Genomic DNA, 72,089 nt, shown 5'->3' on the forward strand with positions numbered 1-72,089 from the left:
GGAGTTTTTGTAGCAACGTCTACCAGATTCTGCTATGCACACAAGCCAGACCACCTGGCTCATGTTGTAGTAGCCATTAACCCCAGATTTGTACCACCATTAAGCATATTTTTATTTTTTCTAGGGACCTCCTAGATGTCTAGAAGTTTCCCATAAAAGGATTTGGCCAGACTTTGCGTGGTTTGGGCATTACAAATTTTCTACCGTCATTGGTCAGATAGGAAATAGTAAACTGCATGTAGACAGTTTCATGATCTAACATGTATCTCACAATAGACATGCTGATCAACAATAAATATCATTGAAACATTTTTGCTGACATGAACACTCATGAAAATAAACCTTTACCCAGCATGTAGATCCTTCGCATGTCGCAAAACAATTTGGTTTTAGCATTAGCCATAATTCTAATAGCTAAATCACATAACTTACATGTAGTATTTCAAGATCTCATGCTCTACATGTAAATACATACTCAAACATAACTCCAATGGATTTCTAATCACATATACATTCCAGAACTAACATATAATAATTACATAATCAATCAAGCATGATTCTAAGACTGAAAGCAAGTTATGGTTGATCACTAATTTTAAAAAAATATTTTTGTCAAACTCTTAAAACTACATAAGAAAACACATTTTCACTCTCAACCATGAGATTTAATAAAAACAAGTTCCAGATCTATTAAACACACAAACATAATGTGTACAATACCATAATACATCTAAGTATGCTGAAGAATCATTACACACATACAATACCTAATTTGGTAGGTAGGTTGACCTTTCCCTCTACCTCTTCTAATTGCTTTTATTTATTTCTTAAAGACTCAAACAATTAGGAGTCTTTCTAATTGATTTTTGCTAAACTCAAGCAATTAGGCAACTTAGCCAATTGCTAAGGTGAGTCGACAAAGAGGGGCATCCCACCCTATTGGATCCACTTTGAATCCTATTGTTTCCAAATCCAATTAATTTGGATTCTTCCCAATTAAATCAACTAGGAAGGTGGGGATGTCCCATATGGCCTTGGAGTGGATCCCACACCTTAGTTTAAGTCCAATTTAGTTACATTTATTATTATTTAAATTTTTAATTTCTTGCTTAAGACTTACCTAATCCACCTAGGATCCTACATGGCATTCGAGGATGATGTGGACATTCCACGTCTCTGACACTTGGTCATAACACAAGGGGTACACTTGGCACCTCCACACTCTGAACGAGTCCCATTGGACCCCACATGCCATTTGGTCCAACTCCGAGATCCACAACTAGATCCAATTGAGTTCGGTCAAAAATTGAAAGTTACACTTTTCGAGTCCAATCTAAACAAACCATAATAGACTTTCATTAAGATCCACACTCCTTTTTGGATCTTACTGTGGGTCCAATTCAGATCTGATTATAAATTTATAGTGAAATTAACTTAATTTTTTTATTAAAATTTCAAGTTTAAAATTTAAAAAAATTAGCAAGTATTACACCTTATCTACATTATATGTGGTCCCCATAGAATTAGACTCATTTTCTTTCATGGTAATCTCCCACAAAACCCAATGATGATTGCTCCAGTTGAGAATAACTAAGATCTGCAACATAAATTGAGTTCAAGACATAAGCACACATCATATGTGGTGTAAATGTAAGTATACAATGTTGTTCAACAAATATCTTCTCACATTCATCAAAAGGATACAAAACATTTTGGTTCTCCAAGAAAGAATGAACCACTTCTTTCGTATTGGGACATTCAACTATTTGCTGTGAACAATATTAAACAATTAGTTTCTCTTAGTCAATAGAAAAATAGAAGGACCATCGCTTTGGAGACTCGTCAAGAAATACGAGATAAGGTAAATGGTTTTATTTATTTATTTTATATTGTCATGTCCTGATTATGATTCTAAATAAGTTTTTATATGAATCTATACATATGCTACATGATCATCATGTGTGATATGTTCATGTTAGATTCAAATGAGTATACATACAAATGTAACAAATAAACAAACATAAAAACCTAACACTTATATCACTGGACAACAAAGTGTCTAAGAAGAAATCATGCTCAGGTAGCTCAATAGTTTCACGTCTATGTGGCTGGTTGTCATAAACCTATTTTTATGGCCAATTACAATTGAAGATAAACATACATATGTAATACCACTAATTATATACATACATAACTTGTTTTATTATACATCTTATCACAATTGGATCCTTGCTTCGAGTTGGAAGTTTGGTTCTCTTTCTTTTCTCATGTTTATCTTTAGGTGACATATCATGAAATGCCTAAGATACACACATAGAAAAGCACACACAAATACACTCATTTCGCATGAGAGGTATTCAACCATACTTTTATGCATGCTTCTACTTGTTATGGCTAACCTCACAACATATTTGCACTTATATGGAACACCATCCTTTGTTGTTGTTATTCGTCTCTTCACCTTAGGTCACCCTGTTTTACACATCACCTTCAGTAGATAGACTAAAATAATAGTCAATGAGGCATTATGTGGGACATTATCCGACATCAGGAGGAATGAACATGTATGATATGCACATAGATATGATTCAACTTTGAATTACTCGTCACAGTAATCATCTGGTAGCTTACACTCAAAAAATGCATGTTTACATAGAATCTCACTCATATGTCACTCTTCACAAGAGCATTGCATTATCTCAAGATCAACACTATAACTGTGAGATCGGTTGTGGGCCTTGTACATGCATTGGTGACAATGTACGACAACCACATGTAGTTGTTGTACCTTACTCTTCTGTGCCTCTATCTTTTCTTTTATCTCAGGCACAACATCTCCTGGCATTTTATGTCTGATATTCTTTCTTTCTCAAACAGTGTCATCAACATAAGATGAAGCCTCTCCGTAATAGACACTAGGGGCTTCTTATTGAAGCACTCTACTATATTAGATGTCAAACATCCATATCTTTTTCGTGAAAAGTGATATATAGTTTGAAACTTTAGTTTGACATCAGTGGAAATATAATCATATGTGGATGTATCTTGTTCTCGTATTTTTTCAAGAAAATAGTTACAATGCAGTTTTGTAGTTGCTTGAGTTGCACTCCATTGAAGTACACTAAGTGGTGAACTAAATTTCTTAGAAAAGTTTGTTGTTAAGTGCTTTATGAAATATCAAACATGACATCTAGAAAATGTGTAGAGGATGACATACTTTAGCTCTGGATGCCTATATGAGATAATAGTCAATTATGTTTGCTCTCTAAACTCGTCAAAGTGTTTGAATTTGTGCTTCAGAGATTCCAAAAACTATGCCCATGTCTTCTTATTTACAACTGTAAATGCTACCAAAAATATCTCACCACAAGAATCAATACTATGAGCCAACAACAATATACTCATGCATTTTCTTTTTAGGAATGTGTCATCTATAATAAAAACTGAAGGGCACATTTATGAAAAGTCATCGATGTATGGACAAAAGGATAAAAACTTGTACTTAAATTGATCTTTCCTATCAATCTTAATGAACACTATCGTTATGGGTTTCTTATCATCAAATGATGCAAATAGGCAGGAAGCTTGTTGAAGGAGCTTTTATATGAACCATATAGTTTATCTCACCACAAGAAAAATTGTTTTTGTTGGCGCAAGAATGTGCCAGGAAAAACATCACCGTTAATGTATTTTCTGGTGCAACTTTACACTACCATGAAAAAGTGGTTTTTGCTAGCGTAAATTTGCGCTAGCAAAAATTAAATACTGGCGTAGTTCTGCGCTAGCAAAGATCTTTCGCAAAATTAAAAAGATCTTTTACTAGCGTAGTTCTGCGCCAGTAAAAATTCTTTACTGGCACACAAATAGCGCCAGCAAAAATTTAATACTGGCGCAGTTCTGTGCCAACAAAGTATCTTTTGCAAAACTAAAAAGATCTTTTACTGGCACAGTTTAAAACTGTGCTAGTAAAAATATTTTTTTTAATTGTTTATTTTCTATCAATATATAGCAGATACATAACATGGTCGATAAAGACAAACCTCAAATAAAGATATCATGAATTAATGAGAATGATAGACATCCTAAAGAAAACCACCCAGCATTTTATCCAACCGAAATATATGAAGATTTCCAAATCACTGCAGAAACCAAGACATGAGAAAAGTAAATTAATTATGAAATTTGTGCACCAACATGCACCACTAAAGAACTGATAAGATTCTCTATCAGGATAGAGATGTGCCAAATACTTTTGATGTTCAGCCTCAACCAAGGCACAATACCTTAGATTCCCATGTGATGAGCTTTGAGAAGAATTTCTGATGCACATAAAGTCAAAAAACAAGAATAGAGAAGGGGAACACTAAGAACAAGAAAAGGGTTGTAGACATGAAATTTATAGATAATAACCAAACTTTTTCATACAATTTTAAAAGTATAACAAGCAAAAAGTGCAGCATTAATGAGTCCACATGTTATAACATAAAGATGATTGGATATGAGATATTATCAGGATACAACATCAGGCAGATAAAGGCATGACTTTACAGACCTCAAGACCCTCATCTTGTTCCGAAGCGAGGCCTGGACCACTGTACATGTTCTTGATCAACAAGGTGCAACATTTAACCGAATAAAAATGAACTCTGCTGCATCGGGAACCAAATCAGCAAGCCCCAGTTTTAATGTTGAATGGGCAATGAGCTTGATCAACAAAAGCACTAATTTATGGATTCAGGATTCTGTTGGCTTTACCTAACTTAAGAAAACATCGTCAAAACTCGTACACCTGAATCAGTAGCCTGTCAATGAAAGGAATCAGATATAGTTGGCCCAAGTCGGCCTAGTGGATGCTGAATCAGAACATTTCTACAGGAGACAATTTGAACCCGATTTTCATCTGGGACCATTGTTTGTTCAACAGTTTCTTTTAGTACTGGGTGATATTTATGCTCACTATGGAAGAAGAAGCAGACCCTTTTCTCAACATAATTAGTAGAGAATCATTGCATAGAACACAGCAAAATTTTCACTGTTAGACAACAACTTATAAACATCCAGAACGGTTCCTACTAGCAAAAAGAATTTCATCAAATGGAGGAAGTAGGAACTACCTTCAAACAAAGGACAAGAGGAGACGCTTCAATAAATCATGTAGAGCAAGAGTAGTCCTATGAATGGAAATTTTAGAAAGTGGTTGTTCTCCTGATATCCTTTCCTCGATAAAATTCATAAATAAGGTTCAGCCAATAGAAATTGAAATTATAAATCATAATTCTGCCAGATCAGTGGTGTAGGGATTATGTTTTTGAAGTATTTCAACTTTCAACAATCTATAAACACATTTCTTATTCCAAAAAAAAAAAATCTATAAACACATTACCCCAACTATAGGATGAGCTGGCCTGACACACAATGCTGGTGAAGTTAAGACGATGCCTTCTAGCATCTCCTCAACATCTGGATTTAAAGCAGCCTAAATGAATAGGAATAATTGCAACAGACTTAGTAACACATTTTAAGACCATAAACTAACAAAAAAGAGTCATGAAATAATGCAGTTTGTACCTTCAATACAAATCATAAAGTAGCAACCTGCTTGTGTAAAAGTTAAGGAGTTAGAATTCAAAGGAAACTACAAATCATAAATAGGGGCACAACATCATTTGCAAAAAAGGAACGACTTCATAAGAGATAATCTCCTCTTGTTGTCTGAGAATCACAGTTTCAAGTTTATGCAAATAGATTTCTTCTGTAATCAATAACACAAAACTTTAAATGACATCAAATTAGGAAAAAAAAAAAACTTTCAATCTCTTTTCCTTTTGTTTTCCCTTTTGTCCTGTCCTTCCAGGTGCTACAAGAAACAAGATTCACAGAAAATTAAGAAATATTCTGAAGAGATATTTTCCATTTGTTCCCTCTTTTCTTACTTTAATAGAATTTATATCAAAGAATTAGTTGAATATTTATAGTTGAACAAAGAATTAAAAGCCTTCTCTTTCAATTCACAGATTCAATTGACTTTTTTCTTGGAGGGTGGTAGGACAAGAATAACACCAATATCAGCTAGTTTATCTCTCTTCCCTTTTATCATATTTTTGTTTTATCTTTGTTTCCAAGATATTTTGTCCATCTCTACAACCAAACACAAAGAGAAGAAAAAATCAATCTATCCATTTCCAAGTTCCAACATCTTGCCAAGAAATATCAGTCTCGTTCATGGCCTGATGTATAAATGCATTAGGGCCAACTGTTGCACTGTGAATATTTGAAGTCATGATTAAGATTTGAGCTGCTGAGATTGAAAGAGCAGAAGAGGGCTCATGTGTACATCTTCCATGGATTTGAGAAAACCCAATTGTCTATGTATCAACAAAGTTTTACCAGTCATTCATGGCCTGATGTATAAATGCATTAGGGTCAACTGTTGCATTGTGAATATTTTTGAAGTGATGACTAAGATTTGAACTGCTGAGATTGAAAAAGCACAAGAGGGCTCGTGTACATCTTTCATGGATTTGAGAAAACCCAATTGTCTATGTATCGACAAAGTCAAGGTTAGATTGAGGGTTACAGTTAATATGTGATGGATTTATGAAGGAAAGAAAATAAAAGCACCAATGAGGACAAAACCTGAACCAAGAATTTGAGTCTTTATTCTCATCACCTCTTTATAACACTTTATACATGTTCATCCCATATAATGAATCAGTCAGGAAGACACTAAATAAATGAAAAACTGAAAATTATAGAAATACCATCCACTTCTACGGATTACTTTTAACAAATTTCACCAACAGCCATGTAACAAGCATGCAATCTGCAAGTAAAACCAACATCAACCACAAGAGTTGCACATCTAATGCAAACGGTCTAATAAATTAAACTTCAATTCTCGGAGTATCAACCATAATCCTCGTTCCATGCTAGCAATTTAAAACTGATTCTGATGATAAAATTTTGTTTCTAATTCACTTGGAGATCCCTAAAAAGAAAAGGAAAAAATCAAAACACACAATAAATTGCATTACCTTCATTTTGAAAACAAATAAACAAATGATATCCACAGGAATCATCCTGAAAACAAATTAATAATCACAAAAAACAAAAAAATTAACATCATCTGGGGTGAAAAAAATGCATTTCCCTTAAATAAAGCCAAAATTTTCCTATTTTAAGATCCTAAACTAACAAAAAAGTCATGAGATAATGCAGTTAGTACCTTCACTAGAGACGGGTGCGGCTCGAACCTCACCGAGGGCGTCACTGGTTCCTCGCCGGATTCTGGCATTTACATTTCACGGAAGACACTAAAAGTGAGAGAGACACTGAGAGTTGGTCGAAAAAGGGCCATCCTAAGGGCTTTTCGGGCCAGAATAATAGAACGAGAGAGAGAGAACCTGTTAAGGATGTTGCTCAGGAGGAGGAGCCGCCCGATGCCAGAGGCGAAAACCCTCGTTGCTGCTTAGGAGGAGAAGATGCCCAATGAGAGAGAGATGGGAAACCCTCCCTACTGTTCAGGATAGAGTTGGGGTTGAGGGGAAAAAAAGAAGAAATGAAAAATTAGGAGGAAGAAAAATGTTTTCCCCTCAAAACCTTTTTGCTGGCGCAGCCTAATATTGTGCAAGAAACCCACTTTTTTGTTGGCGCGCGTTATGCTGCGCCAGCAAAAAAAATGTTTTCATTGGCTTGGACGAAGAAAACATTTTTGATGGCGCATATCATTTCTGCGCCAACAAAAGCAACTTTAAGATATCACTACGTTGAGGTGCGCCAATAAAAACTGTTTTTTTTAGTGATTTTTGTGGGTTCACGTCCGTAACTACTCTATGCAACTTCTTTGTTATTGATGTCGTTGATGATTTCTCTTGAAGTAATCTTTGGCTTATCATGCAGACATTTGTGAATGACACTTGCAATCTACGCAAAAGACACTTTTTTCACTCAAAGGTTTAACAATGATCTATCACATATATGCTTTCTTTCATACTTCTTTACTCACATACCTTCATGCAATGAATCTTCTAAGAACAATCACCCATAGTCTGCTTATTTTTTCTCATGTATATGATAGTTACTCTATTATTGTTGTTTCTCACTAATTTTGATTTATAATTATTCATGATCATATAATCTTTCAAAAACTCATGACAATATTTTAGATCATTAAACCTTTACCTGATAGTAATGTCTTCATCATTTGAGCTTTTTGTTGGCCATTAAAAAGACTCTTGATCATTAAGTTTTTTTGTTACGCAACTTGTCAATTAACTGAGATGCATCAACTTCAATGATTTTTAATTGTTCTTCGTTATATGAAAATCCATTAAACGAGAACTTATTCAACCATGTTTCATTAGTATAAAAACAGAAAATGATTCTATTGTCCAATAAATGCTCATATAGCTTATACAATATATCAAGGGTTTGACTTTTTAATTGTCATTTATGCATCATTTGCATTCGTCATTAATTGTCTCATGTCATCAATGTCTTAATTATTCTCTATCCTTTATGAGTCATCCTCATTCAACATGGTATAATCATCATAAATTGATTTTTCATTAATAACGTGTTCGCTGATATGACTAATTGATTGTTCGAATGTACAAACTAAATAAAAAATTATCATATTTATTACTTCATTTGCTTTCATGCATATAATATTCTTGCACTTTTAAATTTTATGATTAACCATAAAAATAATACTTTCATCATCATACATGCATCTCAAGCATAAATTATAAAGTTCAATAACTTGTACCTAGTTATGTCATCTGCCCTGAAAGGCTAGATGTTATCAAAATTACTACAATGAAGATCAATAACACTGGTTTGCTTACATAGTTTCACATCCTCTGCAATAATCTTATTATATACAACATCAATTATTTGTGAATGTTCTTCATTGTCTGCACATCGAGCATATATATCCTTAATTGGTTAGGGCAACTGCATGCCCTCCACGTGCTTGTTAAGAACATCAATATCACCCACAGTTTGGGACAATTTGATGTTCACCAGAGAATCGAGCTCAATAGACAATATCTTGGATAGATGAACATTCTCCATAAGATTTTCATCATTCTCTTCATCAACTGCTTCTTATTTAGATATGAAAACAACAATTCCTTGTTTAATTTTGTGAGCCTTCAAGTAAACATCATTATTAAATAACATCAATTTTACATCTTTATCATCCAAAATATTTATCCATATTTGTTGATTGTCTATATTTAGAGAATAACTATATTGGAGGCTCAATGACTCTTTCGGATATCCGAATTTATGAGACATCAAAACCACAAATTTTTTAAATTTATTATTTTTAGAGACCACTATAGATATCCAATTAGTGTGATCAATGTTATGGTAGTGTACTTTGACTATTTTAAAGGTTATTATTAATTATTTATACCAACTATAGAATATATCATTCATCTAATAAAAATAATATATAATAAAAAGATCATCGATATATCCTTCATACATTCAATTAATAAAACTACATATCTCACTCTAAAAACTAACTACCTACAAAAACCCTAATCTCTATTAAATGTTTGTGTACAGTCAACCCCAACCCCAACCCCAACCCCATCACACTAATTGAATACTTATGTGCAGTCAACTCTAACCCCATTACCCCAAGACAAAACCACCAAATATTAAATAAAGGACAAGAAAATAGACATAAATCATCTACAACACCAACAAATATATATAATCTTAAAAATAGTAAGCCCTAAAAAAAATCAGTGTCACATATTAAATAAAACATAGGCAAACATACATAAATCTTCTATGGTAATAACAAACTACAAATACTATAAGGTTGTATATATATATATATTACTTTAAGACCTAAGTGAAATACAAAAAAATTGACCAAAAGGATGTCACAACCTCGTCGAAATGCTGCAAGATGATTTTACAAGAATCACATCAAAGAGGAGAGAGAGAGAGAGGAAAAGGGTTAGGGTTTTAATGAGAAAAAAATACTACAATGACTTTATATATGAATCAACAAACATGTAAAAGTTGAGAACATTCATAACAGGTATTTGCGAATGTCAGCAGACATTTGTAGACCTCCGCGAGAAGTATTTAATTAAAGGAGGTTTGCATGTTATATTCACGAAGGTTGCATTGTATTTACAAAGGTTATATTGTATTTGTGATGATCTCATCAGAGTGCGAACGTTAGGGATATTCACAACAGGTATTTGTGAATGTCAATAGACATTTAGAGACCTCTTTGATGAGTATTTTCTTAGAGGATGTTTATAGGTTATATTCGTGAAGGTAGTATTGTATTTGTGAATGTCGTATTATATTTGTGAAGGTCTCATCACATTGTGAACATCGGAGACATTTGCAACAGGTGATTGAAAATGTTACGTACATTTACGGAGCTCTTGATGGGTATTTACTTAAGTGAGATTCACATGTTATACTCACGAAGGTCCTAATGTATTTGCGAATGTCGTACCATATTTGTGAATGTTTGTAGAATCTTTTTTTATTAAAAAGTTGCGAACTTCTTACATTGTACTTATATATTGTGCAAACCTCAATAAGTTTGCATGTATGAAGAAAAAAAATGTCTTAAAAAAAATTGGGCATTAACAATTTTGGACATGTAGAAAATTTTGTCAAATTGTTAGGTATTTTAAAAAGCATAAGAGTACGAACATTTTTCTTGTTTATATGTTGATGCACTTGACCACCCATACTATTCTCATTCAGCTTGTCCGTTGTGGGCCCAACAGTAGATGACAAGTATTTAAGTGCAGCAGCACATTTGAGACGCGCAATGGGATTGCACGGGACCTTTTTCGATCCAAGTCCGCACCCTTCTCATATTATCTTAAGAAACACAACTCCTAAAGGCTAGGACAGCAATAACTGCTAATGCAACTAAAACAATAAAATAACTTCAAGTTGCTTTCATAACCCTAGAAGGTGGTGGCTTTTCCCCACATTTCAGAGAGGACAATACCCCATGAACTAGAAGCCACCGTCACCTGGTAGCTTCTCTTCTTTTGCTTTTCCATGATGCAATGAATGGGAATGCTTAATTTGTTTTCAAAGTACAAAACTAGGCCTCATCTTTTCCATGATGCAATGAATGGGAATTCTTAATTTGTTTTCAAAGTACAAAACTAAGCCTCATAATAGATGTCCAAGAGGATGACATAGTATTGAAGATATCGTATTCCTAATATTTTAAGGCAAAGGGATCATATGATAGCCCGCATCCTTTCAACAAATCAGAATCCAAATGGTTCCAACCCCGGCTCGGCCCAATAATTCAACATTACTCTCTCTCTCTCTCTCTCTCTCTCTCTCTATATATATATATATATATATATATATATATATATATATATATATATATATATATATGTGTGTGTGTGTGTGTGTGTGTGTGTCACTAGAACATGAGAACTAGAAACATGGGCATTTTCAATATTTTTTTTTGCAAATCTAACCATGTGGATGCGCTTGGCATGGAATGGACCATTGGATCGTGTATTTTCAATAAAACAATGTGATTTTTGAATGCTTGAATATTTATGAAGATTATGAGTCATTGATTTTAAAGCATTAAAAAAATCTTGTTTATGCATCAAAATGGGGTTCTTATAAACCAAATATGTAGATCACATCCATACGGTTACATTCAAGACAAAAAACAAAAAATCCATGAAATCATGGTTCACACTTCTCATGTTTTCTGTTCTCATGTTCTAGCGATTATATATATATATATATATATATATATATATATATATATATATATATATATATATATATATGATCTGATTGTTTAGCGACATTATTGTTGTAAGGGAGTATATTGTTGTAATAATAGCAAAAAAATGGATATAGAAAATGTGTGCCGGACCTATGGGTACACTGTCGCTAGTTTGACTGAAAGGGAAATGACTGCTTCATTTTGAATAATTTAGGTTGATAAAACTTAGTTTTGAGTTGAATGTAGTAATTCTAGAGGCCACCTCAACATCTCTAATGAGTCATTAACTTTCTTTTGGACCGTACAGATATGGCTAAGCCATAATTTTGCATTGGTTTTACATGTCTGTTAGTCATTTTCTATTGTCACGTTGACATGTACGGCCTTTGCTTTACTTGGTCAAGCAACTGCAGGAGATTTTCAAAAATCACAAAGCACATTTGCTTTAGTGGGATGAGCCATCACACTTTAGAAAGTTCAACCTATGATTGTTGATCACAATGTTCATCTGGTTTCAAAGAAGTGCATTATCAAGTGAGAATACTCGTACCATCATTTGACATGGAATGGAATGCACCCAACATTCAATCCTAGCCGTCCGGACTGATGTTAACTGTCCGGATGCATCAGCTGGATAACTAAGATCAACATAGGATACTTTATATCCTGTCAAAGGATGGGCTCCTTTCTTTAACACAACTTGCACTTTCTCATGTTTTGCTAATCTTAAAAATTTTGGTGAGGGTGATTTTCAACCGCAGGATCTTGAGAAAGTCTAACTTTCAAATGGGGTCGCAAACGTGCCTCCAAAATAAAAACGAAAACAATAGAGAGAGAAAGAAGAAATAAAATAAATATTAACGTGGTTCAGCTGCGAGGCCTACATCCACCATGGAATCACTTGTTGGCTTACTTCATTCACCAAGGTTGCCTTATATATATATATATATATATACAATTTGCTTCCTTAGTAGCTGATATACTACATGATTTTTTTGTATTGATATTTTTCTTTTCTCTCTCACAACTTTTCTCTTTTATAAGATTTTCTCTCTTACAACTTTACTCTTTTACCGGATAAGATTTAGCAATAGAGGAAGTTACATTCTCAGATTTATCCTTGGCTGGTTGATAATATTTCTTTATTGTGAATTTGTTTTTTCCTTTGTTATCTTTGAAAAGCTTCACATCATTATCGTTGAAAGGCTCTAGAGTCTGAATCTCTGTCTGAGTTTAGATCTCTACCTTAATACCCTCCTTAAAACTTGGCTGGGGTGCTAAACAAAGTCCAAGTTTGAGCCTTAGTATTTGAAAATTGCTCTTTATGAGAGGTTTGGTAAAGATGTTTGATACTTATAGATTGGAAGGAACGAAAATTGAGTGATAAGCTGACATGAGCCACCTTTTCTCATACAAAGTGATAGTCGGTCTCAATATGTGTGAAAATTGTGAAAAATGGGATTGATGGTCATGTGTAGGGCTGGCATGTTATCACAATATATGGTGGGAGCTTGTGTAGAAAAAACTCCAAGATCCCGTAGAATGTAAGTGATCCATGTGTTTTTGTAGTAGTTGAAGCCAAAGACTGATATTCTGCCTCTGTGCTTGATCAAGTTATTGTTGGTTGCTTTTTTGTGTTCCATAAGCTGCAATTGCTTTCGAGATAGATGCAGTACCCTGTGGTGGATCGCCGAGTAATAGGGCAGCATGCCCAATCTGCGTCAAAGAACCCATACAAAACAATAGGATTTTTGTGTAATGATTGGATTCTATACTCTATTGTGCCCTTGCTATACCTCAAAATCCTTTTAATAAGCTGGAAATGAAACTTTGTTGGGGTGTGCATGTATTGGCAGACATATATGATGTTGAACGACAGGTCTAGTCTAGTAAAAATTAAATACTGCAAGCTCCCAACAATACCTTGATAGAATTTGATGACTTTAAATGGATCGTCATTCTGGGCAGTCTGAAGTTTGCCTATCATAGGAGTGGCAATGGGCTAATAATCTGTCATTTTTTCTTGATCTAATATATCATAAACATATCTGCTCTGGTTTAAGAATAAACCTTCATTGAAGCGTTGAACTTGAACACCAAGGAAATGATGAATAGATCCAAGATCCTTCATTGAAAATTCTTGATGCAGAAAGATGGTATTGCTTCCTATAATGATGATGTCATCTATGTATAAAAGAAAAAATACACATACCATGTTTCTTCGGCAAATGAATAAAGAGGAGTCTGCCGCACTACAATAGAACCCCATGGTGAGTAAGAATGTGGTAAACCTGACAAACTTGGCTCGAGCAGACTGCTTGAGCCCGTATAATGCACGCGTAAGCTTGCACACATATTGTGGTTTAGTTGGATCTTGAAACCCTGGAGGTTGCTCCGTGAATATTGGTTTGCCTAAGAACCCATGAAGATAGGCATTTTTAATATCCAGTTGCTTGATATCCCACTTATTTGCAAGAGCGATGGATAACACAATAAGTATGGTAGTAGGTTTTATAACAAGGGAGAAAGTTTCAACAAAATCTACTCTGAAAAGTTGATTGAACCCCTTAGCAACTAACCAAACTTTGAGTCTTTCTAAAGTCCCATCGGCTTTCAACTTAGTCTTAAAAACCCATTTACACCCAACAATGTTGACATTGGGTTGCCTAGGCACTAATTTCCATGTGTTGGTGTGGTATAGTGCATTCATTTCTTTCTTTATAGCATTATGCCACCCAAGGTGATTCAATGCTTGTTTAACACTCTTGGGTTCTAGTAGGACATCACATTGAGCCAAAAAATACTTTGGGTTTGTATATTTGAGATGCTACTAGCAATGACTTCCTGTTGGTTCAACTGATCTTTTTAAGTAAGTTCATCTTCAACTTGAATTTGTTCATCTTGAATGTGCCCATGTTGTTCACCAATTTCCAATTGTTCAGAAGTTCGATTTCGATGATCACTTTCATAAGTAGGTTCTATAGTACTAATTTGATTCGGCTGATTGTCTTATTTCTCATTGTTTGACAACACTCAGTTCGAAAAAGTAGCTTCATTATTATCCATGTCCCCTCGGATGTTTTCTTGAAAAGAAAGAACATTCTCATCAAAGATTATGTGTCTACTAATATAAACATGATCAGATCAACATGCAAACACCTACAACCCTTATGACACTCAATGTATCCTATAAAAATGCATAGCAATGCTAGTGGTTCAAACTTATTTTTCACATAATCCCGCAAACATGGAAAACATCTTAACCCAAAAATTCTTAAATAAGAATATTCAAATTTCTTTCCAAAGAGCTTTTCAAATGGTGAAATCATGTTTAAAACTGTACTTGGCAACCTATTAATCAACCAAATAGTTGTTCAGAAAGCTTATACCCAATACTTGTTGGGAATGCGAGCATGAAAAAACATAGCTAGACCAAGTTTAGTTATACTACGGTGTTTTCTCTCCACCCGACTGTTTTGCTCAGGAGCTCGGGGACAATAAAGACTTTGATAAATGCTATGCTATCTCAAGTACTTTGAAATGAGTTACTTATGAACTCACCTCCACTATCCGATTTAAAAATCTTGATGTGCTTTGCCAAACCTCATTATTAACTATGCTTTGCCTTGCGGAAAATAAAGCTTTCTTTGTCCAAGGCTCGAGAACATAAAGATCTTTGTGCCTACCCTCCGATGTTATCTCCATTTTGGTCTCCTTGTTCTTTATCACAAAATGATCATTAAAGAACTCAAAAGTTAGGGGCTGGTCCAATGTCAATTGACTAACGGAAATAAGATTTTGCTTGATCTTTGGAACAACTAAAACATTATCCTGTTTTTATTTTTTTCTCCAAGATCCAAAGTAGTAGAACCAATATGCGTAATTTTCAATTTTTTTCCATTCTCCACCATTGTTTTTTCAGGACCATAATATTCAACAAGTTTTCTGAGCTTACCTGAGTCAACTGTCATATGTGAACTAGCTCTGATGTCAGGAAACTAGACATGATCCTGATTATCAGAAACAGTCATAGCTGCTAATGAATGTGGGATATTTTCTGCCTGATACATCTTATTGAACTTGTGATAACATTTGAGAGCAGTATGATTATGTTTAAAATAAATTTGACCAACAATCTCTTTGTCTTTCGATTGTTTAGTGTTCTGCTTGAAGTTGGTGCCCTGTTGATTGAGATTGAGATTTACACTAGATCCGTATGACTGATTATGCCTGAATGATTGTTGTCCCAATTGGGTGAACCCACGTCCTTTAGACGTTAAATGATTTTGATATCCACCTCTCTGATAGTTGGTCTTTCCCTGATATTGTGTGACAAATGCAATGTTTTGATTGGTTGCACTATTATTCTTAGGGCTTTGCAAACCTTTCATGGTTTGATGGTTCTGCAGAAGGGGAATCAATTGTTTGAAAGTGGAAATGGGCGGTTTGAGCATTGTAGTTACGACTGCCTCATATTCCTTCCCAAGGCCGTTAAGCAAGGTAAACACATTTGTTCGATTATTCACCGACTTTCTAATGGTAGCGAGCTCATTGCATGTGCCTTTGAAGGTACCAATGTATTCACTAACAGATAGGTTCCTCTTTCGATGAATTTACAATTTTTGTAATAAAATGCACTCATGCTCTTGAGAATCTAGAGCAAAGGCTTCTTTAAGTGCTGCCCAAACTTGGGTTGGAGTGTTAAGTCCTATGGCAAATCCAAGGACCTCTTCTGACAAGGTTCTTGTGATCCACCCGAGTAACCCGTCAAATTTTCGTTATGCAATATAATTAGGGTTTTCAACCCGAATAACATTACGAGTTGCAAAGTATGAGAACTTTGGTAGCTCTGCTCTGATACCATAAAAATGAAAACAATAGAGAGAGAAAGAAGAAATAAAACAGATATTAACCTGGTTCAGTTGCTAGGCCTACATCCATGATGAAATCACTTGTTGGCTTACTTCATTCACCAAGGCTGCCTTGTATATATATACAATTTGTTTGCTTAGTAGCTGATATACTATATGATTCTTTCTTATTAATAATTTTCTTTTCTCTTTCACAACTTTCCTCTTTTACAATATAGGATTTAGCAATAGAGAAATTTATTAGGTGCATTGGATTATTATCAGATTTATCCTTGGTTGGTTGATAATCTTTCTTTATTGTAAATTTGTTCTTTCTTTTGTTATCTCTGAAAAGCTTCACACCATTATCGTTGAAAGGTTTTAGAGTTTGGATCTCTGTCTGAGTCTGTATCTCTGTCTTAATACAAAATATATGGTTTCTTACCAACGGGGCTCCGCTTGTTTGGTAGGAGCAGTTAGTGCGCATCTCTTTGTGTTGAGACGTTAGAGGTTCAAAACCCAATGGTATAGTTGTATAACTGATAGGGGTCTGCCTAACCTTGCCTTTAAAAAAACGTAAACATACACGCTTTCCTGGTTCGATGAGATTCTAGGATCTGGGCTTAGATTCATACCCGGGGAAATATTCTAACAGTAAAGACTACAAACCGCAGAACCCAAAACCGTAAATTTGGATACCTTGAGTATAATATTCACCAATTTTGGGGGCAGGAGTGAAAGCGACCCAGCACTCACTTCTTGCAGCTGCAGGCGGTTATCATTTTCTCTCCCTTGAGAAGTTGGCGAAGGCAGCAGATCTGTGTTCAAGAGAAAATGACAAGACCGCCCCTACTAACCCACAGCAACACCTCTTTAACTTGCTAGCCTCATCATTGCATGTGGTCTCCTTCGAGGAGTTTCAGACTTCACAGTATTGTCGACTTCTGCATCATAAATATCAAGGGTATCTTTGGAGCACACAACAGAGAGAGAGGGGTGTAGAGGCCGGCTTTCTGAATACTTTGGTGGCAAGGTTTGTTTGGATTTTCTTATTTGTTTAGGCCTCTTGTATTTATTCGCATTAAATTTTCTTCCCTTTGAATGATCTGGAATATGGACTACTTCGCATTAAATTTCCAATGATTTTAAATCTTAATCCACCATCCACTCTCCTGCGTGATCATTTTGAGCTCTCTCTCTCTCTCTCTAGATTTCCTTATTTTCTCACCTACTCGACAAGTAGGAAAAGAAGAAGATATGAGACCGAAGATAGTGCTGTTTGGAGACTCAATCACAGAAGAGTCGTTCTCGAAGGGAGGATGGGGAGCATCCCTCGCCAATCATTTCTCTCGCACTGTACGTACGATCTCCAATTCACTGAAACAGTACCCTTTAATTTCACCACACTGTGATCATCTCCCCTTATTCTTCATCTTGGTGCTTCTATATTTGATTCATTATAATTGCTTGTTTGTTGGGATATATATATGAAACAGGCAGACGTGGTGTTGAGAGGGTACAGCGGCTACAACACCAGGTGGGCACTCCCAGTGGTGGACCGAGTCCTCGCTTCCGTGGGTGATCCTCAGCCCGTGGCCCTCACCATCTTCTTCGGTGCGAACGATGCCGCGCTCTCCGACCGGTCCAGTTGCTTCCAACACGTACCCATCGAAGAATATAAACAAAATCTCATCACCCTCATCTCTCGCATCAAGGTGAGCCCTTGCAATTCTTAACTGTTCTAAGGGAATGTCTCTCATTATTTGCAACAGTTGATTGAATTATATAAGGACCATTTGGTATAATATGTATGGGTTAGGAGAGATGGGGGTCTACTTTGATAGTGTTGATGACTCCACCACCCATTGATGAAGATGCCAGACTGAGGTTTTAATCATCTCCTCTAGCTCTAATGATGATTACCCTTTATTTTTTGTATTCTTTTTTTAGTGTTCTTTGTTTATTTTATTGTGTTTGTGTTGTTGGTAAGGGACCCATATGGGGGGAGTGAAACTGGGATGCCTGAGAGGACCAACCAGAGCGCTGGCTTATACGCAGAGTCGTGCATCTCTGCTGGCAGGGATTCGGGTGTCCCCGTTGTGGAACTGTGGTCGAAGATGCAGACGGCCCCTGGATGGGAGAAGGAATGCCTTAGGTAAGTAAACACAGACGAGTTGGCTAAAGTTAATTTCCAGTCACTTTCCTGTTGCTTTCTGGCTTCTTGGTGCGCTTGAAATATCATGGTTAGGTTAAGTGTCATATCTGGTGCAATAGTTATGACATATATGAGTACATTACATTATATATACGCGTCATCACAACCCCAGAGACGTGTACGTCACCGACTACTTTTTTTTTTTTTACCATGACTTGGACTGTGATTGGAGAAAACATTTCCTTTTTGTGATGATTCAAAGTTTGATTCACCAGGCCACCTGCTACCAACAGTTCTCCACATGGGGACGAGATGGACGTTTTACAGAACTGACTGCCTTGGCGTATGTTAGGAGAACATCTCCATCATCAAAACATTATATATTCAGCGGTCTTAAACAATGTATATCCAGGCTCATCAAAACATCATTTAAGGGTCTTAAACAATGTCGTAGATCCAGGCTTGTTAGTGTTTTTTTTTTATCATAGAGGCATTTATCTAATTCAATTGGAAGCTGTTGTGCAAGGGGAATAGTGGGTCCGGTAGAGAATGGTACAACGTAGAAGGCTGTGCAAGTGTCGGAACTTCGTTTTTTCCTTACTTCAGCAATCTACCTGAGGTTCCTGGACAAGAACAGGAGAGAGAGAGAGAGAGAGAGAGAGAGAGAGAGAGAGAGAGAGAGAGAGAGAGAGAGAGAGAGAGAGAGAGAGAGAGATCCATGGTTTTCTTGTGTGACATGATGACCATAAGCCAAAAAAAGAAACCCATGTTGCAGTGCCAACTCTGGTGATTCGTCAATGGTTTCTCTTTCTAACAATCTTTTACCACCCCGTTTTGTTTCACCTCTTTTCTGTTTTTCTATTTTCGTTTCTTTCATTCCTCTAAAACAAAGACTTCTTTCTTCCATGTGGGTGCATTAATCTCCCTCTCTCTGTCCATGCATGGGATGCTTTTGGAGTCGTCCATCTTGAAAATGACGTTCAATTATCTTTTTTTTTTAGAAAAAAAAGGAAAATGTCGTTCCAGATGGAGGGGGAAGTAGTTGGGAGAGAAGAGTGCCAACTCAGGCTCAATCACAGCCTTCTCATGCATTTTACAACTTGGAGCTTGGTTGTTTGTGCGCACAGACTGACTGGATATTGACAACCTCTCTGTTTCATTTTTGTCGTTTCACTCACTTTATAGTTATTTGTACTAATTGTGATCACCACGAAATTAATAAATATCTTTCGCCAGCTTGTAAATCACACCAACAACGTCAGATTTAGGGCTGGTAAACTAAACGAACAGCTCGTGACTAGGCTCGTCACAATCTCGTTGGTGATCGGTTTGTATATAGCTGGCCAGCCGAATCACGAGCAGCTGGTTTAGCTTAAACAAGTCAAGCCTGAACACGAGCCAAAATAATGCATAAAATATATATATAAAGAGAAGGATGAATGAACAATATATACAGAAAATATTAAATATTAAGTGTAATATGTAAAACACATATTTTAAGTATTATATATATATATTGTATGTATAAATAACATATAATGTTTTTACACAAGCCAGCTCGTGCTCAGAGACAAGCCGAGATCAAGCTCGACTGGCTAAAAAATGAACACAACCCAAACCACAAGCTAAACCTAGTCAGATTTCATGAACAAAACCTATAAAAATGAAAATCCTACTAGCTGGCTTTGTGTTTTTGAGTCTCAAAACTGATAAAAGGCCAATTATGATGAAATTACTGCATGTACATCATATTTGTATGGTCAAAATAAAAAAATAAAAACTATCTTACAGGTCATATATATATATATATATATATGATTCTTCAGGAACACCTTGATTTTCAAAATTCTTGTTTTTTTCTTGATCAGACCTTACAGATATGATTTACATGCATTTTTTAAGTACAAAACAAGTTGTAGATCATGTGACTGTGATGTTTGTATAGGTTTTTTAAAGCTTAAAAAAATCAACCGTCTACAATGTACCAAAGTTTCATGATTTAAAAAGTTCTTATTTTATGTCCAAAAAATGTGATCCAAGATGTGATTCCTATCAAATAAACTATCTTGGATACATCAATGAAGGCCTTGTTCAGAAGATGCAACCTACATCTATAATTTCCGCTAGGTAGATGTAGGTGATTTCGGAGCACTGAAGCATTTCTATATATATTGTTGATAGATTTAAAACCGTTAGGGAAGAGCGGACCCGAGGTTGGACGTGATTTGTTACACATGGAATCGCCAAGGACTGTTCTTTGAATCACAACCTCTTAGCTTGTAGGCGATTTCTGTAAATCCCAAAAATTAGTAACTTGATTTCAAGAATTTTGTAACTTGATTCTTGCATCATAGATCCTGGCTTCATAGAACCTCGTTTGTATTACTGAAAGGGCCGGGGTTGGAATGAAGTGTGTCCATTGGAGAAATCCCTTTAACCCCAAGGGTCACAACCCTTGAGCTAGACTACGTAATTGTATATTATTAAATATATTAAGTATCACATGTCTACATGGCCTAGCCATGGGGAGGGTGCCACCGTTGGGGTATACCTTCCGATGGTTGTCTTATGGTCATAACCTTACATCTCCCAGACCTCCCAATAGTTGTCTTATGATCATAACCTTACACCTTCCACTTAGCTATAAGGGACATCCAGTGTTACCATGCTTTCCTCTCATTTTTGGGTTTTGCATTGGTACACATTATATGTTTGTTACCAACTCTGTGGATTTTTTCATACATCATAAGACTAAATTCATAAATATTGTAGTCTTTTCTTACTCATGCCTTGAAGGCTACCATCAACTTTCATATCACATAGAGGTAAATAATCTACTGCTATCAATTTTTATTTTTATATCATGCACAAATCAAATGGTTAATTATCTATTTATGTTACATAATTCATATGTTATGGGGTTATCTATGATATTAGTTGTTACACTAATCATCATAAATGCGTCTCTCATGGATATGTAGAATTTTATACCCATCTCAAACTTGACATCCTATGCATAAAATCAATTTTTTTTCATAATATCTTGAAAATATCTTTAAGATACATGAGTTTTCATGTTAACATGCATATTAAAGATTGAGACTTATTTACATATATTATAGATTTTTTTTTATGACATGAGGTTTTTTTGCTAGCATTTCACCATCATGATCTAAGTCATAGTTATCTCATATAGATATATAAAACTTTTCAATCATCCTTTTAGATAACTTTTAGTGCAAATAATGCATCAAACTTATGTGTTTTTAATAGAGCAAACAAACTTGTACTCTTATCTATAGTACCAACACGGTGAAGTTTTATCATGTTTTTGCTCATACATCACATATCAACAACATTGTTTTATCTCATATAAGCTCATATATATATAAGTGGTCAAGTAGGGTCTCTTATGACTCTTCCATAACCTTCCAACATCCTGTGTCAATATTGCACATAGTTTGTGCTAAGTCAATATAACATACCCTGACTTACAGATAGCAGTTATATGCACATTAGTAGAAAACACTCATTACTTGCATGGATCCATGACAAATACACATACTTAATTTCAATATTGTGTGTATTCTTCTTTTATTTATCATATATTCTAATCAAGCTTATCACTTCCTGATAATTGGATCGATAAATATCCAAATCCAAATCATCATGAATTGGACTATCCAATTTATATTATACACCATTCATTACTCTTATGATATTTAATTAACTTTTCAATCCATTTAAGGAGCTCAATTCATGCTGATTATTTATCATTATTTTTAAACAAATATTCACATAAAAAAGAAAAACTAAATTATACTCTTATTTTTTTCATGCATATTAATTTATCAATGCAAAGCATCGCATGTCAAACATGTATTATTTCTTAAGACAAAACACAAGTTCTCTAATCAAAATCAATTTGATATGAATTAGATGTAAAACTTATGAGAGATCCTTTTTCTATCCCACCATGTTGATTATGTCATAGGCTCTAAACTAATTTTTAAGACTCTTGACATATCATTATGAATATATGTATATTTAGATCCATATATAGATTTTAAAGCAAGTTCATCATATTCAATTCATATCCAAATCTGACTTGAAATATTTTCATCAATCCAAACAAGATAAACATCAAGTTTATTTCAAAACAATCATATATCATACAGAATTTGACTATTGTCTAAATTTATATGATTGCCATCTAAATCAAATGAATATAATATCATATCTAGACATGACGTATATCTACTTTGTTATGCATTCGATCATGGGTCATGTATGATTTGAATATAGTTCAAATCTATGTTATTAGCATACCAAATCTAATGGATTCATATGAGTTATAAAATTCACTTGAGATGTTATCATCAAGTTAAAATTTGATCGTCATGTAAGGCTAGATAGCTCATGTAAAAACCATGAGTTATATAGGATTTGACTATTGTCCAAATTTATTATATATGTAGATTAAGAAATATACAACACTTAACTATTTAAACCCATTACATAATTTTGTAACAAATCATAGACCATTCATAAAACATAACCCTCAAGATAATTTTTGAATCCCATTATACTATTATAAATTTTATATATCCACATAAACTTGAGATATCATCATCAAGACATTCAAAATAGGTTTGATACAAGCACAAAGTTAAGCAACTCTATGAATCTGAATTGATTATATATCAAGTTTATTTATATGCTTAATTATTAGTCAATATGATTCGATCATAATACAAATCATAATTTACACATACTTAGGCTCAAAACTTATCCAGTTTTACCTTATCTAGATCTACCATAAAACTCTGGATTAAATTGAATTCATGTATTAATAAGATATAAATATAAAATATCAATAAAGTACATTCAATAAAACATAAAGCAATCATCAATCTCATACTATTAATATGGATCCATATCCAATTGAATACTCCTTTGATCCAAAAAAAAATTGGATCAAAGTTATCCAAAACATATAAAAAACAAAACATTTCATAATTCAATTATGTTTATTCGAATCCATCTAAAATCTTGGATCCTAAAAGTATATTGCATGACTTTGAACCAAATTTTCAGTTTTCAATTCACATTAACAAACACATTAGATTTAACCCATTTAATCAAGATTAATTATCAATGACTTGAGTCAACTGGTATAATCAAGATTAATTATCATTTATTTGAACCAATCAATATGTATGGTTAAGAGGGATTAACTTATACTTTGGTCCATCTAGTTTAAGCCAAGACAATCTAATCTTTATGGACTGAAATATATCTGGTCCAACTTGACCAAACTAGTTTAACTGGATTAAACTGCCTCAACTAAGTTTATTCAAATCCAATATGATTTGATTGTATCTAATCTAGTTCATGCAACCTCGAGCAATCCATTAAGGTCAATCTAGATTGAATCATCAGAACAAGTTTAAGTAAACTTGCCATGATTCTAATCCAATTACAAAAGCATAATCGAGCCTCATTCAAACCGATTTTTTATACAATCCATCAGGTTTGAACACAAATGCTGAACCCAAACTGATTTAGTATGAGTTGCATGACTCGAATAAGTCCAATCAGATCTTCTAAGACTATAGACATCGGCATGTTCAAAATTGAGTCATCAATCCTCCCAGTTTCACATGACTTGAATTAAATAGATATAATATAATTCATTATAATTAGTTCAATTCAGATACTAATATAATCCAATAGATCTTATTATATCCAATTTTAGATCAATATATGCATTCCAATTCAAAACGCATGATTTTATCCAAAATGACTGAATCAATCAAATCCCTATAAAGTGATCTAATTTTAATGAATGATTACCTAAGTTGTCCATAGAACCAACTTAATTGCATATCTCTTGTATCAACATAACATTTCATTAATCCATTCATCTTCTTTTATGTTAGGACACTTGAGCATATGAAAGTTTCTTTGTAATAACATTGCAAATCTTGTATCTTATGATTCATTCTCACAATTATTCATTAAGATACCTAAATATTTTCATTTATCATATCATGATATAAAAGAAACTTTCAGCCTGTAAATATCTAACTGACTCATGTTGTATCAAATACTACATAATATGAATTATAATAGAATGGTTTAGAGTCTAGTTAATTACATATGTGAATCCAAAAATGATTAGATCCGTACCCATAACCAATTTATTTCAGTTAGATATGATAGTTCTAGATTATTTTATTTGTAAAAAATATGTTCTGAATAAAACATAATCATAAAAAGAGGACAATTTTGTCATTTTTCTTAGTTAAATAGAAAATATCAAACCCTTGATATCAGAAAGAGAGAAGCCTTTCTATGCAAGAAATACATAACATAAACCTCCTTATGCGAATATTAGTAGTTTTCTGAGCTAACCAAAAAGTTTCAAACCTCTTTTTATAAATTTCAAAAAAAAATACTGCTGTATTGAAAAAACAGTGAATAACCTGAATCCTCGCACATTAATTTACATGGTCCTCTAAATGAGAATAATAATAAATAATGGACTAAAAATAAAATTTATCTTAAAAAAAAACGAGAAGGGTCTCTTGACCCTTCCACTTCTCTGAAAACCTAAGAGGGTTAAACCCTAACCCCCTTCTCAAAGCCCCCGTCAATGCCTTTTTGGATTCCGGCTACCATACGCCAGTGGTGTTCGCCCCAGTCGACTGGCGATGAGGTCTGATCACTATGAGCATCGATTCATGCCTTAGTGGGTGTTGTTCGAGTTGATTTCTTCTTCACGGCTCGATCTGGGTTTTTTCGAGGACGAGAAGGGTGATCTCCGGCGATTCAAGCTAGACCTTCTGTTGGCTGTTGCCACCGGACTTCCTGTCCATCGAGATGACCCAAAAAATATGGCGAGAAGGGTCTGTCGTTGTTCCCTTCACAAAAGAGGGGTTTTCCTCTTTCGGGTTTGTTCTTTGATTTGCAAGGGGATTTTGGTGGCTTTCACTACATAAAAACAGTAAACAAGAACGTTTGCACTCCGACCAAACACATGGCCGCCTCCGGCAACCACTAACTCTTTTTTTTATGTGTCGCCCCCTTCTCTGTTCTTTTATTATTATTATTATATGTAGGGAACACAGTTGTCGGGCTTCCTCTGTTCACCGAGATTTCAATGACCATCACTTGCGGGTGCCTACCACCGAAAATCCAACCGGGTATTCTCAACCCTTTCCCCTAAAAAAAGATTTTTTTTCTGTAATATATTTTTTTTTTCTGGAATAGCGAACCCCGGGTTGAACATGAGTTGTTACGCTACTGTTCTGTGAATCAAAACAGCTTAGCTTTGAAGTGTTTTCTGTAAATCATAGAAAACCAGAGACTTGATTTCAAGAGCTTCATTTGTATTCCTGAAAGGGGTTGGAATGGATACACATCTATTGGTGGAGAAATCCCTTCAACGCAAAGGATCACAACCCTTGAGTTAGACTACTTAACTGTGTATTATTAAATATATTAACTGGCACATCTCTACATGGCTTGGCCATTGGGAGGGTGCAACCGTTGGGGTGGCCCTCTAAACGGTTGTCTTATGGCCACAGCCTTACACTTTTTATCTAATAGAAAATATGGTTTATTGGAAAATACCAGTCAACTTATGGCTGAACACATATTTTAAGATTTTGAGAATGGAAAACGAGAGAGAGAGAGAGATGCATGTGGGCATGTTTTATTTAATATTTTTATGTATTATTATTGACTTGAATATGATGTTTTATACTATTTTTAGACTTTATTTTCATTAACTGTGAGGAAAATCTCAGGGTGCATTAGACATGATAAAACTTTCTAATATAATAAATAAACTAAGCTTCTCTCAAAAAAAAGAAAAAAACTAGGATAAACATATCTATCCTGTTGGATTTACCATTTGGCGGTTATATCTAGAGGTGTCAACAGGTTTGGTTTATCAGAACCGGACCCGAACCAAACCCTATAAGTTCCAGGTATAGTGATAAATTAGAAGACCCGATGGGTTCAGACCCGAAGGTCCGATTAATACATGGACCCGGGTATAGTTCATGAAATTTTATACCAGACCCAACCTGAGTTCCGATTAACACCTACAAATTTTTAATGTAAAAATGATTAAAAAAAATATGGTTTTACTGGGTATGGTCGGGGTTTGGGGATTGGTTCATGTAGTTCTTATCGGGCCTGGGTATGGTTTTTCTTATAGTGGACATGATTAGACCCGGGTCCAGACCCAATACCATACCCAAAAATCTGGTCCAAGTCTAGTTCCACCTGGATCCAAACCAAACCCGACCGATTGACTCCCCCTAGTTATATATATACAAGGAGTGTGTACAAAACAAACGTATATTTTATTCATTTGTAAGTGTTTTTGGAGGAATGAGAGGACATTTAATGGACGATACAAATAACATGAGGGTTGTCCTTGATATGATTCAGTGGGAGCTTAGGCAGCGCTGCAGGCTCAAATGCCTGGATTCTGACCTGAATTGGATTAATCTTCTAGGCTCTGCCTGCTGAACTCTTGATCCTTGATTTTTTTTATTTTTCGATTATTCTGCTTCTTGTTGGCATTGGGTTGGGGTGACATCTCATCCCTTAAATATATAACATCCTAATTATATGTCAATAAATTGACTGTTTCTTTCAAAAAAAAGTATTGATCAGTGGGAAGATTTCAGGGACGGCTTGCACCTTACTGCTCATGGAAACAAGGTGGTCTTCGAAGAACTGGTGGAGGCATTCAGAAAGGAAGGCTTGACCCTCGAAAGCTTGGCAGTTGATCTCCCTCTTCTGTCAGAGATCGACCCTCTTGACCCCCTCAAGTCCTTTGTCCACATCAAATGAACCCAATGGAGCAGCAGTTAAAATTCAACAACGAGCAGCAGATCTAGGGCCACATGGTCTTTTAATAAACGTATTAAAGCCGATTTTTAGGCTCTTCCTGTCATGGCTTCTTTTCATGTTTTACTTAAGATTAGGATAGACGATGTTCTGCGTGGATGCTATATACCATGAGCATTCATTATGCAAGTAAATCATATAATGGCGTTGTCAGTGACTCATGAGCAAGGTACGTGAGATGAAACTTTTTGAGTTACAATTTGGTTTGACAAAGGCGGTAATGGTTTTATATCGACAATATGTTTTGATTTTGCCCATCCAAAAATAAAAACATAGGTGCAAGTTGTCTGTCTACTGAATCTAACCACATAGATGTGTCCAACATGGTTTGTTTGCTAAGGATCAATCCTTGGATAGTGTTTTTCTGATTTATAAATATGATCTTTTGAGTTTATGAAATTTTGGCACATTGTGGTCTGTTGATTTTGGATCTCTTTAAAAACCTAATTACTATTATCAATCACATGATTCAAAACAATTTTTTTTTATAGGCAAGCTGGGGTTAGGCAGACCCCTACCAGATATCTCTTAAGCTCCCTGTGGTGGAGGGATTCAAATCTGTGCCTTCAGCTTGCAACAGAACCCCGCTTACCGCATGGGGTACCACCTCGGTGGTGATTTGGAAGTTTTTCTACTAAACAAACCATGTATATCACATATGTAACATTTGATATATATAAAAACTAAAAATATATTGAAGAAAAAAATGAGAAATTTCTACTTATTAGTTCCTTACCTTCATTAGCAGCCAATATATATTGAAATAACATGATCCAAGCACCGATTTTTGTTAACCCAAACATGTAGTCACATATGAAGGGTTAGATGTACAAAAAACTTCCTTCAATTTTTTTTTTTATATTCCTTCAAAAAAAAAACTTAAAATTTGAGGGCATTTTTTATGCAGTGTTGCTGACAGTCACCCATCTCAGCGCTGCATTTTATTTCAACACTAAAAAATTAAGTCTAAATATATATATATATATATATATATGTTTGTTTTTAGCCTGGGATTCAGTATTGTTAACTGGAATACTATCTCATTGGCTTTGGCTTTGCAGTAAGAGATGCACACACCCTAACTCACCGTACATATCTTTCAAGTCTCTCTTTCTTTCTCTCTCCAAAACTTCCCCATACTCAGAAAGCAAATGTACATCTTGGAAACTTGCAAGCTCATGTATGTTTTGTGATATAATGCTCGAAATTATTTAACATTCTTTTATCCCTATACCACGCTATGAGGATTGCATCCAATGCAGACATTACAAAGAATGATTTTGTTTGTTCCATACCGCCATGTTTTTCCCTTTTTGTTCCTGATGTATCTTCGCTTCTAAGCCTGTGACATACATTGTTACTATTTTGGCTACTTGTCCCTTGTGACACGATCGGGTACGCTGACACATAATATTCAAAATTTCATGTCCTCATGTCCCAGACCCCAACCTATGTTTGTATAGCCCCGATGGGTTGGCACAGTTGGGTCATGTTGAGACCGTCATATGATCTGTTGAGACAAGTGGCATCCCCTTCATTATTTCATCTTCATGTAACAAGTTGATGGGTCCAACTTGGTTGGCCCAAAAACAATGATAGGCATATTGATGCCGAACAAGCCTTTAGACATTTTGGGAACTAGATGGCAGTTTATATCAATTAGGGTAATTTACTGATACAATCCCACCTTTAACCGGAAATTGCATGTCAGGGTGCTATCTTCTGAAATATCTGATATCATTAATATATTTGTTAGTGAACAGATAGAACATGAAAAAAGTGAATAAGCTCTCAATCATGATTAATTTTCTAACTTTACTGTTTAGTACGGAATTGATGATATCAGCCTTCTACGCATTATTGGCATATGGTAGTATTAGAATAAAACGAAAATATGATCAATCAAGGCCCTCTGTTTTCTTTTTTTTTACACAGAAAAAACGCTCTCAGGATTAGAGACCTAGTTGCGCTGGCCACGATCACTGTCCTGACAGCATAAAACTCTGTGGGCTTACCCCTTAACCCAAGGATGTTGTCATGCTTAGGCTTGCGCAATCAGGGATTGGAGAAGAGATAAGAACAGTGGAAAAGAAAATGGGCGAATGAGAGGTCATCTCCCCCCCCAAATCCAAACTCCCTAATAGCAGTGTGGGTCCTATCTCTGGCTTCCAAACATATATAGACTAAGGCACGCCAACATCTGCATGCTTCTTTTCACGAGTGTTACCTATTACCTGCCGCATGAGATGATGATGTCATTTAATTTGATAACAAAACTTCAGCAGTAACTTTGACTCCAAAAAGGAAAGGGAAAAAATTTAGGTCAGCCATGTTTTTGGGGTAAAAGGGTGTTGGATTTAGAATCGGGGTGTGCGCACAGAGGACTCGAAGACAAGAGGATTGTGAAGTTGATTAACGGCCTGCATTAGAGGGAATCCCTGAACCTCTTCAGTTGATTTGCAGAGGCAGGAGGCTGAAGAATTTAACCTTTCCTGGGTAGTCGTTATCCAACCTAACTGTCCCATTGAATTTCTAAACATGCTGAAAATCCAATGTGTAATGGGCTTCACCATGATCCTGGTTGTGCATATCTCAATGGCCCACTAAGTGGGTCATTGGATTCCATGTGAGACCCATTTGACCACACTGGATCCATATAAGGATCCAACATCTTTCACTTGGCCATATGAGGTGAACACCCATATTTATCATAATCAGTGCATTATGTATTGCACTCATGACATTATGAGGTTTACATACGCTAGTTGAATTTTTTCTTCATTATATATTTCTATTATGAGGTTATTCATAAACTAGGTTGTTTTTCTATCATGTCATAAATTTCAAGTATTCACTATTCACTGCATATTAAGTCATGCAATCTATGAATATATCATAATGTGGGTCTCACATAGTCATGGGGTTCTTTGGCTCTTCTATGACTATACCATAAACATGCACACTAGTGGAGTACCATGAAATTAATAAATTCATGATTTGCCAAACATAGCAAATACTCTCACTTTCCATGTGCATTATCACATATTGATCATTACCTGATCATTTCAGATCAGTATATATGAATCCAAATAGTAATAAATATAACTGATTAATATCATTTAGTATTTCATGCAAAACTTTAAAACATAAAAAATATCGTTTCATGTATTCATATCAGCATACTACAGGGAGCATTATGATTATTTATCATTATTACAGATAAATATATTCACATGCATGTGCCAAATTATAATTTCGCTCCCACTTTTTCAATGCATTGCATTTAAGTAATATTTACATTAAACAATGACATCATGTGGTTTTACATACACTAGTTGGATTTCTCCTTCATGATATATCCCTATCATGAGGTTATTCGCAAACTAGGTTGTTTTTCCATCATAAAATAAGTCATAAATCTCATACCCAAATCTAACTTGGATATACACCAGATCTATATACAATGAGAGTTATCTCATTATCATTTAGATATGCTAAAATATGATAAGCCAATTATCAGGCTTTAATCAAACTACTAGTTTGAACATTTAAGTTTAAAACCATTATCAGATCCATATATATATCCAATGTTATTGGATTTGAAGAATTCTATATTCAAATCCGACTTGAGGTGTTATCTATCAAGTCCAACATAATCCATATTAAAATGGATCTTCGTACAAGTTTAAATAAAATCATGGATCTTGCAGGATTTGACTAAAATCCAAATCCATATCCAAAATCATATATTTCAAATGCCAACAGATCCATATTACATATCCATTATTCTACTTATCTAGATTTAACCATGTCAAACCGGATTCATACCAAATATATGTCATTATTAAATCCAAATATCTCGCCTGATATTATCCAGATTCAACATGGATCAAATTTAGATCCATATAGTATATGTATATCTATTTTGATTTGTCTCTAGATCAATTCTGGTTCCATATCCTATATATACTAGTATAACATTCAACCGGATTCAATCATAAATCTTGAATCAAGTCTAGATCCATATTCTATATATACTTAACTGGATTCAAAACATGAATCAAATCTAGATCCATATCCCATATCTGGGCATATCACTCAATTGGATCCAATCTGGATCAAACTAGATCCTTTCAAGTTCAATAAAATCCAATAACAATGTTTGGATCCAAAACTAATTCAACTGGATCTATACTCAATAAATTTAAACTATCTATATCTATCCAATATTGCTTTATTGGATCCAACTAGGTCTATGTTACCTTACTAGATTCAAACATCTGATCTAACATCAATCAGATTTAATTTTAAACCAAGCATAAGATCAAATGGATTAGAGTCCAATATTGACCCAAACAACAGTTCTTACACTTAAAATTGATCTATATAGAAGAAAATTGGATCAAACCATACTAGATCGAAATATTAACTTGAACCACAACATAAACATAATATTAAGCATAAGAACAATGCAATAACTCAAAGAACTTATGGATCCAAAAATTTTACCAGATCCAATCAGGTCTTTAGAAAAATATCTGTACCAACTGGATCCAAACATGTCAAGACGACGCTCTGAGAGGTATTCCGCTAACCAGAAGCACTTTTCTACAAAATAAAAAAAGTTAAAAATAGTTCTAGGTAAAATAAAAACAAACCAGAGAACAAGCCTGTTTCTGGAATTACCCAGAAAGTAGTGCCCTGTTTAAAAAACAGAAAAGCACAATAAGAAGGAAAAGGTCTGAATAGAATTGTAAAAGATTTTTTTTTTGTTTAGGACTATTAGGTCTCCTTCTTAAAAAAAAACTAGCGCCAGCTGCACTCCTTTTTCAAAAACATTTTCACCCTTTTCATAAAAGAAGAAACTCTTAGGGTTTTCCCTTTTTACGAAAGGGGAAACACGAGAGTAGATTGAATGAAGACGGGGTGACGATCGTCGCCATCACCGTCGAGAGATCCGACAACCGCCCGACAGGCTAGGGGATCTCATCCTTGTCACCTCCACCTTCGCCGAAAGATCCGGCAACCGTCAACCATGGTATCCGGCAGTCGTCCAGCTGGTGGGCCTCAGGCACTCTGTAACTACCACTCGGTGGTTTTAGCACATTTGCCCGACAGGGGGTCTCCACCACCCCTTAATCGTCGACCTCTTGACGGAAATGGGTTTTTCCTTCTACCTCAGACTTCAGCAGCCTGCTGCCGGAGACTGACAGGGATCACTTCCCACGCAACCACCATCGTCGATGAGAGAAAACAAAAAATATTTTGCACACAGAGGGGGGTTTTCCTCCTTTGATTTCAATCAGGAATTCAACCCTCTTTGAGTATGTTGTTCCAGTAAAAATCGGTTGCAAACACCGATTCACGATTCAGGATGGTTTTCCCTCTGCCTCAGATGCAGGGGTTTTCCTTCCCTTTCAGATGCTAGTGGCAGTAGCTTGGCTTCGTCCTCACAGACCTTGGCCATCGTCGGAGCTACAAAAAAAGGAAAGAAAAAAAGGAAAAATGGGGGCGATGGCCGTAGCCATCACCGTGAAGTTTGGCAACAGCCCGCCGACACAACCACCCCTGGAAAAGGGGTTTCTCCACCACCTTCTGGCCTGTCCTGGTGGAAGAACCTCCATCACACGGTTCACCGCTGCTGCCTGCTTCGCCAGCAGACAGATCAACGATCAGACGCTGATCCCCTGCCTCTGCTGCATCCTTCTCTCTAACGCCTGCATCTCCTTGAGCTCTCCAGCTGGGTGAAGAGATCAACCAAATCATTGATGTCGTCTCCTGGCTCAGCCAGAGGTGCACCGAGCCCAGCCTCTGCGGATTCGAACACGTCTATGCCTTCAACTTGATATTTATGTTCTGAAAATAGGAGCATACCTCAGATTCTTGTCGCTCGCTCGTTCAGGCCGATGCCGGCTTTGGCATCAAGATCCGGGTCCTTGACCTCTCTGACCAGAGGTTGCTGTCTTGCAGTTGCCTCCTAGAGCTTCGATCGAATCGTCGGTTCACTGGACGCGGTGGAGGCCCTGTGGCTGGCATCGGATCCTTCTCCATCTGTTGATTGGCTCATCGACAAGAGCTCTGGGGGTGCCGATCTAGGAGATGCAAGTTCCCGGTAGAGGCAGCAGTGATTCAATGCCATCCTTCTTCTTTGTAGTGTTGCCCAATTCCTTTTTCATTTTGATTTTTTTTATTGGGCGCATTGTTCCCTTTCAGCAGCCTCCCAACGATCGCTGCAACACAATCCGACGACTTGCATATCGCCATCCATTCCTCTGCTCAGGACAATACGAGCTTCAACACTGCCTCCTCCACCGTGTCTCCTGACGTGCAGTGTGGGGATTAGCGAGTGTTTCACAGGCGGTGTAGGGTTTTCTCTTTTCCTCTTTGTTTCTACCTGCTTCTTTTGCGGTTTAGTCGGGGCTCCGACCTCGGCGGTTTCTAAAGTCGGGAAGAGAGGGCAGCTCTGCTACCTCCTGACTGAGCTTTCATCGGGGAGGGCTCTCTTCCCACTACTTGGCAGAGAGCTTTGTCCTCTATAGCGTCGCTGACGATGATGACGACAACCTCTCCCCTTTTGTCGGGTTCATCGATGATCAGTACGGGATGGTTTCAAGGATGGATCACCCGTACCCAGAGGCGGTGGTGGCAAATAAGTTTATGCACATAGAGAAAACTTGGCTCTGATACTACTGTTGGAAGTGTGCACATAGAGTATGCAAATAGAGGACTCGAGGAGAAAATAAGAGGATTGTGAAGTTGATTAACGACTTGCATCAAAGGGCATCCTTGAACCTCTTCAGTTGGTTTGCAAAGGCAAGGGACGAAAAAATTTAACCTTTTATGGGTAGCCATTATTCAGCTTAACTGTTTCATTGGATTCCTAAACATGCTGAAAATCCAATGTGTAATGGGCTCCACCACGATCCTGATGGTGCATATCTCAATGACCCGCTAAGTAGGTTATTGAATTTCATGTGAAACATATTTGGCCACACTAGATCCATGCTAGGATCCAACAAAGAGATGGTAAGAAAATTAGGATAAGATTAGATTTAGGGTTGATAGGTCAAGCGTGATTCTTAATTGAGTAAAGCTTCACAACTGCAACACCAAATAGGTGGAGAAGCACAGATCCCTCAAAGCTGACATTTCTTACAGAACAGCTCCAAAAGAAGGCATGAGATAAGCTTTTTCTTTTTTTGAAAGGTAATCTGAGGTTAGGCAGACCCCTACCAGTTATACAACTATACAATTGGGTTTTGAACCTGCAACATCCCAACACAAAGTGACGTGCACTAGCTGCCCTTACCAGGCACGAGATACGCTTTGCATGCACTAAAAATATGAGAGTTTTTACCGTTCACAGCTGGACATTTTTTTTAAGGCAAGCTGGGGTTAGGCAGACCCCCACCAGTTATACAACATACCATTGGGTTTTGAACTTGCAACGTCCCACCATGTGCACTATCAGCTCCTACCAAACAAGCAGAGCCACCCCACCGCCGTTGGTATGCTCACAGCTTGACATGGACATTAACAAGGTCAGCATATTGCTCTGATCCTAACAATTCTGAAATTTCTTTCAGCTTTACCACTATCAAAGGCACCAACTTCTTAATCTCTACCAAACGCCATTGAAGTTCGTTCGAAATCGAGTGCGGTACACTGATGCCATTCATACATGAGATGAACAGCATCACAAAAAACATGGATTGAGCCATTTTTTCAGCCGTTCATTTTGCAAACTTTAGATGCTGTTAATCTAAGGCATCAACAGCTCTGAAAAAAAAACGTGGAAACCATCTAGAAAACAGAGTCCATCCATGGTATTTGGGATGCCGCTCATCACATGGATGAACGGGTATCAGAGTTAATCAGAGCTCACTCTGATTTGATACGCACTCTTCGAACTCTATCGTGAAGACAATAAAGTACATACAAGCTGACGTAATGTAGCACGAGATTGACCATAAGGGTGAAACTGGATCAGGTTTGATTGAACCTCTAATCTCTGAAATTTGTATAAGAATCCAATCGTATTGCCTGACCCAGACCTAGTTTTAGATCAATATTTTAAGCAAACCAAATCTAATCCATTATCTCAACTATCTCTTACTAGATTGGACATAACCATCCAAAAGCTGAAGTCCAATATTTTAAAGCAAAATCTGACCCCCTGATTGAAAGAAGCAAGCATCAGAAAGTCACTAGTAAATCAAACACGAGAGAGAGAGAGAGAGAGAGAGAGGTACAACAGAGGTACAACAGAATCATGTAAATTATCTGTTATGAACCTAAAAGAAGACACACTAACGGAAATGGTGAAAAGTTTCAGATAAACAAGAGAGACGACCATGTTGCTGGAAGGAGCTACACCCTACCATTATGTACATCAGCAAAGGTCCACACTGAATAGCATTCTTCCCTAATGCTTGAACCGCCTTGTTTGAAGGTATTCTAAACGACATCAATGCCAAACAGTTGACTTTGATGAAAATAGTGATACAAACGAAATGTGCTGGTCTGCAGTGAACAAGCCCACCGCAAGTTCCACCAATTTCTGACCATCTTCCGGACCTGCAAAAAAACAATGTTTAACCAAGGAAATGATTCTGAACCAACCGTACGACAGACAGATCTATGATCTATGCCCGAGCATAACTTATTAAAATATGAAATAATCACCAAATGTTACCAAAAGTGCAAATTCTAAAATTATATTACAGATCTGCAGCTGCCTGTCTCACAGTTTTCTATTTTTCATCACATATACAGATTCTTCATTATTCTAAAATTACAATAAAGATGTGAAAGCTACCTGTGTCACGGTTTTCTATCTATTGTATTTTGCCTAGTTCACCGCATATATAGATGCCAAAGAAAGGCCATAAAGGAACAGGTCCTCATTGAGATATAGTTCATGAAATGAATGATTGGAGATCCACAGAACAGCCAAGGTCAGGTCTGACCTAAAACTCTGTGATGATACTATACATATCCATAGATTTCTTCTAGTTGTTTATGAAGGAAAAAGCACGAGTGAAGAAGCTTCTTGTTTTTTGTTGCTCTTGAATGACATGAAAGCAGAGCATGATATGCAAAAGTTAGTGTTAGTGATACAACAACTGCAGGTCAAACCCCAAGATATCCTTTTTAACCGAGAAAAGCATTCTACAAAACAAGTCAAATACTCCATCCAGCAAATCATATGTTAGTTGCATGCATCAAGTTGGGCATTCAACTACGAAAAACTTATGCCTGATATCTCAGCGTAAGAAAAGAGACGAGCAATCGTTTCTTTTCCAGTGAAAACATGCCAGCACAATTTGGTGTTAAATCATGAAAACCCATGAACAGCTGTCTTATAGGGTATGGTGGTTTCCTTCAAACACCTACACTAGGTTTTTCCTGAAGAATGAGCTAAATGAAAAAAAAATCAGGTAAACCTATATGAAAACTAAGGATGTAAACAGATCGGATTTGGATCGGATGTGGCCAATAACAGATTCAACTAATCGGATGTTGGCTAAACAGATTCATATTCAGACGGTCAAAAGCTCGCACAGAAACCAGTCTTTTAGATGTGATCGGATTCAGAGACCCATCAAATTCGGATATTCGTCGGATTCGGTAGCAAAAAATCAAAAACCATATCCGCATCCGGTCATATAATCAGATAACATTTTTGGCTTACCAAATCCTACTAAATGGAGTCGGATATCAGGTAAAATCTGAACCATTGACATCCCTAATGGAAACTGTATGAGTGAAATGTAAGAGTGCCTCATAAATGCACACATTACAACATACCTACATTTAACAACAAATATGATGCACAGTATACATAATAGTTGAGTAAATAAATCAGAAAGTGAGAAAATAATGCAAACAACGTTTCATCATCACCACATGAATCATCATTCATTTCATGTACAGAAAATCATCTTGTGCCCCACGGTCACATTATCCAAGTTATGAATCCCTTTGATTAAAGTAACTATGCATACAAGCCTGTAATGAAACAAGCCGAAATGCAAAACAGAACCCACTAAGGGCATACAAAAACACAATAAAGTGTGCACAAGCACTAGTCCACCATGGGACAATACAAGAACCAAGTAGAAATAATCACACAAGCACAAAAGTGCAAACAATAGCCACTATAGGCAAGCACAAAAAGTAAAAAAATTCTTTCTCTTTATTCACTTGAACAGTGCTAACCCCTCTTTAAATAGGCACATTGTCTCCAATGTAGCAGTTGGGGAGATCCCAGAAGCTATACTGGGAAGACCAATATGCCCTTGCATGAAAATAAAAGGACAAAAAAACAGAAAATATATACAATGATTGAACTGCCCCTAATGTGCAGTACTAATTACAGACATATAAAAAGACAAAAATACCCCTACATGGGCAAACCTATTACAATGATAAAAAACATTGCACAAATATTATAACAGCCTATATATAAACAACGTTGTACTTGAGCTTTCAATATTAACTTATTACCAGGAAGATGATTTTGTGATTTGGTTGAGTTTATTGAAGCTCGAACCAATGCCCGATGGCATGAATAATTGATAGCCTTTTCCCCCTACAATATTCTCCACTGTTTTGTTCATTCCAAAAGGCATTCACTTCTGAATAACCAGTCGATAAAAATAACATACAACCACCATAGTAGGGGCAGAATTCATGTATGCAACATAGCAGCATTAGCAGTATGCTGAACAGACTACCGCTTAAAAACAGTGAATGAATGGATCCTTATGTCGTTAAACACAAAATTGATACTACAGTTGTGTAGTATAGTACTTAGTTCACTGTACGAACAAATATAACAGGCTTATCTTCAGATGGTCCTCTTAGGATGCATGTCATTTTGTCATTGATATGCATCATCCAAGATTTTGCATTGCTAGACCTTAAATCAAAATAAGTGTACTATAAAGTACCCAAGTATGAATGATCTTCCACTAATTACAATCCAACATCAAGTGAAGCATAAATAGAAAAAATCCATTAGGAAAGAATCATCAACCAAGCAGTCCTCCCAGAATGTTATCAGCCTGTCATTTTTTAAAATAATTTTGGCACAGCTCTTGAAGACTCCAGAAGCATTTTTAACTATACTGCACATATCTGGACCTCTAATCCCTGTGATTACAAGCCTCTCATGGAAAACACAAGTCTGCAATCATGTATTTGCTTTACGCACTTTAAATCTTAAAAGGGGATTTTTATCGAACAATTGGAATAATCTCATTGACATCTACCCCAAGTAAAGTAACTGTGGAGCATTCAGAATTAACATATACATTTCTGATAAAATCAAACATCATTCACATCCAAAGTCATACATTTTTCCAGTCTCTGGCTGCTCTTCCATTTTAAATATTTTTTTTATTACTCAACAATCTTGTTTTAGCTGCTTTTTACACCTATTGGTCATGCTCCCAGTTAGATTGAAAGCCACTCCATCCATTCACTGGATATTGTCACATGAATTATACTTTTACAACCAATGAAGTACATGCATTGTTGGATGTGTAACCACAAAGATAGTACGCATGACATTATTTACTAAGGTAATGGTTATAGGTAAAATTTCACACAAACCTATCTGTGCATCAATAAAAGCATATGGTAGTCCAAGTAGGTGACAATATATATATATATATATATATATATATATATATATATATATATATATATATATATATATATATATATATATGAAAAAACAAGACCAACATTTAAGGTCATAACAGAGATTTTGTTTTCTTTAAGTTCACTGAATATGACACACATGCATGTATCCATCCAGCACAGTTTTTTGACTTGTGTTACCAACCTTAGACTCGATCCAACTCATGTCCTAAATACTACATTCCTGTTACTATCTACCAAACTAAACACAATCATGCAGAGAAGAGAATACCATCCAAACTGCACCAGCAAGTAGAAATGATGAAACCTACCATGAACAAGCTATCCTATTCATATGAGAGAGAGAGAGAGAATGCATGAACATTCTGATGTCCCTCTATAAGAAAAAACAAGTCATATTGCGGCTCTTGTACCTTATCCCCATAACCATGTCAATAAGTTGAATACACTATTGAATTTCTAGTTGATAGTCACACAACTGGAAAACTTACTTTATGCCCAATGCCTATAAACTGCAGTCATTTATCCAAATGCTGTTTTCCTTCATCATTTTTTCAACTTTACTTCTGCTCAAGAAAAAAAATCCAGATGTAGAACAAAGAAGCGAAGGCATGGCATGCACAGGTTGAATGTGACATTGATTCAAGTGATACATCCTTTCCGGATTTACAACTTTAAGTGAATATAACCACACAGCGGCGCTTAGCCCTGGCATGGGACAGGGAATGACCTATCTGTAGTATGTGTTCCATTCGTCATCCAACCCAAGCTGGATGCATTGGAAAGCCTAGAGTTTAAAACTTACCCTATGATCCAAGGGCCAACTCACATGATTCACAAGCCCACCACCTTTATTTGGCTACAAAATATTTAGTCTGCCATCTCAGTTTTCACAAGTCAACAACCATTCAAGGTGGATATGGCATACTGAAATGAGTTCCATTTTATAAATGGGTTGGATATGGTAAGATCAATGTCGGAATCAGTCTGATCTGGGTCAGAAGTGGACAAATAGGTTGGACCCGGGTAGGGACAGAGTCCGACCGACCAATTTTATATATTAAAATATGCGCCGTTTTCTCCATTTGCTCACACGCTGCCAACATCCTGTCAACCAGGAAAAAGAAGTCTGCAATTATCACTGCTGATATCCTGCCAGAATTCTGTCATGTCGACCAGAAAAAAGAAGTGTGTAATCATGACAGAAGATGTCTGTCAGCATCCTGTCAGCTATGTCACATGGACACGGCTGCTGACATGGGGATATTGCCATTTTCATGAAGTTTTCAATGTGATTAGTATATAAGAGGACATGATGCAGGGGCAAATGGAGTATCCTTGTGACAGTCTGTCAGTGTGTGTGCAAAGGATGCTGGTCAAGCTACTTTGAGTGACAAGAAAACCTACACATTTCACCCATTTTTTGCAGACCCAGTGTAAAAGGGAGTTGGATCACATCCGAATCCACAATCCACTCGTGTTTTCAAGTCTGATCAGGATCTGAAATTGGACCCACTCATCACAGGCCGAAAACCATGTTGCTTCTGCTTAGATCAAAACCAGATCTGACCCGTTTACAACCCTAATGCCATGCATGTTTTTTTAATGCTATTCTAAGACAATCTAAATAAGTAGCCTGTTTAATAAAGAGGACAGGGATATAGAGGTTGCTAGATTACCAAATCGGAATACGCAGAGCTTCAAGGGGGATGGCTGATGTTATGAAAAACTGATTTTTTAATGGGGATTTTCTTTTAGTCCTAGAGATTGACCCTTCTCTAATTCATCAAAAAACAAATAGAAGCTGTTGAAAACCCTGGAAGGACACATCTAGGTAATTCTTGCAACACCAATAACAGCTCATAACAAAAGATCGAAGTCAAAAGCTTCCACAGCTTGTTAAAGGCACAGATGGGTGGAAGCATGGCAATCAGGAGATATGGCACTCACTATTTGCTCCACAAAAGGTAGAACTAGCCCAGTCAGGCCACACTGTACAGACCATGTTTGTACACAATCCCTTCCACTTTGGACCTCCTGAACCCATCCAGCCAAACTGCCTCCCAAGGCCAATGCTTGTCAATGTTACCTACTTGACTAGAACCTTGATGCTGAATCTTGGCTTTAGCCTGTAATGGTTTAAGTGAGTGCTGACGGTTCCCACCAAGCTGTCCCACGGATACTCCATTTTGACCACCATTCCATATCCCCTTGTATATTAGTTACATTGAAAACTTCATAAAAATGGTTGTATCCCTGTATCTTCAGCCATATCCATGTGACAGCCACCAAGCCAGCAGCCCAATCAATTCATTCTTGAGACCTATGCAGACTATATTTGTCCAATCTGATCCTTGTGTAAACACATTTGCATGTTATGCTAGCTCAAGCTGGTTTATACAGGGCCCCAATGAACCAATTGATCCACTCTGAAGTGGAAATGCAGAGAACTTTGACCCTTAGCATTACATCTTAGGGCCAATCAATAAGTCATATGTACCCCTTGAATTGGTTTGGTTAAATCACTCTTCACATGCCAAAAGGCACTTGCCTATTAGTCCATTTGCCATACTTATATGGGCCTGGCTGATCAACTATGTGTCCTAGTGTTCTTTTATGCATAAAGAAGACGATAAAACCAACTTCTGACCTCTATGATATCGAAAGGCATGAATTTAAGTGATTCCATATTTTAATCTAATGAGGATGTTCCCATCTAGATAGTAGCACAAGCCAACCAAGAAGCTAATTGAGCACTGGAGAACAATTGTAAACCTAAGTAGAAAAACTTATGAAGCACTAGCAGCCATGGATAAGTGGGCATCAATCTAACTTCTTAAATAATCAAGCATATCAATAATACAACCATTTGCACTTTTTCCATTCATATCCATGAAACCACTTTGGCAAGGGAAACTCCAAAATCAAAGAGGTAGCAGTTACAGATGGAGACAATTTTGGACGTGGACAATAAGCAAGAAAAGTTCATGGAGAACAATGTTTAACAGAGGAGCAGTTAGTTTGACAAGTATTCTAGAGCATGCTAGTTGAAAGAAGGCAACTTGAAAGAAAGTAAACTAGAAAAAGAACTCTGTTGACAAATACAAGTTGGAGGAATTGCATCAGATGCTGTCATCATTCAAATGATGATAACAAGTAGCTTAATCAGATTTCACCTCCAATTATAAAGGAAGTTTAAGGAACACCATGTGAAACAAATGTATGCAACACATCTCAAAACCAGCACAGTTTCCAAAAGCTACCATGGAATAGACAGGACCAAAGAAATACCATGGGACCTTGTTGCCAAGACTCTGGATCCTAATGGTGTGTTCTTGCATGACTTTGGATGTGTTTCCTTAGCATGTAGGGCATTATACAAAAAATCAATGTTGACATAGTTCCCACTGCTAAAGTCTCTTGGGTTTGGATCTGGATCTGATTGGAAAGATCATGGTGAGATCAGATAACAGGGTACAGTAGAAACCATGTTTTCGTTTGGCTTTTGTGGATCCAATGTATATGGATACAGATCTGATCGGAAAGACTATGGTGAGATCGGATAACAGGGTCCAGTAGAAACCATGTTTTCACTTGGTGTTTATGGATCAAATGTAGCCAAATCAGACCTAGATTATATTCTTCAGTGACAATATCCAACTCATTTTCATATCAAATTGAGGATTACTTTCTCATAGTCATGGAATGAACAGCCACCCAACCAAAATTCCAACCTTAAATGTTACATCAGTCAGGCTCAAATTTCTTAATTCTTGACCGACTCCCATGCTAATCAAATGATGAACCTTTAGTCCCCCTAGATTTATAGGCTCACTGCTTCGTCAAGGTTTGAATCAGCTGCACAACCTCATCAGAGCACACTTGGTCATTCATCTGAAGTGACCTGGATCACTGCACTCCAGTATCCATAAGTTATTTTCGCTTTTGCTTTTTCTGAGAGTGAAAACTTGAGCACGTTTTGCACAGTTAGCATCTACATCTACATCTACATCTACATAAACATGGAACAAGCACTAAGCTCTTAAGCGAGAACAAACAGATTTCTTTGAACGACATGGAGAGCTAATGACCATCATGCAATACATAATTTCTTTAATGTGTGAAAGAAACTTACATTTTCCCATTCCCCATGTATATATTTAGCCCATATCATGTCCGCGGTGAATGCCCTGCGTCCGAACCATAAGCAGAGGAGCTTTCACTATCTGAATCTGTCCATGGTCAAACAAATGAAACTATTAATTCATACAAAAGCAAATTTTCAATGAAAGAGGTAATCCAAAGAAAAAAAAAGTTAGTGGTGGACATTGGGTCCAGTCCAACAGGCAGTTGGGCACCTGGCCCGATAGGCTAAACATGCCTGAATTGGATCACCCCATTTACAAAGTACATAGGGCCCGATGGGGTCTGACCCATTACATGGAACCAACTATAATTGGACCCGAGTTTGTGTCAGGCCTTATTCGGGCCGGCCCAACCCGGTTCAATGTCCACCCCTAGTTGGCTGGAACCAAGTGGTGCTGATATCTAATAATACATACAAACATACATGGTTATCATTATAGCGACAAAAGTTTAAAATGGCAGAATATTGGCAGCCAAAAACTTGTGAGAAATAGAAATATTTTTAAAAAACTCACATTTTTTGGCAAAATATCGGCAATAAAAAACAGCTTAAAATTAAAAAATAAATTTTATGAGGAAATACAAATAAAATATATTTAAAAATAAAAAAACACAATTTTCCTGATAAATAGCTGTTAAAAACATAAATATCACATTTAAAACGCACACTATATTTATGTTTTTACAAAAAATCAATTGCAGTATTTTGAAAATATCGCGAGAAATTGCAGTTTAAAACTTTCAGGTAATTTCTCGTGATTTTTTCATAAATATTGTGATATTTGTCACACTGGTTATCATGTCCCATGTAGTAAGGGTGCAGGTTGGTCTGTACATGCAAGAGAGAGAGAGAGAGAGGAAGGGGATTCTGCGAATAAATAAAAACAAAAATCTTCATATTTTTTGTTCACCTAATAATTAACCATTATTTTATTTACATTTAAAAAACCTGGTCTAATCACCTTATGAAAGCCATGATCGTATGTGACAAATAATTAGAATATTAGAGATATTCGAAAGAGACATGCTTCGTCCATGAGATATGTGCATTATACAACCCTGCCATTTTCATTATCTATTCATTGATGGGACAAGGCCATGATAGGCTTCAAACCTGTGGGGAGAAAAGCAAAAGATAAAAGGTGGAAACAAAAAACAAGGATCAGTGTTATTATTCACAACTAAGGGCTACTTAGACCCAAACACTTGATTCGGAACTCTTCAGTCACTCATGCATAAGTCACATCCATTTTCATGACTTTCTGCTGATAGTATCAAGTAAAGAGCCTTTAATCAGTTCATTAGTGAATGCATACCATTAATAGAATTAGAGTTAATTACTGAGCATGAAGAGTACAGATCATCACTAAAAAGTGAGTCCAAATCTTCTACAATTTTGTCAAATCATCCACAAAAAAATTTGCTTATCTCATTAATATCTAGTGGTCGCTGATAAGTTAATGAGGCTTTCAACAATGTTTGCCATTTTGTAGGTTATCGATGTTTCAAAATATTTAAAATATAACCAACATTGTCCGCACGACAGATACAATCATTTGATGATAGGGCTATAGCTTTTACCACTAGAGGAAGATCCAGAGTCACTACTTGAGCTGCTTGAGCTACTTGATCTACTAGCATCGCCACCTTGTTTCTTAGTTTCAACTGCGGGCGCTGAAGGAGCATTTTTCTCCTCTGGGACTACACCTACTCGCACCACATCAAACAATTTAGCAAAACCAACCATCGCAGGTAACAAATGCAAGAACAAGCAGACACATAAGACTGAATTACCTCTATTACTGCTTACTGGTGGTGCCTCTTGAACAGGAGGAGCTTGGACCTACCCACAAAAACGTTGCAAGTAAAAATGTCATTCTCCTACAATATTATTTAGAAGAAGCTAAGAGCTAAACAATAATCAATCACTAAACCACAGGAAATGTTCACCTTCCCCACAGAAATATGTTCGGATCCAGATCCAGCTAGGTTAGCAAGCTCAGCTTTCTTCCTGTTCTTGCTCAAGCTTTTCTTATAGTTTGTCACAAACCTATCAAGCTCCCACAGTGTTTCTGTGTCCACGCTATCGATGTCCACTTCAATTTCATCATCATGTTGACACAGCGAAGAGTTTCTCTTCTTGATAATCTGCACGATATTGTCCAGCTTCTCTGAAGGCAAATTCTGAAGATTCATACTCAATTTTTGCTTCTCTTCATATGTCATGTCCCGCTTATGGGGATCCTTCGCCTTAGGTTTCTTCGGCGCAGGAGTCCTAACACTAGGAACACTCACAGGCTTTGACTTGGGCTCCGAAGGGACGGTGGTCGACTCAGACCTGTCCAGTACTTTCCTTGGCTCAGGAGGAGGAGCAGCAGGACCCCTCTTCGTGGTGTGGGCGTAACCACCATCGTGCTCCACTTCAGAAAATCTCGAATTCATCCTACTGTCGACTAATTCCGCCTCGAGAACCTGCCAACGCTCCTCAAATATCTTCAGTAGCTGCTCTGCCATGATATGAACATCATGCCCCTTAGGATTATACGTCATGGCGTTCCGGAACGTCAACCTCACGTCCTCCGCAAACTCGGTAGGAGAAGAGTACCGATTGCTGTTCAGCCTCGATTTCACGGTACCAAGATCCATGGGATGTTTGATAATGGTGAAGTAGTCATGGAGACCGAGACCCTTCACATCGACGGGTGTGTCGAACACCCAGGCGTGCTTGTGCTTCATCAATTTGGTAAGAATCGCACCGCATTGCTTCAACGCCTGGTTGGTCGCCTTGTCGACCGGGTACTCCTGCTGCCTCGAATTCGTGTTCCCATTCGATTTAGCCTTCTTGCTGCTCTCCGGAGGGGGGAACTTGTCCTTGCCGAGGACGAAATCGGAGTTCCGGTAGTACTGGTTCGCCTTAGGCGTCCGCTTCTCCTTCTCCACGAGGTCGCTCCCAGCCTGGCTGTTCTCCAGGGACGGAATGCTCAGCTGGCGCAGCGGCGGTGGCGCGCCGACGGAAGCCACCTCCGAATTCGTCTTCTTAACGCCGTTCCCGGACATCTGAGGCGGGCTGTAGCCGGAATTATCAACAGCTGCGCCCGCTGAGTAACCCAGAAGCTGAAGCTCCCGAGCTTCGAGCCTGTTGAACAAGCTCCGTATCTGCTCCAGCTCGCCAGTGAGCTTGCGGCGGAGCTCCCGCATCTCCTGCTTGGACCTCGACGCAAGGTTGATGGTGACGCGGTTCTCAGACCGCAGGAAGCCCGAGGCTCCGGTGGCGGCGGCGGAGCGGGAGACGCCGTTGAGGGTGGGTTCGCGGTTCATGGGAGCGGCGCCGGGCTTGCGGCTGAGGCTGGAGGAGTCGTCGGAGGCGGCGTAGAACCTACCACCGGCGTGGAGGGAGGAATTGGCCTCTTCGGTGAGGGTCTGTGAGGGCACGGCCTTGAGGGACTTGCTGCTGCCTTTCCTCATGTACACCTTGCTCTCTCCCCATCGATGCCTGCTGTTGCTGTTGTTGTTATTGCTGTTGTTGTTGTTATTGTTATTGTTAGTGTTGTTGTTGTTGGTGGTGGTGTCGTCCCCGCCGATCAACGCGCCCGACGCCATCGACGCTCACCCAAAGCAGCAACGGCGCGATCTCCCGCAAGGGAACTCATCAACAACGGAAGAGACGACACGAAGAACGACTGGACGGACGGATGGAAACCAATCGAATCCCGGGGGGGAGAGAGGGGGAAAATTAGGGTTAGGGTTTTCAGAGAGACGAGAGTCAGAGAGGCAAGATTCGATCGCTTCGCGAGTCGCGACCTCCTCCTTCCCCCACCTTTTTCCTAATTTTCGCGATTTTTCTTTTTCGCCCTTCTTTTCTGTTTGCTCCAGTTCCACCGTCGGAATTTCATCGAGCCCTTCTTCTTCGTTTTTTTTTTTCCTTTTGCCTGCTCGGATTTTTTGCAGAAAGACGGTTCGGAATGTCCCTGGTTTTGCTGGGAAGTCGCTTGTTTAAGAAACCCGGGTTGCAGATTAATCAGATTTTGGTCGGATCTGACATTTCTGTGTTCTCGGATACGGATTCTAAATAAAGATCTGGATTAGGATTCACGCGGTTGTACGTTGTTTTATTTGGATTTGGATCTCGATTGAAAGTTTTTGTTGAATCTTTACAGGAATCGAGATTAAATCTAAATTAACTTTTTTTTTTGATATTTACTCGGAGAAACCGCCCCAGGCACAGAGACCTAACCGTACTGGCTCAACCTGCCATACATACTGTCTTTGTCCATGTCCACATAAAACCCCAAGGGCTTACCCCAAGAAGTCGCCAAGCTTTGGCTAAATAACTTTTTTTTTTTTATAGTTCAATAGAAAAATCCCTCGTCAACGAGGCTGGCCTCAGGGTGGTAAATCCCTTGAGATCCCCTGCATGTAAATCATTTGTTAAAATCCATGTAGTTTGCAAAAGTTTACTCTGATTCGACTCTAGTATGTTTTATAGTTACTTGTGCATAATGGATTAGCAACTGGGCAGAGGCTAAGACATTTCTGAATCACATGAGGCCCTTGCAAATATTGTGGAAACTTTTTTTCACTCTTCTACATCTACTTTGGCACTGGTGGCAAGCTTTATTTAAATGGAATGGGGGACTTATTTCTTGTTGGTCTTCTTCAATAAGAAAGTTAAACTCATATAATTGTCAGACTTGGCACAGAAAGAAAACCTGTAGCATATCTTTGATGCAATCTTGTTTTAGTATCCCTTCTTATCAAACTGTGGAGAACCAGAAAGAAGGCTTTTTAAGGGGCTTAGCTTGTTTGGAGTAGTAAGTGCACGTTGTGTGTTGGGACGTTGCAATTTTGAACCCCAAATGGTATGGTCCTATAACTGGTAGGAGTCTGTCTAACCCCAGCTTTCTCTGTCAAAAAAAAAAAAAAGTTCACTATGTTGTTTGCTTAGATCTATGCACCAAAAGTTTTAAGTACAACCTTACAAAGGGTGTGTTAGAATGCCCTGGATCTCAAGCTCAAGGTTAGATCTGGTGCAAGACCTATGCCAAATCTTCGAGTCAAGCAAATCTAAGATCTCCAAAATCCCCAAAATGCATGTATCTTTGGCCCATCCAGGAGGAGGGGAAAAAGGAGGTGGCATGTGGAAGTTGCATACCGGATTCTAGCACCTTACGACCCTGACAATCAAACACTTTATGTTGTCATAGTTTATTTACCATCTTGGCTGGTTTAATCACAATATATTGTCATATTCAAGCTTCCAAATGATTAATGATCAATTGCTTACAATTCATGAAGATACGAGCACGAGTAGAAATGGCCCAAGTCATGATTTTGGAATCAACTTTAACACATGAAAACAAGGAAATCAATCATGCCAATCATGATCCAATTGCTAGTTGAAACACTTCAATACTATATCTAGGCAAAACTAAAATGTACCTACCACCCTAGCTAGGATCTCATGGTTTTGGTCCATATTAAGCACACCACATCATGGTTTTGGAGATTGGACCACAGTAAGCACACCGTATCATGGTTTTGGAGTTTGGACCATAGTAAGCACACCATCCGCCAACTTTGGCTTATATAGTTAATTCTGAATGGAATCTTCTGGAACATGTGCATGTGTAGGGCTGTCAGCAGTGCAGGTTGAGGTGAATCCACTTCCGACCCCTCATAATGTCTAATGCACAGTCAAGTTTCAGTTGGGAGATGGGGCCAATGGGACCTTCTGTCATATTATATTGCTATATATGTATCTGACTGTATGAGGTCAAACTCGAATCCAACTATATCTATTATATTCTGCAAGTGTATTTTGTTGGCGCAATAAGAATCCTGTAACACAAAACCAGCAGAGGGAAAAAGAGGGCGTGTACCTGGAGATGCCATGGACGATCAAAGAGCCGTGAAGCTTCAGCGCTCAGTCTTCACTCCAGCAATGGAGTTCGCCGGACCAGTGGAGGATTCGAGATGAAGCCTCAGTGAACGGTGGAGCTCCTCAGGCAGTCGCAGAGAGTTCTTGGCAGCAGCAAGTGGAGTGCGGTGAAGTGGTTAAACTCAGCCGAGCAACCATGGCACACATGGACGCAGGCCACTTTATAGGCCGGTGAGTTAACCCTTCACCTCCCTGGCGTCTCTTCCCCTTCACCTCGAGCTGCCCATGATGCTCTTGGTAGAAGAGAACATTCTTAATGGGATCGGTTGGATAACCGATCCCTCTTCAATATTGTATCGGTTTCCTGTATGGGGAACCCAACAATCTCCCACTCATCATGACGATACAATCTTTATGTAGAGAAAACTTTATGTGAATATGCTTTTATGAATAGATTGGCCCTTTATTCTATTTTGTGGGTCTTTAGTTAAATCTCGAATCCTTATGAGATTAATAATAACAAGAAGAAAAATTGAGAATCAAACTGAAACAACTGAAATGTGATCACTTTATTAATGTACAAATGTCAAAAGAAATTTAACAATCCCATCCTCATTACAAGTTCGGAATATAATCCCGGTGCTAGCCCTTTAGTAAGAGGATCAACGATCATTTCTTTGGTACCAATACTGACAATCTGTACTAACTGATTCTCTGTCCTTTCTTTAACAACAAAGCACTTCAATTCCATATGCCTGCAAGACGTGGTGCTTCTGTTGCTATTAGAAAAAGACATTGCAGCTTCATTATCACAATAAACTCTAAGTGGCTTCTCAATAGAATCGACCACATTTAATTGTGAAATGAAGTTCTTCAACCATATAGCCTGCGATGTGGTCTCGTATAATGCGATGAACTCTGCCTCCATGGTGTGTGAAGCAGTGGTCTTCTGCTTTCCACTCCTCCAAGAGATCGCTCCCCCAACAAGTAAGAAGACGTACCCGGTAGTAGACTTTCTACTATCGACACATCCTCCCAAGTCTGCATCTGAGTAGCCAATGACCTCCAGGTGGTCAACCTTATGATACGACAACATATAGTCTTTTGTCCCCTGCAAATAGCGCAAAACTTTCTTTGCAGCTTTCCAATGGAGTAATCCTGGATTAGTCTGAAATCTGCCAAGTACCCCTATTGTAAAAGAAATATCAGGTCTGGAACATGTCTGCGCTTACTGCAAGCTGCCAACAACTGATGCATATGGATAAGCACGCATTTGTGCTTTGTCAAGATCGTTCTGTGGGCAATCCTTCAGGCTCAACTTATCCCCTTTAGATATGGGTGACGAAGTAGGAGAGCAATTTTCCATCCCATATCGCTTAGTACTTTATTGATGTAGGATCTTTGGGAAAGGCCTAGATATCCTTTTGCTCGGTCTCGACGAATCTCAATGCCAAGAACATGAGCGGCCTCTCCCATATCTTTCATATCAAAATGTGACGTTAGAAACTCTTTAGTCTTTGAAAGTAACTTTATATCGTTTGTCACAAGTAAGATGTCGTCCACATACAACATCAATATAATGAACTTACTCCCACTTTCCTTAAGGTATATACATTGATCAACAATGTTTTCTGTAAATCCAAAGGTCACAATGATTTTGGAAAACTTAATATACCATTGTCGGGAGGCCTGTTTAAGTCCATATATTGACTTGTTAAGCTTACATACCAAACGATCATTATCAGAGAAACCCTGAGGTTGTTCCATATAAATCTCTTCATCCAAGTCCCCATTGAGAAAAGTTGTTTTCACGTCCATCTGATGTAGCTCTAAGTCAAAATGAGCTACGAGGGCAAGGATAATCCTCATCGACTCCTTAGTGGAGACTGGAGAAAGTGTCTCACAATAGTCGATGCCCTCCATTTGGGTAAATCCTTTAGCAACCAATTGTGCTTTATGTCTCTCTATGTTACCCTTGGAGTCCTTCTTGGTCTTAAAGACCCATTTACACCCTACGGGTTTTACTCCTTCAGGTAATGTGACAAGATCACACACTTGACTTTTAGCCATAGAGTCTAACTCTTCTTTCATGGCATCAATCCAGTGTGAGGATTGTTTGCTTTCAATAGCTTCCATAAAACTCAACGGATCATCATCAATATCAATAAAATCACCAGGCTCTTGTAGGTACACCACATAATCCGGATGTATGGCAGGTCTCCTAATCCTTGTGGATCTCCAAACAGGTCGGACTTCAGGTTCAGGTTGAACCTGATCATCCTGTTCGGGTTCTTCCGTATGTTCCACAACAGGTTCAGCTTGGACTTGTGCTTCTGTAGTCGAATGATCAATCACGACATCATTAGGAATAATGACGTGATATCGTTCGATGTTCTCTGTAGCAGGTAAGAAAACTGGATCCTGCATTTCTTCAAAACTAATGTCTTGAAGTGCACATAGTCCAATCAATCTATCTTCTAGGAATTTTGCCTTATCAGTTTCCACTATCTGTGGTGAATGAGATGGACAATAGAATCTGTATCCCTTTGATCTCTCTGGGTAACCAATGAAATATCCACTGGTCGTTCTTGGATCAAAGGCTTTAATGTGGGGGTTATATAACTTAGCCTCTGCAGGACATCCCCATATGTGCATATATGACAGTGACGGTTTCCTACCTGTCCACAACTCGTAAGGAGTTTTAGGAACAACCTTAGTAGGTACCTTGTTCAAAATATGCACTGCAGTCCTAAGGGCTTCACCCCACAACTTTATGGGAAGTGTTGAATAATTCAACATTGCTCTGACCATTTCTTTAAGCGTGCGGTTTCTCCTTTCAGCTACACCATTCTGGTAGGCACTACCAGGCATGGTATATTGAGGCACTATGCCTTTCTTTTTGAGAAAACGCGCTAATGGTCCTTCCCTTTGTCCCATCTCTGTAAACCTACCATAGTACTCGCCACCTCTATCAGATCTGACTATCTTAATAACTTTATCGGTTTGTTTCACCGGGAATAGTCATCTATGAACGTGACAAAGTATCTTTCGCCTGTATAACACGGAGGAAAAGGTCCACATACATCAGTATGGACTGTCTCTAGAATCTCACTACTGCGTTTGGCACCTTCTTTATATGTGTTGGTTAGCTTTGCCTTTATGCAATCAACACATGGGTCACTGTCAGTGAAATCTAGGGATTGTAAAATCCCTTCATTCACTAAACGCTTTATTCTCTTTTCAGAGATGTGACCTAACCTTCGATGCCAAAGCATGTAAGATTTATCGTTGATTCGGCTACGTTTATTTCCAACTAAGGCGCATACAGAATTTAGGGATTCCTTAGTTTGGATCATCACATTCAATCGATACAAACCATCACAAATAAATGCTGAACCAATTTCAATTGAATTCCTGTATATAGATAATTTTGATTTTTCAAACTTGAAACAATATCCAAAATTGTCTAACTTTGAAATTGAAATAAGGTTCCTGCTATATGATGGAATATAAAAGACATCATGTAATTCCAAAATTGCGCCTGTCTCCAGATAGATCCTGCAGGTTCCAACGGCCTTCACATGCGAACGCATCTTGTTTCCTGAGTAGACGCTCTTCTCATGCATTGTTGGTTCCCTTCTGTTTTGGAATAGCTGTAAACAGTTGGAAATGTGCACAGTGGCACCCGAATCAATCCACCAACTATTTTCAGGAACTTGCAATAAATTACATTCATGAGTTACAAATGACATGTTACCTCTCTTCTCCAACCAGCGCTTGTACTTGATGCAGTCAGCCTTCACATGTCCCTTCTTCTTGCAGAAGAAGCACTTCATGAAAGTGGAGGTGGACTGCTTGTCATGGGACGATTTGTCCCCAGTTGGTTTCTTCTTCCCGTTCCTCTTGAAATTGTTCTTCCTGGGTCCCATCTTGTCTGTATGAGAAGACATATGTGCGCTGTGCACCTTCTCGCCTTTCAGTCTTTCTTCTTTCTCAACACACTTGGACATTAATTCATTGAACGTCCATTCATCGTTATGCGTGTTGTAAGAAATCTTGAAAGGTCCATATTCAAGGGGTAGGGACGACAGGATCAGAAAAATTAGGAACGAGTCTGAGATGGTGACCTTCATGCCATTCAGCTGGGACGCTATGTTCCTCATTTCCAGAATATGTTGGCGAATGTTTCCTCCTCCATAATATTTCATTGATATTAATTTGGACATCAGGGTACTGGCTCTAGCCTTATATGAACTCACAAATTGTGCCTCAACGGTACTCAAGAATTCCTTCACTGTCCTGCAGGGTGGTATTGCGCTACGAATATTCTTGGCTACCTTAGATTGCATGAGCAATAAACTAAGCCTATTCGAGCGCTCCCACTTATCAAAAGCAGCCTTTTGATCAGCAGGGCTCTCATCAGTGACGGCAGTGGGTTCATCTTTCCTGAGGGCTAGATCTAGATCCATATACCCTAGGGTGAAGAGTACAGTTTCTTTCCAGTCACTAAAATTAGATCCATCTAAAATGGGGATAGAGTTGGAGCCATCTAGGGTCACAGAACTAGAAGCTGCATGGACAAAAGACTCGTATCAAAAATCGCATTATTTGAGACTAAAACTTTAATGGAAATAAGCAAAATTGGCCCCTTATATGCTAATTTCCAGGCGAGTGGGGGGTCATCAGAATCCTACTTTGGTAAGAGTTCTGATACGCGAAAACACTTCGCCTATCGACCAACTTGGTAAAACTAAGGTCCATGTGAATACAGACCATTAACACAAGGTATCTTTGGATACACATGTGCCATGTATCTCAATTCACATTCCCTTATTTTACCCTACTTAAATTCTAAACACGATAAAATAACCTTTGGACTATTTATCGTTTCATGAAAATAAGTACAATATTATATTGGCTTATAACTGAATGATAATTTATACTGATAATATATATACGTATATTTAGTCACTTTGGTGACATAAACATACAAATATTATCTATTATCCTTTATGCCAATATGCATGCTTCCATGTATATGCATAAAATCAAACATACGCAGCAAAAATAAGCATGCATTTAGATAGAACATACTGTATTTCTGCAAGAACCGGTCTGAGAAACCATAAAACCGGTTCAGAAAACTCCCGAATCGGTTATTTAAAGTTTAAAACCGGTTCAGAGCCTGATGAACCGATATACAGAAACTTTTCTTAAGAAATAACCCAATAACCGAATAATGAAGTACTGTATTTTTATACAGAAATACAAAACAAATATTCTGCAATCAGGAACCGGTGAAAGAATTTCAAAAATCGGTTTAAAACTGTTCCGTATCGGTTTCAGAAGAAATCAAGACAGTAAAACCGAAAAGAAAATCAGAAAAAACACTGTTCTGCAATTTTTAGAAACATTGAGGCTCCTTTCTTAACAGAATATCTTTCGCAAGCCCCTTTTAGCAAAAATTAAAAGAAAACGTTGCGGCATTAAATAATTTCAGTCGGAGGTCTTCTTTGGGAATTCTTTCCGATTTGGGGATTTTCGAAAATTAGGGTTCCATGGTCAAATTGAAAGCTTTAAACGATAGTTCATGGTTTTAAACGCATGATTACAACTATCTAACACCCAAAAAAAAAAACATTCAATTTATCGTAAACAAGAAATCCCCAAATTTTCTGAATTAGGGTTTTCGGGAAAAATTGGGGCTTTTGCCCAAAATCAAACAATAACATCATAGCAGCATGTTTATAGCATACAGAAAACGAAAACATGAAGAGTTTCGTTTTTAAAACATGCATTTTAGGGTGGCCGGAAAAATCGACCGCTGCAACTTCCGGTGATCGAAAAAAAAAAAATCCGGCGAGCATGAAAACCTGAACAGAATACGTCTAAACATGCTATCATCATATATTTACTACACATGCTTGCATTCTGTACATAGAATCATGCTTGCATAAACAAATCACAGAAAACAGAGACTTAACAGTCTCGGTTCTGTCACAGGGACAGACACACGCAGGCAGACAAAGGCACGCAGTGGGAGCTGGTGGTTACAGGATTCAGAAGCAGTTGCTTCTCCAGACATTGTGGGCCCATAACCCATTGTTGGCGCAATAAGAATCCTGTAACACAAAACCAGCAGAGGGAAAAAGAGGGCGTGTACCTGGAGATGCCATGGACGATCAAAGAGCCGTGAAGCTTCAGCGCTCAGTCTTCACTCCAGCAATGGAGTTCGCCGGACCAGTGGAGGATTGGAGATGAAGCCTCAGTGAACGGTGGAGCTCCTCAGGCAGTCGCAGAGAGTCCCTGGCAGCAGCAAGTGGAGTGCGGTGAAGTGGTTAAACTCAGCCGAGCAACCATGGCACACATGGACGCAGACCACTTTATAGGCCGGTGAGTTAACCCTTCACCTCCCTGGCGTCTCTTCCCCTTCACCTCAAGCTGCCCATGATGCTCTTGGTAGAAGAGAGCATTCTTAATGGGATCGGTTGGATAACCGATCCCTCTTCAATATTGTATCGGTAATGATGTTCCTGTATGGGGAACCCAACATATTTTTCACTTAGCAATATTAAGAATCTTGCTTCATTTGTCCCTTAAATCAGTATAAGTAGTTAGTTAGTGTGTTTACGTCCTGATTCAAGAAAAAAATCAATGATGTTGCAACACAAAGGGTTTCTTGTGATATTTTGCTTTTTATGTTTTTCATAAAGCAGACTTCGCATCAAGCTCACCCTGTATCTAATTTAATAAGTACAAAGATTGAGTAGAATATCTATTGAGGTTTCGGATTCATACGGCTTTATTATCTGAAGATGCACCCATGCATCATCAACTTTAACAAGTAAAACAAGGGTAACAATTTTGCCCATCTCTGTCATCATCATCCCAATTCAAATCTCTGTTATCATGTGGGATGGTCAGATCTCTCTCTCTCTCTGCATCCTCCCATTTCAAATTATAATTCTTGTGGGATGACCAGATCTCTCTCTCTCTCAATTTGTATATGTACATTATATTTATTTACTTGCTATGACATTACAGCAATTTTTCACTTTTTATACTTTTGATGTTCTGGTAGATTTAACCCTACAGATGTTATCTACATGGTTTATTTAGTAGGAACCTGAACTTGAACAAGATTTTAAAAGGCTCCAAATTTGACATCCCACAATATATTAAAATTTCATGACTCAAATAGTCATATTTTTATGTTAGAAAAATATGATCCCAAGGTGTGTTCCTTAGCAAACAAACCATGCTAAGCACATCTATGAGGTCAGATTGAGTTGATATAACTTGCAAGTGTAATCTCCCAAGTAGACTGTACATATGGTCGACCTTAACATATATATGTTGCAGTCTACTGTGTATAATTATATATATGTATACTTCATTAAACAATTCCTCAGTCACAGCATTCCCTGAATCGATGCCTTGTCAGGTCTTCTTTGACAACAAAGACAATCATCCTGCTCTAAAAAATGTCAGTCTACAGGATAAGCAAACTCACAATTAAGTCTGAAAATTGCAAAATCAGTCAGTCACAATCGCCAGACTTAAAACACAAGAAATTCTCAATGCTTTAGCAGTGCTAAAACTGCAACAGAAACCAGTCACACTCGGCCGGCTGTTTGGTATATATGGTTTATAGATTCATGTTTTATAAGTCGACTCACAGGCCAAATGCAGCAGCCCCTGTGAAGTTTTCCAGCAATGCTAATACCTGCAGGGAACATCTGCTTTTTCAAATTTAAATCATAGCTAGAAGAGCATGAAGTGGGTGGGAGAAGCGATGCATAAAATGTGAAGAGAAAAGTGATTAGGAAATACATTAGTGCATGAAGTATGAAGGGCTTAGGATGCATAAAAGGAAGCAAGTGATAAGTGATAATGGAAGCGAGTGGAAAGTAAGATAAAAAGCTATACATGTAAAACCTGTCTCTTTTTTTTTTTTTGAAGGTAAAGATTAAAGTTATACATGTAAAACCAGTCGTGTGGTTAGATGCAGTGTCCTGAAAAACCTGTCTTCTTTATTTAGCTGCATCTTTAAGCCTTTTGTCTAAAAATACCCCTCATATGTATGTTTTATAACAGGAAAATAACTTGAAAATCAAAAAACAGTTTTTCTAATATGAAAAGTGCAGTTCCAACATCAGGGAACGTTCAACTTTGTACTGGGGAAAGCAAGCTTCCCATAAAGTTTCCTTCAAAGTGTAAAAAATGTGCTTCCAAGATTTTTAGCTTCCAACAACTATGGTCTAAAAAGTTAAATGTAGTTTTCCATATCCACCCTTCCCTTATCAAATTGAAGACTCAGGCTACCATCCTGATCCATTAACATAGTGTTATTTTTGGTCCTCCTATATGCAGATGCCACATGCTCAATGACAACTTCCTAAAATTAAGATCAAGAGCTACCACTCTAAACTGCGACCCAAAACCAATCTATCAAAACCTCCTCCTCTCATGATCTTTACACAATCTCCCAAGATCTTGCATAAAGTTGTGCCCCCAATTAAGGGTGTGAATGGGTCGGATCCGAACCAGGGTCTGACTTTGAGGTGTTGTACTGGGTCCAAACCCGGTTCCGATCGGGTTCATCACAAAAAAAACCACACCCGGATCCCATAATCATTACATGAACCAGACCAGGTCCATACCTGATAAACTAATATTTGTTATTGTTTTTACAATGAAAAATCACGGGTCTTAATTGGAACTTGAGTCGGACCTGGGTCTGGTATGAAATTTCACAAACAATACAGATACTAAAATAACACAACAATGGTGCAATAAGAAAATAGTTCATACATAGGAACTGGCCTGTCAATTAGAGCAACCCAAATTCTTCATTAATTAATCAGTTTGCAGCTGGAGCTATTACAAGGGTAAAATCTTGAGATTTATCCCCGTGAGACTTAACCCAGAAGAAAGGAGAGGTGATCAAAGCTAGCATTTGGGGCACACAAGGAATCTGCACTGTAAGAGACTAAGGGGGGTGTTTGTATGTCACGGAAGAGAGCTCCACGGCCACGGCAGCAGTTCTTGAAGCTGCAATAAAGGAAATGAGAAAAATGAAAAACCCAATACTTGAAGCTGCAATAAAGGAAATGAGAAAAATGAAAAACAAAGTTTGTTGGAAATAGTGGGATGAACAAGATGAAAGTTTACTAAGAAAAAGACACAAGTAGCCCTTCGGCTAGGGGTCATCAGGTAGGAGCCACTTGTGAATGTCACCAAGTTGACAGGATGTTATGAGTTTGAAAGTCAGGGTGCACTTCCTTCACTGCAAGGGTGAAGGTGGGTTACCCCAATGAACTTGTCTAGCAAGGCAGTCCTAGGGTTTACCCCAATGAACTTGGCTAGCAAGGCAGCTTTTTTCACTGTTATAAAAAAAAAAAACAAGAACCAGTTGATGTTTCCCATCTAATTCAGCCCATATATTCCTATACTTATGTGAGATTTTATTATACAAGAAAGAAAAACAAGTCAAGGAGTTGTTGCTGATTTGGAACATGGTGAGCAGAAAAGGACATGTTCGCTCCAACCTCCAGTTAGGGTCAAGTTGGCCTACAAACTTTGGGAGGTCCAACCTAGTCTCGTAAGTGTCTACTCGCCCTATCATACGCCATTGTCGATGGCATAATTGGCCCTGGAGGGTGATCATACAAAAAATCTTTATCATCATCAAAATCCAAAAACTGATATGATGAATCTCCTCGAACTGCATATCTCAAGGGTGACCTCTTAGGTACATGGTCACGAGGGATGTCTACCTGCCTCTGATCATGATGTGCACCTACTAGGATATGAGCATGTTGGTCCAAACAACCCCCTTATAAAAACAGGTCGCGGAAAAACACCATGAAATAAACGTTGGTTTTGGTTGGATCCAAAAGTGGGGTTTGGGTTGACTTGGGTAGGCCTCGGTGGGGGATTCATGGGACCAAGAGTGGCTGTGGGTAGGCTAAGGGTTAATGTGGATGGATTTGGGTATGGGTTTTGTTTGGATCAGGGTTGAAATTGAGTTTGGGTGGCGAATATAATAAGCTTGGTGAAGATTTGGTTGGATCATGCCCGGATCAAGAATATAATGATTCATTAAACCCGAAATGAAATGAGTCAAATACTTGATCAAAGTTTGATGGTGATAGGCCTGGTTTAACTCTGATCCAGATCCAAAATATATATGGGTTTGGGATCTAAGAAAAATTTGAAAAAGCAGGAAATAACAGAAAATTAATGAAATAACTAAAAACTTAACAAAAAAGTAACTGAGATCAACTGTGATTTCCCTCCTTACATAACAAGTGTTTATAGAGAAACATGATGAATCCTTTAGGTTGAATCAAATCAGCTTTAGATCCATTTGATCCAAATCTTCAAAAAAGTAGCAATTGAGGACTATGGATGGTTCAGTAAGAATGTTTCAGGTTTTCAGATATATATTGAAGTAGATCCTGCTTGGTCTACTTAGTTTGTGCTGCAGTATATGGTTCATGTTTCGTATTATGGGTCCATAACCCACAAGATAGAATGAGATTGAAAAAGGCACAAACGAGATCTAGACTTGAGGGCAAGTCTTCTCCAACCTAGGGAGTAGGGGTGTAGCTAGGATTCATGTGAGGGGGGGGGGGGGGGGGGGGCAAACAGGGGTGTAGCAAAAAACAAATTGGTGTGATAGTCAGGGGTTCGGGGGCAGTGCCCCCCAAAAAAAAATTTTTTTTGAGATAAAATAAAAAATGGCTACAATTATTAACAAAAATCTATTTCATATGGACAAATCAATCTATCTGCTGCAGTCTTTCTCAAACTCAACGAAAAGTTCTTAAACATTATCTAATGGCAATATATAACACTGGTGCGATAATTTGAAGTTCATAACAATGCATAAATTTTATTTATGACAAAATAAATCAAACTACAAAAGTGCCGCACCCATGTGACATAGATGAGGAGAAAAAACTGTTGGTTATTGATTTATGTTTCATAGTTGCTGAATTTTATTTGTTATTAATGTTTCAGAGTTGCTGGGAATTCTTGCTTTTCTCATTTCCTTTTTCTTTCCCTTAGTTTTTCATAGAGGATCATTTCTATATAATTAAACTTTTTTTAACCTAAGGACCATCTTGCAGAAGAATAAAAGCTGAAAAGATTGTTAGAGATTTCTGCAACATGATGGCTTCTGCAAAATTATAAACTATTCTAGCATGATTGCAAAGCATAAAGAGGTAAACCCTTACAAGATCATTGCACACACATACGCACATAGAAAATGTACTCTAAAATAGACAATCATAGTGGGTATTGTATCTAGATTTGCAGCAAACTATCTAGATTTCATAGGGAATACTTAATTAACATCAGAGAAATCACAACCATTGACACCTCATATGATTGTGCTTTCACAAGTGTAGATCCTTTTGCAGTCAGAATTATCGTTGCTTGATTGTACCAAATTCTTAAAATAGTTCAAAATTATTGTTGTTTGATTGAAACAAATTCTGCACAGAATGATTGTTAAGCAAGTCTGACTTGCATCTCCAGTTTGATAATTTGTTTTTTTTTTAGATAATTTATGTTTCCATTAGCTTCAACATTTAACACAACTTGGTCCTTAAGATCTCTTTCATACTCGATCTCCTTGTTCTTCTCATCAATGTCTTTCTGCATTAACAGAATAATTGAATAACTAGGTATTTCTGCAACTGCAATGCCACCACAAGGGTATTTCCTTTTGTGATTCTAAGAGTTCCTGCAACTAGATAACTAGGTCATCCTCTGAATATATATGTCTATTTGTGGACAGTATTGTTATAGATTTTATTGTTATTCATGTTTATATTCTTAATGTGTATATTCTTTAATGTTTTCACTACAATCTTTTATTATTTTTACTTTTCTTATTTTGCATAAGTCATAGCCTCAGTAATGTTGCTTTTACCGGTGACATTTTTTCTCTCCTCATCAGGGCTGAGCTAGGACTGGTTTTTAAATTTTTTTTTTTAACTCGGCCGGAGGCAGGACTGCCCCCCCCCCCAGCTCTGCCTATGCTCATCAGAGCTGGGCTAGGACTGGTTTTTTTTAAAAAAAAATTAACTGGGTCGGGAGGCAGGACTGAACTATAGCCCAATCCTGCCCCCGCCCCCCCCCCCCCCCAGCTCCGCCTATGCTAGAGAGAATAATGCAGAAGCATAGCAAGAGATCGAAGTTCATAGAGATGCATTTGGATCTAATTTAGTTTAAGTTTTTTATTTGAATTTCTTATGTAGATTTTGATCTTTTTATGTAATGAATCCATCTCGAATCCAAAGTCCAGTGGAGGAGCCATTGGCGGGAGGAGATGAAAATAGACGAAGAGGAGATGAAAATAGCGGGAGGAGAGGGTGGTCATGAGTAACAGATGGGAACTACCCAGTGGTGGGTTAGGCTGCCACTGGCTAGTTCCATCCGGTGTAGGCTCGTCGGACAATAGCTCACTGGGGAGCTGACCCTACCATGCCAAAAAAAGTGTGGGTGGAGGGCGTCTGATGTGAGAAACAGGCAAAGAGGGAGAGGCATTGGATCCGCCTCCCACCAGCACGGAGTTGGTCATTTTGGTGGTCAAGGAGATTGTAGGATGGCTGGGTCCAATTGGCGGATGGTGGTTGGCCAGACTCAAATGCCATTGAAGTTTGTCAAGCCTCTGTTCAAACTCTACCAAATTTTGTTGTAGTTAATCAATTATTTTCAATGCTGAAGCATTCTCTTATGCCATTGTGGAGTTCGTTGTTTTGATTGATACCACTCCTCAAGTTGAATGCTTGGAGAAATAAAAAAATTCAACAAGATCGTCTATCAAATAGAATCAAGGTGATGATCTGTCGCTCTAATACCAATCAATATAAATCGAGATAGCTCAATTTACAAAAAAACTATGCAACTGCAAATAAACCGTGCTACTTGCAAACAAAGGAATAGAGAAAGAACTTGAAATTCAATAATGTAAATGATTCAGAGGAAAAAATGAGAAAATTAACAGAAAAGAAAATTAACTAGGTTTCATCAACAACAGTCCCTCACAGAAATCCCATAACAATTATTTATAGCAAAACAGTAAACCCTAGCTTACATTGGATCTTGTATAAGAACCCAATACCCAAATAGACATAAAAGAAACCAAATCCAAAATATAACTACAGATCTCATTGGATCCCCTCTCGCTAGATCCATTAGATCTAATCACCCATTGTTCATCTTCTTCTTCTTTTTGCCTTTCGCTGGAGTTGGATCTGGCTCTGGATCCATGACTGCATCCATTTATCTTAGATCCAAGATAGTTACATCAAAAGATCCAAAACTAAATAAAACTAAAATAAAAACCATAAACTAAAAGTAGACCCAAATGGATCTCTTGGACTAGGGTTGCACGTTGCTCCAGTTATGTATCATTCTCTCTAGGTAGAAAAAAGACTCGGTCTTGAGTCTGGTTCACTTTTATTTCCTCCACTTCTATTCAACTTCTAAGAACCACAAAAGTGATGTCATCTCCAACGGGTGTGAGTTGATATACTAGCCCAGAGAAACTGACGATGATAAGATCTATTTTACGAGCGATTCAAATGAAAAGAGGATACAAGCTTTGAAATATTTACGAGCTTTGAATTATTTATGAGCTTTTGAAATATTTACGAGCTTTAGAAATATTTATGAGCTTTTGAAATATTTATGAGCTTTAAAAAAATTTATAATCTTTTAAAATATTTATGAGCTTTAAAAATATTTATGAGTTTTTGAAATATTCATAAGCTTTTACGAAATTAAAAGGCATTTACGAGCTCTAACATAATTACAAGCTTTCATGTGTGCACAAGCTTATGTAGACCTTGAGAACCCTATATTCACATTTCAAGTTATTAAAATGATTATGATACATAATGTATGCATGTTTTCTGATATAGTTCAGGGTTCATGAAACCCATCAGGATAGAAAGCTTGATTTTATGTCCTCTCTTTTTGACACATGAAATGATGCTTTATTTGTATGTATGTGGGCTCATATTGGAGCCGGGAGTTTAAAGAATTAGTACAATGGCATTGAGCATGTAGTGCATATGGCGTGTGATATAATATGGGCATACACATACTAGTAGCTCATACACGAGCTTGGGTTGATATGAATCCATGAGGTGCAAAAAGGGGCATTGTAGCATGAGATATACATGAATACACACATACACATATAATGTTGAAATAGCCTTAAGAGGTGAAGTGCGCATGTAGACTAAAAGCACCTGAATGATGTTTGAATGGGTTGAGTACCTACGAATGAATCATGATTATCCTAGAAGGGTACTAGGTTACTGAACCCTGAATAACCCAATGATTTGAGACACATAAATGATGAGATCCCATAATAAGAACCCTGTAACCCATTCAGACCTATGGTTTACCTGGAGAGGTAAGAGGTACAAGCCTTGAGTGACAATATTGTTTTATGGGAGCAAGGTGTCCCAAGGGACTCCAGTGACTCGAAGGTTAGGAGATCTGAGCTATCAACATATCCTAGGTGATAGATTTTCAACTATTATAGCTAGTTCATGATGTATCCTATGTCATACATACGCCATAGTGAGTTCTCTCTCGGTCACTGACCGCTCACTTTGGGTTCTACTCAGTTCGACACTTGGGTAAAAGTATAACTCATGAATAATATACCCTTGGATTGCCTCGACTATTTGAGGTGATCCTTCTACTCTGTGTACCCTAGGGGATTGTAATCAAGAGAAAAAAAGATTCTTACTCATATAGTTTTGGATTAAAAATATGCATGCACAATTATTGATTTTTGAGAAATGACATACTATTTTCTATCAATTAATGTTACATGTCTTGATAACCTATCTTATAATTGAATCATGCATTGATGAACTGTGACATCTTGTATAAAAATGAATATTTTAATATTATATAATTACCTAGGATTGGTGTATACTTACTAGGCTTTTACAAGTCTGACCCTTTAAAGGGATTTCAGGTGATTGACATGCAGGACAGTGGATGGCGAGATGTAGGAGCGACGTCGAGAACCAATACCTCTGAGGATCCAAGACTAGACTTAAGATATTATTTTATTTTGATCTTAAATACTTGTATAATTGCTACTCTGTTTGTTTCATCCATCTTACTACATTTATGAATGAATACTTCTAGAAATATAAATCATTTTAGTTTTGATTCATGAATAGTTCTCTAAGTTTATGTTGTTGATTCATACATGTAACTCACTCCAGAGTCCTTTAACCCCCGCATAAAAATATTATTTTCTGTTGTTTAATGTTAAGAAAAAATCCTAATTTTTTGGGTTAAGAATTTTGGGGTGTTACAGCCCACCAGTGGGTTGGCCCTGCCCTACCGTTAAAGAGGAAGGAAGTTGGGGGGTAGCACCCTCCCCCCTCCCCAAATCCATTTAATGTGAGGGGGTGCTAGTCCTTCGGTGGGTGCATTAGAGCCTGTAGGTGGGAGCCTAGCCAGCCTACCTTGTATGGCAGTTGACCGGTGGGTAGGGGGCAGGGTAACCAGATTCCCCACCCCCGCTTGCTTCAAAAAAGAGAGAGAAGGGGCGGTGACCTGAAAATCATCGCCCTTTGGGTGAACATGCGATGAAGGTGTGTGTGCCTACCTCTTCTCATGCCTTATGGATAAAACGAGGTTGGGGGCAATCAATCTGATGCTAGGAGGTGGTGGTTGCGTATCGACTATCGCCAACATCATGGATCCACCCTCTTAGTTCAAACATTTCTCACGTATCACCATAGGATGATTTTTTCCTTTATTCTTTTCATCCGAACGTAGCATAAACTATGCAAACAACATTTTTAGAAAGGTGAACCTTTGATATGCTTCTTTTCGCCACTCTTTGCTTGCTTGCAAAATCATCCTAACCTCTCTATTCATTTCTGCCATTTGTTGATGCCATGAAGAATCTAATAGACACATGGTGTTGTCAGATCCCCAGATTGAATGCCTTGTGATTGATGAATCCGACAAGATTGTTCAACGAATGGAATCGAGGCGCGATAATGCCATGCTCTGATACTACTTTGATGCAAACTGAAAAGCTCGATTCGCAAAGGAACAACTAAGTTATGCTACTCTTATGAATTATGCTAACAAAACAAAATTAATGAAAAATAAGCAAATAATTGATGCATAAAATTAAAGAAAATACTCAATCTCAACCATCCACCTTCCTTGAGAAACCCCTATAACGAGTATTTATAGAAAAACACAGGAAACCTTAGGTTTATCTCATATCCAAGATGGATCCATTACATCAAAAGATTCAAAACTAAATAAAACCAAAATAAAAACCATAAACTAAAACTAGACCCAAATGGATCTCTTGGACTCCGCTCCTACAACAATGGCCTACCTCTAAAAGACACATACACACCCGTGAGCCAGCAGGGTTTGATCTGGTGCCTTCATCTTAGCCTCACAACCACCCCGCTGGCAACATGGGTGACCGCAGCGGTGGCAAGAAGAATTTCTTATTATTGAGATGGTTAGTGAGAGACAAATGAAGGTATCAAAGGGGATAAGACTGGTGTGAATTTAGCTTGTATCGGATGCATGTCTCCAAGACTACATATAGTTGTTGGGAAGATAAGCCCTCTAAATGGCATAGTGACAAAAGTACAAAAATGGCAAAATCTCAGCAGCCAAAAAACACCATGACTTTTTTTTTTGTAAATCTTGCATTTTTCATCCGGCAATAAAAAATAAATAAAAAATATAAAACTAATTTTTATAAATAAATAAAAATAAAAATAAAAATCTTTTAAAGAAGAAAACATATTTTTTTTACAATAAATAGTAGAAAAGTACAAATATCGCATTTTAAACGCGATATTAATGTTTCTGATGAAAAATCATGAGAAATTGAAAATATCGTGAGAAATTACTGTTTTTAAGTGTCAGGTACTTTTTCGCGATACCAACGGGGGCTCCGCTTGTCCCGTAGGAGCAGTTAGTGCATGCCACCTTGTGTTGGGATGTTGTAGGTTCAAAACCCAATGGTATAGTTGTATAACTAATAGGGGTCTGCCTAACCCCAGCTTGCTTTAAAAAAAAAAGGTAATTTCTCGCGATATTTTTGCGAGATTTGTGACTATGCTGAATGGTACCCCATTAAGTGCAATACAATTTTATCAGTCAACTGTTAGGGGTAGGCCGAACACCTTCCGCACATCTTCATTAGAAACCCAAAATCCAAGAAATTTCCCACACAAGTTTAAGCCTCTCATATCTCAACTATGCTTGACCCTAAGCAAAGGTGACTAAACGAATTTAGTACCTAAACTGAATGCAGATTAAAGTGTTGTATACTCGAATTAATCCTAAGACAAGTAGTTTTGACACGGGATGACTTGATCGCTATGACACCTTCTTACACCTGATAAGCTATGTGATCCGGGATTAATTGACCCATATGGGTCCCAAACAAGAACCTGTTTCAGACACAAATGTAAAATTGGTTCATATTGGTTTAGGCCTGGGTCTAGCCCAGATCCCTGACTCAAATTCCACTCCACTGAAAATTAGGGTTGGGAAACGAGATGAGGCACTTGTCTGTTGGCTCATGTTCGGCTTGTAAAGTGCTCATTCTTATTTGTGAAATAGGCTCAACAAGCTCGAGCATGAACAACCAACGTTCATCTCGGCTTGGCTTGCATAGGTTCATTTATTAATAATAAATATATTTAATATTATTATTAAATATATTTATTTTTATAGAATGAAGATGGTTGAAGTGTTTGGCTTGCAAACAATGAGTTTAGAATTCAAATCCTATTGCTTACAAGTTTGAAACAATTATGTATTTTGTAAATGAGCTTGTTTGCACTATCTCAATAGGTTTAGGCCCAAATTCTATTGTTTTCAACTTTTAAATAATATAATATTTGTAAGTGAGCTTGCTTATGTTCGGCTCGTGTAGTTTGAACTTTTCATGAGCTGAAAGCTCAACTGGGCTCGACACAATAAACAAGCCAAGCTTGACCGTCCCCTGTTCATTTCATTAGGCTCGTTTACTGGCCCTTGTGAAAATCACTAATCCCAAACCAGACTGACGCACCTGACCATACCCACTGTTTGATTGAGCAAGTATTGACGCTCTGAAAAGGACAAATTTAGAGGTTTGTTAATTTATCTGTGTCTATTTTAGAAAGTCAAACTCGATTTTATTAATTTATCACACCAACCGCCTCCCCAACTCTCTCTCTCTCTTCTGTGTACATATAAAATGGTGGAACATCGAAAACCCTTGAGTCGGACAGTTTTGTGACGCAGATCACACACGTCATCAACGGCTGTGCCCTTCACCGGCAGTCATGTTCTTAGTCGCAGTTAGCATCTAAAAACAGACATGCGGCACGCGACCTATTTTGTTTGATATGTCAGATATTCAACAATACTTTTACTTATATATATATATATATATATGAAAAAAATGATCGTACTCTAACGAAAAAATGACACCTTTCTTGAAACACCTTATCATTTTTTAAATCTGCTCCATGTCCAAATCCACAAATATTGGACTTCTTTATGATCATTTTATCTTTGCACAAAAGAACCTTTTGAAGTTTGCGCAATATATCGATACACTCTTCAAGTATCGCAAACTCTTATTAAAAGGTAGATTCACATATTTGTTTGTGGACCTTATTAAGATTCATTCATGGTTAATCTTATATCGTATTATATATAAAAATATAAGAAATTATTTCAAAAATACTTAGATGTGCCCTAGTCAATGTGCACAATGATACAACACAACAAACCATTCATATGTGAGGACCTAATATTCGATCATTATCCTCCTATTCATTGTGTGATGGACTCCACATTACAAGCAAAAATTTAGGGAGACAGTCATGTCTCGGGAGCCTTACAACGGATATGCACTTTCATATCCAAACCTGTAAAGATCAATATAAGAATTAAGACAGATTACAACGATAATGTTAAATAACTTGAAAGTTTAGGTACAATAAAGTAATAAATACCTCTAACACAATCGACATGCCAGTGATATTTTTTTTTCTATGTCTCGTTACACTCAAACTTGCATATAGGTGTGCAAGTGAGGCTGCTCCCCATGCATATCATCGATGCGATCCAAGTCTTTCAAGAATTTAATGTATGATCCATGAATCGATTTTTTACTAGTATTGATGAATAAGCATATGCCAAAAAAGTACAACAAGAATGCTCTCACCTCCTTGTTCACCCTAGTATCGTTATTCCCTCCAACACACTGTAGCTTCTCCTTCATTCTCCTCGCTCTATTGGTGTTATAGTGGTTCATTAACCATGATAACTTCAACCCTTTCACCTTGGAACACATCATCATCCGTTTAAAGATAAACACCTAACATGTGCTTGAAATCTTCTCACTGGTATGCACTCACAGGCTCTCCATAACACTTAAATTTAGTGATTCATGTCATGTCAACGTGATGATCATCTCAATATCTCTGAACTAGAATGTGTTGTTTGCCAAATTTTATAATCGTACAACAACCTCTAAGAGACTTTAACCGATATTCCATGATGTGATCTTCAAGAAATTTCAGAAATACATATGATCCAAGTTGTCCTTTGCTTCCTTTGTTAGTATTAGGAACTACTCATGTGCTTGAAGTGCATGTGGCTTGTTGGATCCTCTAAATCTTTTTGCTGCATATCTTGCCGTCATACTTTATTTCATTATAATCAATTAAATTAATCATTGAATTACACATATATATAATTACTTAATTATAATGATTCAAACTAGTTATCATGAAAACATGATTCATGCATGAACATATATATGATATATTAATGAATATATATATTTTTAAATTAGTTATCCTAAAAACATGTTTTACACACATATATGATAAATTAATGAATGTATATATTGAAAGTAGTTATCCTATAAACATATTGCAAACATACCCTTCAAATTAATCAATAATTGCAATACTCAACATAGTTATCTTACAAACATGCTTCACACACACACACACACACACACACACACACACACATATATATATATATATATATATATATATATATATGATAAATTAATGAATGTACATATTAAAACTAGTTATCTTATAAACATGTTGCAAACATATACCTTGAATTAATGAATGAATTATAATATTCAATATAGTTATCTTACAAACATGTCACACACACACACACACACACACATATATATATATATATATATATATGTTTATATATATATATATGTTTATATATATATATATATATATATATATATATATGTTTATAGCATTTTACACATTGAACTGCAAGAATCAAACTAGTTATCCTAAAAATATACTTCACATACTTATATATGCCAATTTAATCAATAATTGAATGTCAAATTGACAATGATTGTAAATATCTTACAAACATGTATATCAGGTTACATTTTTTATTTTCACATGTTATAACGCTAAAATAATACACCCACGAAAGTCGTCAACAAAATCACATATAAGGTTGTGATTTTTCAAAAAGATTGCAAAATTTCAAACAATTTATAAAACTCTTGACGGGTTTCATGCGATCACCTGCAAAAAACATAAAATTTGAGGAAGTATAATACTTACAAAATTTCATACGAGTATCACATGAATTGTTATAAAATTTTGTACGAACATAGTATAAAAGCAAAGCTAGGGTTTTATAAAAACTAAGTTTTTTGTGGTCTCCAACAAGTGACAAATTATAGCCATTTTCTTAGGGCCAAACATTGGCGTTGAGAAGATCAATGGTGCTTCATCAGCAAAGAATCATAAACGATGAGTTTTCTTGGTAAGGGCATCTTATGGTAGATGTGTTTTCTCTCTATTAACACAAAGTTGATGTATCTCATAATCAACATTCGATCACATGATATAGGTGGGATAAAAAAAATTAGGAGAATAATATAAAGTGTAGTTTTTTCTCTTCATCAAATATGTGGTGATATACAACATTCTTAAGGCCCAAGAGATAGAGGTACTTTTGTACAAACTTTGTTTTCTCCCCCATCAAAGAGGCAATTAGAAGCAACATTCTTGTGAAAGAAATGAATAAATGCAATGCATGAGCAACTTTATTTTGTTAAAAAATGGAATGAATGCAATGTATGAGCGACTTCACTTTGTGAAAGAATATAATGAATGCAACGTATGAGAATCTTCTTTTTGTGAAAATTGAATGAATGCAATGTATGAGCGACTTTATTTTATGAAAGAATGTCGCTTCATTTCTTAACCCCTATTTTCACAAGCACTGAATTTTGGGACCCCTCCAATATTTTTTCTGGTGAATCTTCTGTAAATGGTAGAGGCGAATAAGAAATTTCACAAAAAAAAAAATTTGCAATACCATAGCGATGCTAGTAAGAAATTTTGCAATATCAAACTTTCTTAAATTTTTGCACATACCTTGCAAAATTCTTTTTTGATTTAAAAAGAATGAATAAAAATTTGCACGTACCTTGCAAAATTTATTTATGATTTAAAAAGAATAAACTGAAATTCACATGTACCTTGCAAAATTTATTCCTACTGCAAAAAACCACAAGTTGCAAAATTTACATATACTTTGTGAAATTCATGTTTAGTCCTTGTTATATACACATTATACACAATTGATTCTCACAAACAAATCAATTATATGTTACATACAGAACACATATCAAACAAAAAATAAATCAATCACCTATTATATAAACAATTCATTCTACTCAAAAAACAAGAATCAAATAACTCCATTCCCTATTATATACACAATTCATTCTTCTAAAAAAACAAGAATCAAACAACTTTATTTCTTATTATATACACAATTCATTTATAAATAAATGCATATACATAATAAGACTCTTTATCAGCTTTCATTGTCGCAAGTGCAATGGTCACCTTTATCAGCTTTCATCTACAAGCGTAAGTGCATCATACGGCTTAGACTCTTCATCAAGCACAATGGTCACTTTCATCAGCTTTTATCCACAAGTGCAAGTGCATCCTCTGGCTTAGACTCTTCATCAACTTTCATTGTCGTAAACTCAACCCTCATTTTTTAGTTCACCTAATCCCAAGTATTGTATATACAAAAGAACATATATTCTATAACCATACCTTTAACATTCATATACCAAGTGAATAAACATGTACACAATGAGCTAATAAACATGTGCAGAAGTAATTACCAATTTGATTGCTTAGGAATGTCTTACACAATAGTGGTCGACCATTCTACGTAAATATCATAACCAATTAATACTGAAAAAAAAATCTTCAATACAAGATTAAACTGAATGAATACTTGAATAAAAGAAGTACAATATTGAAAAACATTATGTAAACTACAAAGAAGCATGTCATAAATTACTTTCAAAATGTATTGAATACTTACATATTACTTCCTAATCATGTTATCGCCTGTTGTGGCCAAGCTCGTGACATACACTGCACTTGTATGACACCACCTCCTTGTGTTCCACTTTTCATCTCTTCACTTTAGGTCGCCTTGATTTCTTAATTGACACTGGTGGTAAGACGAGAATAAAGGTCGAAGGAGCGACATGTGGGATATTATTGAACATTGAATGAAATGAATAAGTACCATATGCAACTCGATACCATTCAA

The 72,089-nt window shown here is 37.1% G+C and overlaps 2 protein-coding genes and 1 long non-coding RNA gene across 3 annotated transcripts; 1 reads left to right on the top strand and 2 right to left on the bottom strand.

The window, feature by feature from the left end:
- Positions 1 to 4,386: 4,386 nt before the first annotated feature.
- Positions 4,387 to 4,805, bottom strand: LOC149814508 (uncharacterized). The gene is made up of 2 exons (XR_016427958.1): positions 4,756 to 4,805; positions 4,387 to 4,649 (listed from the first exon to the last, which is right to left on the bottom strand). It is a non-coding gene; the product is annotated as an uncharacterized LOC149814508 (long non-coding RNA).
- Positions 4,806 to 17,871: 13,066 nt separating this feature from the next.
- LOC149814509 (GDSL esterase/lipase At5g45920-like) lies at positions 17,872 to 27,649 on the top strand. Its single transcript, XM_089990323.1, has 5 exons — positions 17,872 to 17,970; positions 18,111 to 18,329; positions 18,434 to 18,501; positions 18,605 to 18,769; positions 27,478 to 27,649. The coding sequence occupies exons 1-5, from the start codon at positions 17,872 to 17,874 to the stop codon at positions 27,641 to 27,643; spliced, it is 717 nt and encodes a 238-aa protein (XP_089846449.1). The 3' UTR covers positions 27,644 to 27,649.
- Positions 27,650 to 35,963: 8,314 nt separating this feature from the next.
- LOC149814510 (transcription factor GTE4-like) lies at positions 35,964 to 47,393 on the bottom strand. The gene is made up of 5 exons (XM_089990324.1): positions 45,467 to 47,393; positions 45,311 to 45,359; positions 45,098 to 45,223; positions 43,506 to 43,602; positions 35,964 to 36,277 (listed from the first exon to the last, which is right to left on the bottom strand). Exons 1-4 carry the CDS (start codon positions 47,114 to 47,116, stop codon positions 43,541 to 43,543), a joined length of 1,887 nt encoding a protein of 628 aa, XP_089846450.1. The 5' UTR covers positions 47,117 to 47,393; the 3' UTR covers positions 35,964 to 36,277; positions 43,506 to 43,540.
- Positions 47,394 to 72,089: the final 24,696 nt, after the last annotated feature.

Source organism: Nuphar pumila, chromosome 15 (genome assembly GCF_984573655.1).
Source record: "Nuphar pumila chromosome 15, dmNupPumi1.hap1.1, whole genome shotgun sequence".
Lineage (NCBI taxonomy): Eukaryota > Viridiplantae > Streptophyta > Magnoliopsida > Nymphaeales > Nymphaeaceae > Nuphar > Nuphar pumila.

Bases quoted from the DNA above. Each gene is read 5' to 3' on its own strand.
- LOC149814510 (XM_089990324.1), bottom strand. From the start codon at position 47,116: ATGGCGTCGGGCGCGTTGATCGGCGGGGACGACACCACCACCAACAAC. The intron at 45,360-45,466 runs GTGAACATTTCC...TTTTGTGGGTAG, and splicing joins AACATATTTCTGTGGGGAAG to GTCCAAGCTCCTCCTGTTCA. The intron at 45,224-45,310 runs GTAATTCAGTCT...TGGTGCGAGTAG, and splicing joins ACCAGTAAGCAGTAATAGAG to GTGTAGTCCCAGAGGAGAAA.
- LOC149814509 (XM_089990323.1), top strand. From the start codon at position 17,872: ATGAGACCGAAGATAGTGCTGTTTGGAGACTCAATCACAGAAGAGTCG. The intron at 17,971-18,110 runs GTACGTACGATC...TATATGAAACAG, and splicing joins CCAATCATTTCTCTCGCACT to GCAGACGTGGTGTTGAGAGG. The intron at 18,770-27,477 runs GTAAGTAAACAC...GGAAGATTTCAG, and splicing joins TGGGAGAAGGAATGCCTTAG to GGACGGCTTGCACCTTACTG.